A 72,089-nucleotide genomic window follows, 5' to 3' on the forward strand; every position below is an offset into this window, starting at 1 on the left:
GTGCTCCTTTTGGGTAGATTCGGAAATCCCCCTTAATCTTCAAGCAGTTCTGGGCTATCTCACCCCAGATGCGTCCTGTGGTGCCCCAGAAGCTCCGGAGGCAGACTCCCCTAAGCAGCCTGGTGATCCTGGTCACAGATGTCTGCCCTTCCTCTCTAGACTTCAAGCCTCTCCGCCCCCATTTAAAGGGGTTGGGCCGTACAGAGGCGAGTGTCTAATATGGCCGTAGTGCCCCGCCGCTGCTTTCCTCCCTATTATTCGTTTCGGTCTCTTCCCTGCAGTGCTGCTTCAGATCCAGATTATGCTGTATGCTGGTTATGCAGTCTCACTTCCCGGTCTGCGGAGGGGGATCAGTTGGGGCTTGCTGCTGCTCTGCTGCAGTGAGAGTAGGACAGTTCCGCCTGCTTTATAGGGAGGCCTCCCTCCATCTGCAGCAGGATGTGTTGCGGGGTTTTATTATGCCCAGTCCGACGGTTCAGAGCTCCGGGTGCTCATGTGCCGGTAGGCGCCTCTCTGTCTGTATGGCCCTGCAGCGCCTCTCACTATCAGTGCAGCCGGTGTTTGTACTGGTCTCCCCTGCGAGTTTATCTTCGCAGTCTGGCGAATATGGTGGCCCAGCCCACATCTACAGTCCCCAGCGCCTACTAGGCAGATCCGCCGCTCATGCAACCATGCACTCACCGCCCTTGGGTGGCAGTCCGCCTCCGGCAGGTCTTTCCCTGGCGCTGGCCTGTGTATGTCCAGCTACGTTTCCGCCCGCGGGAGAGATATCGCCTGGAGGATCTGTGAAGCGGATGCTGGCGGTATTCTCACGGTCGCCATCTTGAGCCGACTCACAGCTCTGCCGACTTTTGTCCAGTGCGGGTTCTCTGCTGGAATTATCAGCTTTTGCCCCGGGTGTCCACACTCTCTCTGGGTTCCGATGGTGGGGTTGCTGATTTCTGCCTTTGGGGGCCCCCTATATTGGTCAGGATGAGACTGGGGAAGAGTTCACCGGCAGGAGCTCGGATTCAGGCTCCCGTCTCCATAGGCGTCAGACCACACACCCCCCCCTTGTGTTGTAACATTCCATATCCTCAGCAGCACTGACATGTAGGCTGCACAAGTTAATATGGGGACCAGTATGTATGAGCACAAATAAGTGTAGGATGATGATTTAATGGTATATGTAAACAGAGGGCCTCCAGAAACCATTACCTGTGTATGTATGTGAATTCTGTAGGTGCATAGCATTGTCCAAGTTAGCTACATGTATATCTGCACAATGGTGTAATACATGGCCAACCGGTGCATGTGCAATAGTTTCACATGTATGTTTGTACAACTGAGCCATCCTAAGAAACGTGTGTCACCCAAGTATCTGATTGTTTTATCTGACCACTTACAACATGATAGGCTACATGGCCAATAGTGAGGCATATGTAGTGTGTTATACTTGCATTCTATGTATGTGAGAAACATTTTTATGATGTACTGTACATGTTATGTCTTGCAGATGGAACCCCTTCTGCCAGCGCCTACAACTTTACCAGTAAGTATCTTTGTCTGTGTAAGAAGCGTGTTGCAAGGAGTCAGTGTCATGTCAGATGTATATGGATTTGCTTTAATCATTTTGCAACCTGCTCACCAATTGACTTCTTGAAGAAATGGAATAGGTAATAGATAGATGTGGCAAAGTGTTGCACTTTATCACCTTCTTACTAGTGTTGATGATAAAAAGTTGAATTTCTTGAACTTACAAGATGAAAGTTGTTGGTGAGGTGTTAATGTATGTGGTAAGTGTAGAAGAAGTCTGCCTGAATAGGGCTTGATTACTACAGAATATGTGTCCTATGCACATGTAGAAAATCTGTCTACAAGTATACAGGGTTGGTATGGTCTGGCGTAGAGTGCCATAATGTCAAAAATTAAGTTGTTTACATGCCACTGTCTGATGTGGTATATATAATTCATGCATCCAGTATTACATTTCATGCTTACCAGGTTATCTGTATAGGAAGGAAGGTATCCTCAAAAGTCTTTTTGTCCCTACTACCTCAAAATATTGTGACACAAGTAACATGCTGTGAAGACATGGCACATCTGATAGAGTGCTAAGCCTGAAGCATGACAGCCATTGAATGATGGCCAAGGTATACCACTCTACAAACATGGTAAACTTGTTCACCAATTCCTATGTACAGACGCAATAATGTACCTATATGTGACCTGTATGTATATGATCATGATACGTTCTGCCTATGGTGTGGGTATAGCGCAGTCTATGCAATCGTACTTTTACCAATGGACCCAAATACATCTGATAAGATAGATGTAAGTATGTGTGTTGTCAATCAAAGATGATAGATGTATGTTGGCTATTGGGGCAACTGACATAGCTGTGATTGTTATTTAACTAATCCTTATCTTGTTATGTGTACAGAGTCACCCTATGACTGAGATTTGTTGTTAACTTTTTCCAAAGACAACATGACACCAGTTGAGCTGCAAACTTTCAACAAGAGGAAGGTGCGTTACCATTACTTGAGAAGGGTTGCCAGCTCGTAGAGGGCCTGGTACATCGGTTCCTGGCCCAAAAAGTAAAGAGGCAGTGACCAGTGTTCCCCAGGCTAGTCCCAACGCCCAGCTACACAGGTGTGACCAGTAACAGCAATAGCCTCCCAAGTATCAGCTGCTGTGAGCAAAAAGTTGTAATTGGTGTCATCTGTTTCTTTGTGTACATACTGTCCATTGATTGTACAAGCATTGTAAGCACAGTACCTTGCGATCTTATCAGCGTATCTGTTACTGACTGTCACTTAGTCATCTCCCTTGTAATGTGCGGAACATTTTACGACTGCAACTTGCAAGGCCTCTTATAGTTTTCTCACCTTCTCACCATTGTGTATAGGGGATCCTGATGACATCATAAATACCCTCTTGGACCATAATTGTTCGAAGTTATATACCACATCTATGCCGTACTGACGGTCTATAAATATAGTCACCTATAATCGATCTGAAATGTGGCATGCTCGGGTAAGAGCAATCAATTCAGCCACTTGTGCAGAGACTACTCCTTGAAGCCAAGCAGCTTACACTAGACCTGACATGGTTCAGACTGGTCTCATAAACATGAGCCATTCACAAACAATACATAATCAGTTTCAGGTAGTGGTTCACCTTGTATATCTGGTCTCGGCTTGGTGCATAGTTCAGTCACATCGAGACCGTCATGCTCCACTTCACCATCATCATTGTCATTATCAGGAAGTGGTAGGAAAGTTACAGGAATAAAAACAGAACATCTCTTAAAGGACACATTCTCAGCTGCCAATATAATTTGCTCATACCGGGTCAAATGACTGTTTGTAAGGTACTGTGTCCACGTTCTCGTCAACAAAATATCAACAGAATGAGGAACCTATCCAGTCAAGGGATGACCCATTATTATACATTCGCACCGTTTGAATCTGCCACCTGTCGCTGCCACCACTGTAAGGCAGCCAGGAATTGCTACAGCCACTGTCTCTAATGTGGCTGAGAAGTAGGGCACTGGTCTTCAAACTCCCCCTTGAATTTGTGTTAACACTGAAAGAGCACAGCTCTCTCTTTCATGATGGGAAATGGAAAAAGCTTTGTTGTGATCAAGTATTTCTAGAGACGGGCATGGCAGAGAGTTTCACTCAACTCTAGGAAAGCAAACATTCATTGTACCAAGGCACCAGATCTGAAACATCCTTATGTGTCAGTCTTTGTAAAGGCTTGGCTAATAAGGAAAATGTGTGTATCCACTACGAAAGTAACCCACCATTCCTTTCTTCTTTTTGTGTTGTTGGCGAATTAATTTGCAGGTTCGCTGAAATTCTGTCTCAATATGATGACCAAGCTATACGACTTCTCTCAAACAGTAGTGCACCTTATTACATGATACCTTATGTCCATTCTGGGCTAAGTAGTTGAGCAATGCAATAGTGTAATTTTTGTATGCTTTCTGCATATTTGATGCAACCAGCAGGTCGTCAATATGTTGAACCCGGACAGAGTTACAAGGCATATCCAAAGACTCCAAATTCTTCTTAATGATCTGGTTAAGAATAGATGGCCTCTCCGTATATGCTTGTGGGACTCAGCACCATGCCAAAATAGAAAGCATAAATGCAAAGAGAAACTGACTGTCCTCATGCAAGGGGATGGAAATGAACGTTTGGCACAAATCAATGACAGTAAACAACTCAATCTCACATGGAATTTGAAACAAAACCACAGCAGGATTTGGTTACAAGGGACAACAAGGGACCACAATATTAATGATCTTTTGCAAATCCTGAGCTATGCAGTACTTACTATTAGGCTTGTGCAAGCCGTAATAGGTGAGTTACATGGACTCCCATGATTTCCTTCAGTATACCTTGTTGAATCATTGTCTTAATCACCCGAGTTATTCAAACAATCATTTCAGGGGTCAAACTACACTGCGGTGTTCAGGGATATTCTGCATTCAACTTTATCTGTATAAAGGCAAGCTCATCTCCTTTAATGAGCCCAATGTCCTTCCCAGAAAAATCCCAAACTCTAGTCTCACAGAATCTCTGCGATCTAAAGGCAAGCCTTCTGTCATCATCATTGTGTGCATTTTTTTTCCAGAGTTTTATATAGCTCAAACTTGACCCGAATCGGGTATCAGAGCGCTTTACATAGTACCAGTTACGTTACATGAGAACACACATTCATTTTTGTTAGGCACGAGGAAATTAAGTGATTTGCCCAGAATCACAGGATGGTCAGCGTCATTGCAGAGACTCGTACCCAGTTCCCCAGATTCGAGGTCGACCGCCGAAGTCATTAGGCCAACTCTTCTCCCCTTCTGATAACAGAATTTGATTTGCAATGTCCTCATCATGGGTTCGTAGTTCTATTCCTTTCAGGGTACAGTATATGGTGCATTTCAGTTTGCACAATAAATTACATCCTAACAAAACTCACAGGGCTCGAATTACAAACCATTAATTGAAGATTATCCTCAAAACTCCCTATCTTTACATAGATATCCTCAGTAATAGGATTTTTAATTTGACTGATTTGCAACTCCAACGACTTGGATAGTTCTTTCTGAGAGGGGTAGCTTTAGGACTTCCACTGATCTCACAGTAGAATAGAGACTTATCTATATTTTACTTGAAAATCTCATTCCAAATCATCAACCAATAACAGCGCAGCACCTTCTCTTTAAAGTATATTTGTTCTACAACCTACAAATAATCCAATAAATGAAATCTTTATTAAGGAATCAAGTTATATTGTGCTGTACTGTTATATGTTGCGCAATAACTAATACATGTATTTTTAAACAAAAACCGACACCTGATCACAATTTATAAAGAAAACATTGGACACACATATGATTTAGTCACACTAATCCCTGGTGAATGCACTGCATCAAATGCATTTTAGCGCACCACCTTACAATCTAAACCTATAGAAGATCAGTATCAGCAATCCAGATGTTTCTGAAAAGGAAAAACATTAATAGGAACACACACAAACATATCAAAGAACACAATAGATGCAATTTGTATATCTTTTGTGCACCATTATCTCATTGATATTATTGTGTACTAAGAATACATAAGGCCAAGTGTAAAAAATAAATAAAAAACAATATATATATACATATATATATATATATATATATATATATATATATATATATAAATAATACATTTGATTGCATTTTCTAGAAATGCTTAATTCAAAAGGAGCAGATGAGGAAATGACCGCAATACAAACTGACTGTATATAGAATATGATGAATTTTTGCTACAAAGATCAATTCAAATGTTGATATACGTGAATGTGTATATATACATATATATATGAGCTCTTATGTATATATATAATGCACAGTGGTTTTAGGTGAAAATTTTAAAGTATTTAAGCATCGATTTTGTTTTAAAACAACAACAATCAATGTTAATAGAAAATTCTGTACAAAAAGACGATTTTTACACTATAGTTTTGAAATTATTGTTCTTGCACTGGCACTTTAAAGGTTTTTGTCACATGACACAGGCATAGAAAAAATATTTCAACCAACTGCTGAACCATGAGCGAGTCATGTGATCAAGTCCCCTGTGAGGGACGAAACGAGTCTTGTCTTGGCTGTCGCTGCACCGCTAAAGGAATACCAATAAAATCTTGCAGCTGGTCAAGCCTTTGTGGTCCGCGCTCTTTCGCAAAAGAAGTGAAGTTTGGGGAGAGTTTCCATATTTTCATCCGTAACGTTATGTTGGGCATGTCACCTCAGAGTGTTTACTAGAATTCACCAAAGACCTTTGTGTAATGGTAGATGACACAAGTTGTAGGGACGTGCAAAGTCATGAAGGCTTTCACTCACAAACTTCGAATATTTCTCTTAAATACCACAAAAAATACATATACGTAGACAAATTCTGCCCCAGTTGGGCCTCTGCTTCAAAATAAAGACTCGCAAGCACCTTGTGTGGAGTGCAGTTTGTTTAGGGTCACTTGCTGGAAGGCGAGAAGCGAGTGTACAAAGACAATTAAACCGCAAAGAAAGCACTTGCCTCCACAGCAGGGATGTGGAATTCCTATAGCCCGATGCCCAGGACATGTTCTTTGGGGTCAAGGGCAACAAGTTTTTAGGTCGAGCAGACCTAAGCATGCGAAGCATGCTGTCTGCCAAGACATCTTTTGTTGGCGTGTTCCGATGAATGTGAGACAGGGGGTGTGCACGAGCTTTCCATCGGCGATTTCACCTCGTGGGCGCGCATGCCCAGACCGGCGCCGTGCACATCTCCTGTTCTCAACATTCACCGCAAGTCAGCTTCTGGCCATCGCGCGGGTACACACACAGGCAAAGTCATGCATGCGCACACACATTCCCACGCGCACACACTCACCCCCCTTCCCCCCCAGGGCATACACGCAGGCAGGCAGGCACACATACGCATGCACGCACCCCCTCCCCCACCACTCACGGGGCGCACACGTGCGCACACACACACATGCACGCAGCCACCCCCCACTCACCTGGCTCTTTTGTCGTGACTCCCCGTATCTCCGCCGCATTGCCTGGCCTTGGTTGCATAATTAAAACTGCACCCAACAGCCATGCGCGGAAACCGAGTGGAAGCGGACGCCACGTCTCCAGCGCACCACTTGCCTGTAGCAGCCGCCTCTGCTGACCCGGAAACGCTTCATCCGCCTCCCCGCCTCCGGTACCCGGATGTATTACATTTTGCTCCTTGTCTCAGTGGCAGGCATGGCGGACGCAGTGGAAGCACATCCCGGGGACGCAGACAAGCTCAGCAAGAAGTAAGCGGCAGAGTAGCAGGCTTGATATTTTTGAACCGGTAATTTTGGGAGCATCATTTACACAATTTATTAAATAAGGTATACTTTTAATGTTTGTTGAATTTAAAGGTACTCCGTCATGTCTTTAAAAGTATGCTGCTTTGTGTAAAGTTTTTTACTTTACTTTAATGAGCGCGGCAACCGCTTTAGGGACACCGCACTCACATTTTTCTTTACTTTAATGAGCGCTGCGCCCTCTTTAGGGACACTGCACTCACGTATTTATTTATTTGTCACTCCACTTTTTTTTTTCATCGGATCCCTGACTCTGAAACCCAAAACGACCAACTCGGTCCAAGTTTGCAACATGCATTCGCAACATGCATCCCCCGTTTTAGCTGCAGGTGATATATTTAGTTTGGTGCGGGTGGGCTATATTCTGCAGAGCGGGTTAGGAGATAAGGAGTCCCCTTTAAAGACATCATATGGTTCTCGTTTGGGAGCTGGACAGAGGTCAGGAGCCCTGCACGGCCGGCGGTATGGTGAGAGCGGCCCAGCTCCCCCACCACACACTACCTGCAGGTCCGGAATCACGGAGAGATGGGGGTTGTGGCAGCCGGCACAGCTCTGCCACCACACAGTGCCTGCACGGGACAGTGGGAGGTAGCACAGCGACCCACACTCCCTACCCTACCTGCATGAGATGGCCGGATGGAATTTGCAGGCCCAGGTCTGTTACCACACACTGCCAGCACAGGCCGCGGCACAGAAAGCTGACCTGTCTCTGTCACCCCACATTCCATACGTGCACGGGAAGGGCTCCCCGCTTTTACGGACTTTTTTGCCTGTGTACAGACACCACACGGTCTGCAGAGCCGCGCTCACTATTAATAACCAACGCATTTGCCTTTTGTGCAGTGTCCAGGCCACACAGCATCCACCCCACATCACCTGCTCCCTGCCCCCCCAAAGTGCCAACGCCGCCAAGCAGATCGGGGACTTCACACCACACCGATATTACATACGTTTTACATACGTTGTTATCCTTTGCTTTCCTCGACTGCCAAATTCGTTTGGTGGTTTTCACGTTGGCATGCTGATGTAATATTTTTTGCAGAGCTCCGGTTAATGATCTTGCAGCCCCTTCAGTCATATTTGACATCTAAGTGATGTTTTTAGTATTTTGGCTTCCTCTTTAGCAACATTTGGGTATGTCCCCCATGTCATGCTTTGCCCAGAAATACAGGAAGTTGACCAGGACCTCAGATTGACGTCCCCCAAGCCACGGATGCAGAAAGGTATTCTTTCATGTAGATGTGCTTCTCATGTAAAGGGCTTTAATGCTTCTGACCATGTTGACGAAGGAACTCCAGCAGCAGTACTGCCTTCTGTATGAAATGCTGGAAAACGTGGCATGTTTTGTGCAGAAGATATGCTTCTCATGTAATGCTTGCTGACAGTGTTGACGAAGGAAGACCAGAAGCAATAGTACTGCCCTATACATGAAAGACTGGAAAAACGCAGCATGTTTTGAGAGAAGTAGCTTAGAGCCAGGGTGACCGATCATTTATTTTACACGTACAGAGAGTTGTAAGTTATTTCTAATAAAACAACATTGGCTTTGATAGCGTGGTTGTGAGAAAGACATTTAAATCTGCATTTCCTTTCACCATATAAAGTGCATGCGTACTCGCAAAGTAAATGTTTTTTCAAAGATGTATTATTTAAAAAAAGCAAACCGTTTTCTCGCTGCTGCTTTTAAAAGATACTAGTGTAGATTTCATGCTAGCCACGCCTATTTGCTTTGTCATCTCTAGCTTTCAGTTTTTTTTTTTACTGACCACCACAAAGAACATATCTTCTGCAATGTAGAACTGCAGATGACATAACATTTTTTGTGCTCTCTATTGCTTTACGTTTGCCACTAGTATCTGCTGCGCAGAGTAAGCTTGTTATTAGATGTAGTAACTTACACTTGAAGTTTGTGAATACTGAAGAATGCCCGGTTACTCACCGGTAATAACCATTACTCCGAGTCCTGGTCTCCCCGTCCCATTCCTGATACGTGAGCAGCTAGTCTGCTCTACAGAACCCCTACCTAGCTGAGCTGTTGGCACTTCCCCCTAGGATGACGTCACATCACGTGACTACAAAAGGGGGAAGTGCCGGAAGAATCATCTTGAAAATACCAAAGACAACAGAACGAAACACATACAATCACCCACAGAAAACCCAAACCAGGGAGGGAGGGAAGGGCTCAGGAATGGGACGGGGAGACCAGGACTCGGAGTAATGGTTATTACCGGTGAGTAACCGGGCATTACCTCCTCGTCCTGGTCTCCCCGTCCCATTCCTGATACGTGAGCCCATACCCAAGCACACAGTGATTGTAAGAAAAAACAGACCAGAAAAATGCAGTAAACAGGTCCATTTAATCCACAAAAGTAAGTACAAATCATAAATCATGTACAGCAGACAGGACCGAAGCCCCAAAAGCAGCGGAGGCCGCCATCCCCAACTCCAGACGATAAATGGGCAACAAAAGTGTGGGGAGAAGCCCACGTAGCAGCATTGCAAATGTCACGCAAAGAGGCACCCCTGAACATGGCCCAGGAGGACGAAACGCTCCGAGTCGACCCTGAACAGAAGAAGGCAGGGGCCATTGGACCGAAACATAAGCAGAAACCACTGCGCCCTTGACCCAACGAGACAAGGTGGACAAAGAAGGGCGAAGCCCCAGACCCGACAGGCCGTAGGTGACGAACAGGGAATCAACCTTACGGAAACCAGCCGTAGATGTGGAGAGCCCTCAACACATCCAAAGAATGGAGTAGCTCCTCCTCAGGAGAGGCAGGAGCCGGAAAAAACACAGGGAGAACAATATCCTCCTGACAGTGAAAAGCTGAAATCACCTTAGGGAGAAAAAACTGACTCGGACGGAGAACGACCTTGTCAGCGCAGAAGCACAAGAAGGGGGGGGAAGCCATCAGCGCACCAATCTCACCAACCCTACGCCCAGAGGTAATGGCCACCAGGAAGACAACTTTGGCAGAAAGGAACTTCAGGGCCACGGAGTCCAAAGGCTCAAACGGGGGACCCGTCAAAGCCCGTAGAACCAAGGGCAGATCCCAAGGAGGCCGAGGGGAACGGGAGACAGGACGTTGAAGCAAGAAACTCCTCAGAAGGCGAGCCACCAACGGGGAGACAGATGAAACAGAGGAACCCCGAAAGGCAAGAACGGCAGCCCAATGCGCCCGCAGGGAAGAAACCGCCAGTCCCAAGACAAAACCATCCCGTAAGAAGTCCAACACCCGCACGGCCTCACAGGAGGCAGGAGAGAGACTCCTCCCAAGACACCAGGTGGAAAAATTCTTCCAGTGACGGGCATAAGACTTCAATGTGGAAGGACGCCGGGAAAGCTGAAGACACTGGGCAACCTCCAACGAGCAACCCAGACCCAGCAAACTCAACCTCTCAAGTGCCAAACCCCCAGCCGGAGGCGACGCAGGGAGGCAAGACTGAGAAGAGGAGCCCGCAGGGGGGAGGGAGACAGGGGAAACCTCCAATGAGGGCAAACGGCAAAAGTCAGCAGAAGGGGAAACCAAGACTGCCGAGACCACTCTGGAACCACCAGGAGAACCTCCGCCCGATCCAAACGAATCTTCCGGAGGACCCTCGGAATTAAGGCAAATGGAGGGAATGCAAACAGCAGACCCCCCGGACCAAGGAATCGAGAAAGCATCGGTCGCCCAAAACAGAGGAAGAAGGGCGGAATCCTCCGAGGCAAAAAGATCCAGCCAAGGAAGGCGGAATCGGAGGACAATCTGCCCGAACAGATCAGGGGACAGACAGAGGGACACCGAGGAGGGGAACACCCTGCTCAAAGTATCCGCAGGCCCATTCTCCTTCCCCGGAAGATAGACCGCCGTCAGAGACAACAGATTCGACTCGGCCCAAAGGCCGATCTCCCGGGACAGGAGAAAGAGAGAATGACACATGCCCCCCAGGTGATTCACATAGGAGCGAACCACCTGATTGTCGGTCTGCACAGAGACCGCCCGACCCCGAAGGAGAGGAGCGAACCAAAGGAGAGCCAGCCAGACTGCCCTCAACTCCTTCCAGTTCGAGGACTGGAGGGACTCGAATCGGGACCACCGACCCTGACCCTTGGAAGAACCCAGAACAGCCCCCCATCCCAATGCACTAACATCCGTGGACAACACAACCACAGACTGAGGGGGAAGGAGAACGAACCCCCCGGAAAGGGAGAGAGGAGACAACCCCCACTGGAGATCCGCCCGAATCCCCGGAGTGACAGGGATCAGAGTCTTGTAGTCCAAGGAGGCGGGATCTCAGTGATAAAGGACATGATGCAACAGGGGGTACAGATGTAGCCTGGCCCAAGGAAGGAGATGCAGAGTAGACGCCATCTCCCCCTGACTCCGCAACCAGAGACGGGCAGACACCTGCGACTGGGAAAGAAGCCATGAAAGGTGGCGAAACAAAGTCAACTGGTGCTCCTGGGAGAGAAACACCATGCCCAGGTCCATCCGGAAGAAAGCCCCCAGGAACTTCAGGTACTGAGAGGGTACCAGGGAGGACTTCCGGTGGTTGATAAGGAACTCAAAGGAACCCAGCAGATGACACACCTGGGCCACATCCGACAGAGCCTGCGAAAAAGAGGGAGAGACAATCAACCAGTCATCCAGATATGGAAACACCAGCAGCCCCCTGGAATGAAGAATACCCACCAGAGGGGCCAGGAGCTTGGTGAACACCCTGGGCGCAGAGGACAGGCCGAAAGGCAGCACCCGGAACTGGTAGTGACGGGTCTACACAGCAAAGCGCAGAAACCGCTGGTCGGCAGGATGGACAGGAACATGAAGGTACGCATCCAACAAATCCAGGGACGCCAGGAAGCCACCCGGAAGGACCAGAGGCAGGATGGACTGGAGGGTCACCATCTTGAAAGGGCGATGGACGACGAAATGGTTGACACGCTTCAGATCCAGAACAGGACGAAGATCTGAAGTGTCCTTCTTGGAAACCAGAAAGAGGATCGAGTAGCAACCCTCGCTCCTTTCCAGCGTTGGAACCTCCACAATAGCCCTTTTCTCCAACAGGAGTCGAACACCTGCCAACAAAGACACTCTTCGCAAAGGAAGACGGGGCAGGGGAGTCTGAACAAAACCCGGAGGAGGAGGAGAGGAAAACTCTATCCGGCATCCTTCCGAAACAGTCTGAACCGCCCAGGCATCCGGAACCGACAACCACTGGGCGCGGAAGCACTGGAGTCGACCACCAACGGTTAAAGGCAGACAGTCATTGCGAAGAGGAGGAAGCGGGGGTGGCAACACCGGCAGCGGCCCGGGGCTTGGCACTTCCAGGGGCCCCCCGGCCACGACCCCTGCCTCGAAAGGGCTGAGAAGCGCCACGAGCAGGAGGCCCAAAAGCGCGATGATAACCAAATCCACGCCCCCGAGCAGGAGGACGGACCGGAGCCACCAGCTTGCGGTTCTCCGCGGACTGCTTGACCATGCCCTCCAGCTGAGGACCGAACACCTTAGAACCTTCAAAAGGCAACTTAAGGAGGACTGACTTCTGCGAAGAGTCCGCCTTCCAGGAACGCATCCAAATATGACGCCGGGCAGCAATGGACGCACCAGAAGCGGCGGCCGCCGCCCCCAAATTATCGAAGGAAATGTCCGACAGGTAACGCACCAGCATCTCCATCAAAGACAGAAGAGGAGTGGCATCTTCGCCGTCGTTCAACAGAACAGACAGAGACTGGAAGTCTTTAAGGAGCGACTGAACCATATAGTTGGAATATGCAGTCGCCCGGACAGAGAAATTAGAAGCAGCATAGGAACGCTTCACCGCCCCCTCAACACGCTTATCCACAGCGTCCGCAGGAAGGGCGTCCTCAGAAACAACCAAACCCTGAGAGGAAAGGCCAGCCATTAAATTGTCCACTTTCACAGCCTGAGGGAATTCATCAGCAAAACCCTCAAGAGGGTAACGCCTGGATAGGAAACGAGGAAAAGAAGACTTGTCCACCTCCTTCCATTCGTGAGACAGTACATTACGCACAGCACCATGCAAAGGCAAAGAATCCGGAGCAGGCTGGACATACTGCGTAAAAAAGTCATCCTCAACAACAGGATCCGCAGGAGGAGAAAAACCCAAGTTGGACCTCACATGGGCAAACAGTTCAGCGAGCTCAGCACCCTGAACAAAATGACCACGGACACCCTCATCCTCATCAGTATCAAAGTCTTCCACGGGATCAGCCTGCGCATCCAAAGAAACACGAGGCACCTTGGGAGGAGGCCCAGCCGCGTCCCTGGCCAGGAACGCAGCAGCCACAGCCTCATTAATAATGAGGCGCAGGGCATCCAGAGGGGTCGCAGAAGAAGAAGCATCTGAATCCATTGCAGAAGCAGAAGTCCAAACAACACTCCCAACAGGCAAAAACAAGGACAAAAAAAATCCCAAAAAGGACCCCAGATATAGGCGAGGACCCGAACACCTGTGGGAGTGGAAAAAAAACTGGGCCAGTATAAGAAGCCCAGCCAGCCGCCAAAATCGCCCCCTTAAATGATGCAAGACACCAAACTCCATGGAAAAGCCCCTGCCAGCTAAAGCAGGGCGAAAAACGGACCGGAGAATGCCCAGGAACGGCCGCTGGAGCAGGCCAACCCAAGCTAGGTGAGCACCACGAAGCACAGAGCACAGAAACGGCCGCTAACGCGCGCCGCGTGCAACAAAGCGCCCCCATAACAAAGCCGGCCGCTAACGCGAGCCGTGAGTAACCAAAATGCCCCCATGAGGAAAGGAAGCCAAATGCATCTCGGGGGAAGCGGCAGTGAAAACGAAACAGAGGCGGCCGCTAGAGCAGGCCGCCGTATAAAACAAACAAACAGCAGGGAGACTTACCCGAGAGCAAGGGAGCCTCCAGGAAACAGCCCAGCCAGGAACGCGGTCGTAGACTGCAAAAAAAAGAAAACAGAATGATTCTTCCGGCACTTCCCCCTTTTGTAGTCACGTGATGGTGACGTCATCCTAGGGGGAAGTGCCAACAGCTCAGCTAAGTAGGGGTTCTGTAGAGCAAACTAGCTGCTCACGTATCAGGAATGGGACGGGGAGACCAGGACGAGGAGGAAATAAGTAATCATACTCAAAACTGTAAACTTACTCAAATTGTATATTACCTTTGTAAATAGGAGCCAGAATGTTCAGTACGGCCTTCTTCTCAAGCTTCATTCAGGCAGAAATAACAATACGGCACACTGTCTTGCAAAAGGTATAGAATGTTCTATGTAGATACCAATAAATAACCATGTGAGGCATTGGCAGCTTCTCCTCGTTGCACAGAGCATGCAACCAATCACGCACAGAACAGGTTCGGTATGGGGAAACTTATAACTGCTGAAGTTTCACTGATGGGCACAGTACACCAGTGCCTTTTTGATGGTGAGGTCCTTAGTGCCTCATATTTTGAAGCCTCTCAACTATTTGTTGTGCACCTTTTATTTGGTTACCCTAATTTAGAATACATTTTTTATATTTTGCTAGTCATTAGATTGCAGTAGTTTACCTGCCTTATTCTGTACTACATACAATTGCAAATTACTTTTCTTGCATTCTGTGCAAGTACATAATACTTCACATATACACATGCAGCACATACAGCAGGAAAGCTCTATGCAGCTGCCAAGAAACTTCAAACAATGAGTGACACATTCAGAAATTCAAAATTTCTTTTTAACCGATGGCAGAATGCATTCTGGAGTTTATACTTTCAGAACTCTAATGGCAGGTATGTGCCTAGATGTCCTGACATGGAAAATGAGGGAGCTCCTGTCACCTATGTGAACCTTCCTTCAAATGTAAAGCACACACGGACAGCAGTGCAAACATCTCTCCTACATCATTCGTAGACAATAGGGGTACTAGCATCCTTTCAAAAGCATAGGTATAATTTATGGAGATGGCTGCTGGTGATGGATACCTGCGCTCAGTTTGGGGAGCAGCACTTATTCTTCATCGTCAGCATTTGACCTTGAACAGCAGAGAAGCAAAAGATGAGAAAACATTGCCAAAGGGAGAAGCAAGGATGAACAAGCATTTGCAATGCAATAGGTCTCGCATTATAAAAAGTTTGAGATATTGGTGTTGCATTATTATTAGCAATGGCAATAGCTCAAACTTTTTTAATCATGGTCTCCATCTATGCCGGATCACTGTCATTGTTATTTGTAATATCAATACATCAAACTCACGTAAATACAAAACATATTGCAATATAAATGCTATAGTTGTCACATTTACGAAAGAAAAAACTATTGGCATTGTAAATGACAAAGCTATTAATTTCGCTATTTTCAAAACCAACTCATAAATAAAATATTTGTCATTTACAATACCAATAGATCAAACTTTCCTAATGCGAGACCTATTGCATTGCAAATGCTTGTTAAGTTTATGTTGTCCTTGGGACAAGTAGGCCCACCCCCTGCAGCACAAACCCTTTGGATGCAAGTTTGCAGTACCACATTATGGATCAGGGAAGGAGACTTTCTACAGTTAAGGTAATATTTTTGCCTATATGTTACTGCTGTTCTAACTTGTATTTATGGTTCATTAATTGAAAGCCTTTATTATTAGGGTGAGTGCTCTAATTAAATGTTGTAAGCGCCAAATACACTGCTGACGGGTTCTAGTACAAAAATGTTTGCACACGTTTTCAAAGTTTAGCAAAATGAGGCTATGTATAATGCTCCCGGAATGCTCTCTGATTTGATGCAAATATTTGCAAAAGCCTGAAATCACGATTGATGATTCTTTGCTTTCAAAATAAAATGTTCATTAAAAAAATGAAAGCAGGAAAAAAAACATTTAGCTAAACTACTGTTAAGTTTCAGGTACCCTTTCTTTGCATCATCATTTAGTAACATGTGTTGATGCATGCTAGTGTTTCCCAAAAATATTCCTCACGGAAAATCAGTGTAACCAGTTTCAATAGGATTATGGGAAACATAAACAAACAAGCATTGGCAAAGCCAGTGGGTCTGAAATTAGTGGTCAGCTTTTTAGTGATGTCAATGTGTGACTTGTTTATGCATGGTTTTTGTAAAACCTTATTGGGGTGCGAGCTGCTAGGCCCTCACCATTATAACAAACATTGGCAAAAGCAAAAATAGTTATTGGTCTCGAAAAGCACACACTGCCACAGTAGTTACTGGCAATGAACAAAAATACTTTGTGTGCCGATATGCTCCTTGTGAAAGAACAGAATTCTGTCAACTCACAGTGAAGCCAGCCGAAACAGAACTTTAAGAAACACAAAAGGTCACGGTCAACGCCAGACCATATTAGGGGCCCAATTATTAAATAAAGTTTCAAAAGTGCACCCAAGGTACATGTCCTTGCATTAAGGGTAGCTATGCATCTTTTGTGAATTCCCAAGAATTTACAGAAGTACGACAATGAATAGCACTCCTAGAAAATATTTGTGAACTGCATTTTAAAATGGACAAATATGCATGTGTAGATTTGCTCATGCGAAAATTTGAGTGTTTGCATTCAGCCCCATTATGTAGATCTGCGGAAACGTGGCAACATAAGGGGATTGCAAGTATTCAAACACTACTATGGTATGAGCCCTGGCATAATCAAGGAGGCTATATCAGAACTTTTATATGAGATTGCAGCCATAATTTGTCGCTGCAGTACATGGCACCAAGTGGGCAAGTGAATTTTGTTACAGGACAAGTAGATTTATGAAGCAACCTGCCCCATGAACGAGTAGATATTTTATTGAATTCCACACCCCTCCTCCACAGTGCTCACTGGACGGTTTCAAAGCAGAGACACTTTAAGGCATGGTAAAGTGGGCTCTGGTCCAGGGGCCCCAGCCTTTCAGGGGGCCCCCTGGTACAGCCAGCTTTGTTCGAATAATTCTTAAACAGATTGTTGTTTAAGATATCATTTTCATGTAATTCATTTTAAAGTGGGTGATGTGTGAGAGTCTCTTACAGACATTTTTCAGAGAAATGTTGTGTTTTTGTTTCATGCAAAATCCAATAAAACTAGTTTCTTTTAGATCAAAACAGGACTTCATATATGAGAAATGGGAGGAGGACACATAGATTATTTGCAGTAAACGTGAGCTGCTGCCTTGCTATAATATTGAATACACATCTCACTTTCCCTGAATATTAGAATGTGGACCATGTGCCTGTGCAGTGTCAGTGACCTGGCCAAAGAGAGCACAAATTAGCTGAAATTGGATTATACATTTAAAACTGTTCCAAACAAGAGCCCCCAAACTACGTTTTGCCCAGGGCACCAAAAATCCTTAAGAGGTTTCAGAGTACTTACAGAAAACGCTTAGCAAGAAATGTAGGTGCTTACAAAATGGTCGCTAGTTATGGTTTTAGAGCGTCGGGTACCCGCAGAAAACGCTAAACAGCACACAGATGCTCACAAGTGAAGCTTTCAATTGGTTAATAATTTAAATGCCCGAAAGGTGGGGACCTCGGCTTTCTTAGGCACGCGGGTGGCTGTGGTGGCGTTTATAGCTGCCGTTCTCATATTTAGAAATAGTTTTAGAACTTCTAAAGTAGAATTTTGTTAAATAAAACAATGTCATAAAGAGATCATTTACCCATAAATTCCAGCAAACAGTCCCCAGTGTGGGATATTATTGGTGCCAACAAATAAGTGTTTGAGCCCCTTGCCTCGCCTCTTTAAGAGCGTTTTATAATATTTTGCAAGAATGGAATGTATCCCATGGGCGCTGATCCTTATCGGCGGGGAAATATTTCCAGCCGACTACCCGAGGCGGCTAGGGGATGTCCTCACTGCTTATCACCCACAGCTAAAATTAGAACTGAGATTCAGTGATAGTACACACATTTTTGCTTGTTCGCATCTTTATCGAAAAGCAGTGAGCATTTGTCTACATAGTATATTTGTTCTCTTATTAAAAATAATAATACAAGCAAAGATCAGCAGATCTCAATGGCGTCACAATATTGCTCCGTAGAAACACTTTTCAGTGCTTAATCAGTATTTTCTTTAAAAGAGGAGGTGGGGTACTGACTTTGCTTCGACCTCAAGACTCTTTTTTCACCCCCTGCACTTCCTGTTGCTTTATCTCATCTCTATCAGGGTCTGCAGTAGCAGACCCCCCTCCCCAAGCGCCTTGAGACCCCCCGGGTGAGTAGCGCGCTATATAAATTTCTTGATTGATTGATTATCTCAATCTCGAGAATTATTTGTCATCCCTGCTTTTTCCCTTGGGTCAGTTTTTTCCTTCTCTCCCTCCTTCTTTCTCCCTTTTCTGTCTTTCTCTGTCATGTTTAGGGTGGACATCTGATGCTGAAAAGTGAGTCCTGATCCGCCAAAATGGGACCCCTGCTCACCATCTGCACCCACCAGCAAGATTAAGCACCGAACTTGTATGGAAAGCTCCAATCTTGCCTGAGAGAATAATTTATTAAGTTGCCTGTTTCTTTATGTCTGATGAATATATATCTATATGGCGTAATGCATCATAGATGAACAAAAGGCGGAGAAATTACCACTTAGACAAATAAGTTCGATATGTCATATTGTAAGTACGTGCTTCATGCTGCGGGCCCCTACTATTTTTCCAATCAGAGACCCCCTTACGGTCTTGAGGTATTTGTTCACTAGAGCCAACATGATCTATTGGTTGTCAATCAAGTGTTGCAGTGATCCCTGGAACCACAGGAGCAATAGAGTACTGTAATCCCAATGAATTGCCAAGTATTTCCTCCTTAGACTTTGACTTTAAGAACAGTTGCGAGGTCAAATAGCCAAGAGGGTAACAAAATATCATCACCAAAACATCATCTGACCAAAATATTGTGGCCTAAATATTGTTTACCAAAACATATAGCTGAATTGGAATTAATCATAGAAAATCTACACCCAGACGGACAATATTTTTTAAAACAATATTTAGGACACAATATTTATATCAGACAATATTTTTGCTAATGATATTCTGAGATACAATGCCCTAGTGAAGACTGGATTACCATTTTGAGTAATTTTATTACTTCGGGTTATTCACAAAAAGTGTAAAGTTACTCAAAAGTGTAGACTTACAAGTCTCCACCACCTGAAATAGGGTGGGGAGCCAATCTTATACTTGTAGTTTCACTTCATAAGTTAGGGTTACAGGATCTTTGAAATGTTCCAATAAATCATATTCTTTTCAAAAAGGATGCTACCTCCATGCCCAAAAAACCATTGCTCTTGGAGGATAAAACATACTCTCGATCTTACGCTTGCTTTGGCGTTAAATCATATAAGCATTTATGCCCTCAACAATATTTTGGGCGACCATTTCCATCATCACTAAAAAGGTATTTTCTGTTTAATAGGTTTGGTGTCCAGCCTTCAACAGACTGTGCTCCCTCAGGGAGCGGACATCTCCAGGGAGGTCCCGCATATGCTGTGATTATCACCATGAATCGGCTATGGACTTATTGTGCATGTGCTCGGAATTTAAGGAGGAGTAGGTTCGCTTACTAAAACGACTATTTAACACCCTGTAAATAAGATCCTGTCAGCAGGCTATGATTATTACATGGAGTGTTCCAACATTCAACTTACTTATCGATTCATCACATTTTTTTATAGCTGTTGACAAGCGGATAAAATCAGAATTCAGGCTATCATATATTCCGTGAGGTGACCAATGTGGTGCGGCACCTCGTAATTCAGTCTTAATGATTGGACCTTACACTTTTCACCTACCTTCACTTCATTTGGACATGTCATGTTTCTACCACCTTGATGCACTTTGAGGCCACACCATACTTGAACTTTTTAAATAATCTGGCACTCACACGTTTCCACCTTGGCTTCTATACCTGCTCATGTGTTTTTTAATATGTAATTTTAATAGGTTGAGGATTAAGATTTTAAACAAATCCAATTGTGTCTATATCAGTACCATTTGCTTAAATCCCTTTTTAAGCCCCGCATTTCACAAATGATGGTCCTTTTCCACTACATTTGCTCTTTGCTGCTATCTGTGTCGCAATCTCTTGTTTTAATGGTGGTACGCACAAGTCTTATGATCATATTACTTATTGTAAGTTTTATTAATTAATCAAACAAATAAATATTTACTTACTTACAAGTGTAAGTTACTACTAAAAAAAGACAGTAGTAAGCCCAGCACCGCACATTGCCAGCCAGTGGTACTAAACACCCTCCCATAGAAAGAGGTAGGGACTTGAAATAAAATCCTCTGGGAAATTATATAAAAAAACATGTTTTTAAACATTTTAGAAATATTACTAAATATAATTTAATGCAAACATAATTACATAAAAATAATACATATTTATTCATAAAATATATTCACCACCTTTTTAGCATTAAAAATTAATATTGGGTGATATTTTAATAACATGTTATTACATTACTTTTAATTAATTCTACAATCCACTTTTAATAATTATTAATGCATAATAAAAAACTTTGTTTTTTACTTTGGGAGGGGATCAATTTTTTTGTTTGAACTTCAGAAAAATTAATTTAATTTAAATGAATACATTTACATGAATTAAAGATTTAATTGAAAATTAAGTCAATAGTGCAGTAGCACTTTTTTCTTTAGTTCTACAGTTAAAATAAATATCTAAAATTGATTAATTAATATATATACAACATTTTTTCCAAGTTTAAAAAACGTTCTAAACAGCCTACATGCTTTACCATACGGAGATCGCCCTGTGGTAAAGTATAAGGACCTTTTCCTTTTTTTTTTTTGTTCAGAACAAAATTTTATTCAGCACTGACATAACACAGAATGAAGGGACATCGTCCCGCATCACATCGCAGAACAAATGAACAAAGGCATGAAAAAGTGTATGACGTCAGTACAAGCAGTATTGCAGTAATTACCCAACCCTCCCATCCCCCAACTCCCTAACTCCCCGGGCCCCACCCCACCCCCCCACACAGTGTCTGCTAATTTCAAGGCATAAAGCATGATACCTCCCAGTGCGTATACTCTCTACTACCCAGGATACAGGTGTTAAAGATCTTCTCCAGTGTCCTGGGCCATCGGTGGTTCCAGCCACAGTCCCCTGTAGTCCGCCCATCTTTTCCATATCTTGAAGTGCTTCCGGGGGCATCCCCTGGCCTCAAAGATCGGGCGCTCAAGTCCCATACAAAAGTCCATACCCCGTCGCCAAACTTCTAACAAAGGGGCCCTGGGGTCCTTCCAGGCCCTGGCTATATCCCGCTTGGCTACAGTAAGGCCCAGGACCAGTAGGTGACGCTTGTATATGTTACCTCCTACTCGTTCCATCACATGGAGCAAGCCGAGTTGCGGTGACCGGGGAAGGTCCCAGCCCAGAACCTCTGCCAAACAGTCCCAGACACCCACCAAGTACCTGGCCAAGTTCGCACACGACCACACAGTATGGACAAACGTTCCAGCCTCCCGACCACATCTCAGGCATTCGGGGGAAGCAATCAGACCTGCCTTCCACAGCCGCTCTCTGGTAAAGTAGGCCCTGTGTAGGTACTTAAACTGAATAAAGCGGAGGCGCATCGCTATGGCCGCCCCCCTGGGGGCCTCCAGGGCCTCCCTCCAGTCCTCCTCCTCGAACGTACCAATTTCCCTCTCCCATGCCGATCGCAGTCCATCGAGGGAGGAAGAGCAGTGCGTGACTAGAGTTTGATATATATTGGAGATCTTCTTCTCCTCCAGTTCCCCCATAAACACCTTGGCCTCCAGGGAGCTAAACTCGGGCAGAGATTCCAAACCCACCAGAGAGAAAGACAGCGCGTGGCGCAGCTGTAAATATTTAAAGAATTGGGTTTTGGGCATGTCGTACTCCTCCCTCAGCATTTGGAAGGACTTAAGGGTAGCGCCCCTCATGACATGACCGAGCGTGTGTGGAAAAGGAGCCCAGATTACTACCGATGCCCAGGCCGCTGGCGCAAACCACCTCTTAGTTCCCATGTTGAATAGTTACCAAATAAAGAGACGGGCGCTGGAAGCAGGAATCAAGAACAGAGTTTAATTCTCATGAGGAGAGCCAGTCATTTCGGACACGAAACACGGTGTCTTTCGGGAGGTGCTCTAACAAGTGAGCTGAGACTCTTTCTTTTATACCTTACAAAACACTTGATAGTACAATCAGGACAGTGTGACGCAAAGGAAAATACATCCCTATAATCCTCGTGTCAATCCTACCCCACATATGTTCACAATAGGGACCCTTGACCTGCTGATAAGAGGGGAGGGCAATCACGCAGCTGAGTGTTCCGTCAACTGTTTAGGATGTGTGCGCCTGATCATAGCCCAGGGGGTGGGGTGGCTAGGATCAATAGTGGGTCCTTTGAAGAGGAGCGACTTCATACAATGAGGGCAGTAAATGGTATCTCCTGGCTTAGGCGATGGCCTCGGACATGTGTGGTCAGCCGGACTCGGGGGAAGGGGTCATCAAAGGAGTGGTATTCATGCTGCGTGGACAATCGAGTGCGGAGGGAAGGCTTGTCAACAGAGGGGCATTCATGGAAGGAAAGGAGGTGTTGGTCAGGCGCGGCCGTGGCTCTCAAGGACAGGGTCTTGCAGAAGAAGAAGGTTTACGGCTTGCCCATGTGAGGAGAAGGGAGGGGGGAGCCAGGGTGGACACGGGGACAGAGTCACATAGAGAGAGAGATCTTATGACCCGTACAAGAGAGAGCGGGGGCAGTCAGGTGCAGCTGGGGAGGGCTATGTCAGCTAAGGCGAAGGATGCCTCTTCAAGAGGGAATGGGGGGGGGGGGTTTTGTGCGGGTCAAGCAGGAGAGTTGCCTTTCACAGCAGGGTCGCGCAGAGGGAGAGGGTTTCATGGTCTATGCATGAGAGAGGGGGTGTAAGATACGCGCAGGAGGGAAGCCGGGGATTCCAATGGGTAAAAGGCCATGGTGCCTAGAATGGCTGTGCATATGCATATAGGTATGGGCTCTTACTGGCAGAGTGATACGGTCAATAGTTTACGGTATTCATGGTGCTCACAGGGAGAGGAGTGGGAGAAGAAGGGAAATGAATGCTGTTCATGTACATCAATTTCTTCAATTTCTACAGTCGCCCCTTTTTACATTACAGCAGTCATTTTTGTAATTGATGGGGTTACAGGCAGACAAGCATCGTTGATGAATTAGCATTTTGTCGATACTAACATTTGGCGTACAATCATAGACAGTTGAGGTGATGGGCAGAATGCAGCACATAGGAAATTGCATTTCGTTGTGTTCCTGACAATTAAACGCACTACATAGCATAAATCTTTCTAACTTAAAAATGTGACCAATGAACAGTTTTGACCAGGTAGTTGAGAGCGGAATTCAGTTCAATACACAAGATCTCTTCGTCACAGTGTCTTTTTATCATTGAGCCATCACTGGTAGGCTCTAGTCCGTGTACTTTCGTTGGCGCTGTTGAGCACCGGCGGTGGAGCTATAGGTCCAGCTCGGTTCTATCCTTACGCGTTGCAGGGTGCGGTCAGTCCTCTGCTGTTAGACCACAGTCCTGTTCCCTAAACAGTCCGTTTGGCGGCGCCTTATGCTCGGCACCTACATTTCCGTGGCAACACCCTATTCCCACTGGAATGCAGTTCTTTCCTTTGGCAAAAAGTCACGTGGGAATGAGGGTGAGTGTGGTTCAAATAGTCGATAGGAGAGAGAGAGAGCGGAGTCGGGTCAGAGTTCCTGGGACACACAAAAGGGACCAAGGGAGCAAAGGATAACAAGCAGGCAGGCCCATCAATCGAGCCCAAAGAAGGGGGACGGAGACTCCAGGCACACGTGGGTTAGCAGACGGAGGGCTTCAAGGCGGCCCGTCATTTTTCATTTTCCACGTTGAAATTGCGGTCTCGTCCCGTATCTAGTTGCTCTGCAGCTCCACCTTTGGTCGAGGTCACACGTGTCCAAGATCTGCAGTCAGGCTGTACGTCACATCTGACCCATCTCCTTCGGTGATCGTGAATCTTTGAATAGGTAGAAGACAAGGTTTTAGAGAAACGGCAGAAGAAGATATCTACGCATGTGAATTCCTCCCTCAATTCTACGCATTTGGGAGATACGCTCACTGGTCAAAGTCAGAGGTCCATTACCAAGCAGTGCATGTGTCAGCATTCCTACTGAGTTTATGGCAGGTTTATTCATCGTCCTATTTATAACTCAAGTGAGGATAAATGAGATTCCCATCAACTGTGCATTACATCATATTCAACATTACGGAGCATTTCCTTTCAGGACTGGCTAACCTTTTCAAACAGGGCGGGGGTGCCATCATCGAGAGTCAGGCAAAACAAGGTTTTCTCGAGGGTCAATAGTTACTCATGGTCATCATGTTTATATCCGGGACAGCAACTGGGGTCTATCAAAATGGGGCGGGGATGCTTCGGGTGCTCGTGCTTGGGTGCAAAAGGGGGTGGGGCAATCTGGGCATTGGGGGTCAATCTAGACGTTGGCGTTTGTCTCTGAAGAACAGACATAAGGTGCCATTGACATACAGTTCCCCTATAAATGGCCAGATTTGGGGGACTTTAGTCGTCTTACCTGTCCTTTCCTTTTCAGCCAATTCAAGTTCATTCATTTTGCAGAAAGGAGAGGCAGTAATATGGCGAGATACAATCATTTTAGTTTCGGTCAATTTCGCTGAACACCTTCGCGTTCAATATGTATCAAATCAGACTGGTGCCGGCGGGGCACAATTTTACCAAAAAGAGGGAGAGAAAATAGGGAGACTCTCATAGAGAGTGAGAGTCGTCCGCAATCTAAACGAGCCATTCGGTACACGTATGACATGTAGAGAGAGAGAGAGAGAGAGAGAGAGAGATAAGGGGGTGGAGAGAGGGAGAGAGAGAGAGAGAGAGAGAGAGAGAGAGACGTGTACGAAAATAGGTCATTTAGTGCGCTCACAACACAGAACAGCAGAGGTCAGGTAACACGCAAATACAGACAGAGGGAAGACATACATCCGTACATTACATACACACACACTCAGACAGGGAAGACAGCACATGTACTACACATATATAAGACATTCACAACAAAACAGAAAACAACAGGTGGCCAACAAACTCCATATTATATCCTACGTATCTTTACTATCCTATTTATCTATTTGCTTAGCTCTTTCTACCCTTCCCTCCTTTTCTTTCTCGCCCATTATCTCTGTGAGTGTTCTCAATTGCCAATACTTACACCTCGGTTGGTCGGTCAGAAATTAACCTGGTCGCGCTATTTACCCATGGTTGGATCTTAAACCATTTTTCAGTTCCTTCCTTTGGTGGGAAGTTCTCCAGGCTGAGGCAACGGCAAGTATTGATCGGGGGAACAGTCGGACAGCTTGGCTATATCTATAAGAGTGTGAGAAAAGGGGGCAGTGCATTTTGAACATCAGCAACATTTCTAACTTCCCAGACGGGTGGTGCCGTGGTAACCCTTACCCGTGTATTTTTCTTTGTCCTTTCCCTACCTAGTCAAACATCCAGTTACATTATTTAACGCGTCATTTCTAGTCAATTTTTCGTCATTCAGTACCTGTCCAGTTTCTATGTCAGTCCATCCTCCCAGTTGCTATGTTCTAAGGAGGAACAGTCATGTTTAAGTCTACGTCTTTTTAAAAACTTATCGTTATGAGGACTATGCACATATTCCCTCCTTCCCTTTTCGTCGGTGGTTCGACCATCGCTCTCCCATATTTCAGCCGACGTTCTGACGTGACCTGCAGAAGGGAGGAAAAAGAAGGGGTGGGGGGCAGCATTCAAAGTACATCAGCATGCAGTAGTCCGAAAATGTTTTTACCTACCTCATACTCGACCTATCTCCGCGTACTGCATTTCTTTACCATCTCGGCGTTTAAGCCCAGAGGGACCAGTAATGTCAGATAGATAATCATTGACGATCTGCGTATCTACATGAGTTACTTGGTCGTAACCCTCTTTGTCGGGTGCAAGGGTGACGGTCAGGTGGCATTTCTGTGGTGTCGTTTTAAGGGTGTCTAAAACACTTTTCTGGCTGCCTGTGGCACATAATGTAGCTGCTAAATATCTGATCCTTTTTGATCTACATCTTTCATCATACTTATTCTTCGCTCACAGTAGTAAGAAATCCAAAACTCATTAATGCAACTGCTACAACCATGCTTTCTTTTTCAAAATACTTTTAATAAAAAGTGTTGAGGTACAAATACAGGCCCACAACTCAGTGGGCCGGCTGCGAAGCAGATTGAAACTGTACATAAGAAGAACGAAGCTGGTGGCAGTTCATTGCATAAAGTGCAGCAGTGCAATAAAATCGCATTAAACTTCCCTACAGAGCAAGCATGATGCATGTCAGTAATTCATCCTTAATAAATTCATAAATTCATTATCCAATGTTCATTCGTTACCTAAATTACACCAATTCATTTTCCAAATCATAATCAGTACCCACCCTAAGTCAGTTCATTGTCCAAGCACATACTCAATATCCTTCGTATCTACTTTCATTATCCAAGAAAGCTACATACATATCTCGGGGCAAAAAGCTGCGTGGTCAGGGTGCAACAAAGTTTATTCAAAAAGTCTCATTTTGTGTCGGCGCCATTTTGGGTGGGGTCAGGCGAGTTCCAGCACAGTCAGAATATCTCCAATGACTCGTGGTTGGACCAGAACCTTCCGTTGGAAGTTCAAAAAGTTTTGAATCATGTGGTTAACAGTTCTAACAATATGGACCATTAGTCAAAGAGTGGGGAGGGCGGCAACAATTTTCCTACCGGGTCATTCTGGTGTTCCACCGGAACTGAACAAGTCTGTGCCGTGGCTGCATTTTAGCCATTTCCTATCCGAGGCTGGCGCCGGCAGGAGTTGCACCGATGTCGTGGTTCCCAGTGAGGGGGCGGGGGCGCCCATGCGGAGGGATCGGGGTGCCCCCCGGCTCTCATAGAATCTTCAAGGTTGAGGAGAGAAGGCATGGGGTGCGTGCCCGTCCTGGGCAAAAGACCGCTTTTTGATGTTGACCCTCTTTAAGTAAGAGCATTGGGGTGTCGCTGGAAGCCTCCACCTGGAGGGAGGTGGGGGAGGCTCGTTCGCGTCACCTCCCCCTTCCAGCGACCCCGCGCCGTTCCTCGGCTCCGTCGCTTCGATATTGGCCGTGCTGGATATTGAAGATGGGGGGGGGGGGGGGTCGGCGGCTGAGGCAAGACAGTCCCCCCCCTTCCTTTCTGACAGGTGGCGGGACTACCTCCAACTCTCCAGGGGTGGACATGTGGCGGGACTACCTGTAACTATGCAGGCGATGGCATGTGGCGGGACTACCTGCAACTGTCAGGCGTTGGGTGTAGTTGCGGCCATTATAGCACAAAGAAATGCCGCCATCCTTGCCTTGGCTTCGCCCATCAACGAAAGCCGGATCGGGTGAGAGAGAGGGGTGGTCGGTGGCCGAGGCAAGACAGCCCCCTCTCTCCCCGCGGCCTGCAGGGCGGCAGAAGAGAAGAGATGGAGAGGTCCCTGTCATTCTTTGGACCGCCTGCCCAACATCATCTCCTACTGACCGCGGCCAGGCAAGCCCCTTGTGCCTCGAGGCCTCGCCTTCCGGATGGGCGTAACCGCGGACCTGTTGCATTTCGGGAGCTTCCGGAATGGGGGTAGGTACCTATTGAATTGTTTCTATTTCATGTGACCGTTATTTTGGGCGTGGCGGGCAATGAGGCAGACATGTTGGGAGCAGGAACAGGCAGTGGAGCCTAGCTACCTCGTGGCTATCTTTGCTGCCAAACTTTTCGCCATTTTATATTTCTTATTACGAACTATTTCTAATGTTTCTTATTTTTAGTGAAGTCAAAAGCTCATCAGGGGGTTACTGACTTAGCCTGATTTCTTTTTATTTTTCTTTCTCTTCCTTAGCGTGTTTCGAGCTAAAGTTTTCTGTTAGTAGGGAACGGTGATCACTTCATATTTTTATGTGTCCTTTTCACTAGGGGGTACTTCTGGACGGACCAGACGAGTTCCCTCCAATAAATGGTCCGGGGTGGAACTAGATTATCGATCAAAAAGGGGAACATATATTCCTTCATTAGGGTATCATCCTGGACAGACCGAGCGATGTACTTCCACTTACTAGGGTAGCCTCCTGGACGGACCAGATGGTCTACTTCCACTAAATGGCCCATGAGCGGGGAGCATATGTCCTCCATAAGGGTAGTCTCCTGGGCGGACCATGCGAGCTACCCCCCAAATAACCAAACAGTGGGGAGTGGGTAGGACTGACGAATTCACAAAGGGGCATAACCTACCCTTTACTACTTGCAAAGACTAGACAGAATATTTCTATTCCACGTTGTTTGCAAGTAGAAAATACCTCAAACGAAACAATTCCTGGAACAACAATGTCCAGGCAACCAACCAATCAGTGGGGAGAAAAACAGGCATGACGGATTACAACGGGGACAAACGTCTGCATTACCTGCCCTTCGCTATCCAGAAAGGAAGGCAGAATATTTCTACTCGCCTCAGTTTGTAGACAGGGAAGATCTCAAAGTGCAACAATCGATTATTAATCGATTTCAAACAATCAGTGGGGAGAAAAGTAGGCATGACGGATTACAACGGGGACAAAAGTCTGCATTACCTACCCTTCTCTATCTGCAAAGAGGGACGACGTTCCTATTCGCCGCTGTTTGCAAACAGAGAATGTCTCGTTCTCCAAAAGAGAACCAATATGTCAAGTAGCCTTCAAAGCTAAATGAACCAATACCAACAATATCAGTATACAAATACCGATTCCAATACAATCAATCAATCAATCAGGTGGATAGAACCACCCTACCAATCAGGCGTAAAAACACCCTACTTAATCTTACCCGGACCGGACCATACGGACAGTTCTTCGACTTCCTCCTCCAGCGCCCGATCGTTCTCTTACTCCATGTAGCATTCCTGTGGGACTCCAGTCAGGACAATAGGTCACTCAAGAGAGGTCCGTTCAGAATTGGCGAAGTTCTTTTGATCGGCAGCCGGGCTAGGGCCCTCTCAAGGCAGGTATACTCCGATCACTTTAGATGTTCGCTTTTTCGTCTGGATCTCTCTTACCGAACCTTATGTCACTGATGGACCCCGCGTTGGGACGCCAATTGTGGAAAAGGAGCCCAGATTACTACCGATGCCCAGGCCGCTGGCGCAAACCACCTCTTAGTTCCCATGTTGAATAGTTACCAAATAAAGAGACGGGCGCTGGAAGCAGGAATCAAGAACAGAGTTTAATTCTCATGAGGAGAGCCAGTCATTTCGGACACGAAACACGGTGTCTTTCGGGAGGTGCTCTAACAAGTGAGCTGAGACTCTTTCTTTTATACCTTACAAAACACTTGATAGTACAATCAGGACAGTGTGACGCAAAGGAAAATACATCCCTATAATCCTCGTGTCAATCCTACCCCACATATGTTCACAATAGGGACCCTTGACCTGCTGATAAGAGGGGAGGGCAATCACGCAGCTGAGTGTTCCGTCAACTGTTTAGGATGTGTGCGCCTGATCATAGCCCAGGGGGTGGGGTGGCTAGGATCAATAGTGGGTCCTTTGAAGAGGAGCGACTTCATACAATGAGGGCAGTAAATGGTATCTCCTGGCTTAGGCGATGGCCTCGGACATGTGTGGTCAGCCGGACTCGGGGGAAGGGGTCATCAAAGGAGTGGTATTCATGCTGCGTGGACAATCGAGTGCGGAGGGAAGGCTTGTCAACAGAGGGGCATTCATGGAAGGAAAGGAGGTGTTGGTCAGGCGCGGCCGTGGCTCTCAAGGACAGGGTCTTGCAGAAGAAGAAGGTTTACGGCTTGCCCATGTGAGGAGAAGGGAGGGGGGAGCCAGGGTGGACACGGGGACAGAGTCACATAGAGAGAGAGATCTTATGACCCGTACAAGAGAGAGCGGGGGCAGTCAGGTGCAGCTGGGGAGGGCTATGTCAGCTAAGGCGAAGGATGCCTCTTCAAGAGGGAATGGGGGGGGGGGTTTTGTGCGGGTCAAGCAGGAGAGTTGCCTTTCACAGCAGGGTCGCGCAGAGGGAGAGGGTTTCATGGTCTATGCATGAGAGAGGGGGTGTAAGATACGCGCAGGAGGGAAGCCGGGGATTCCAATGGGTAAAAGGCCATGGTGCCTAGAATGGCTGTGCATATGCATATAGGTATGGGCTCTTACTGGCAGAGTGATACGGTCAATAGATTACGGTATTCATGGTGCTCACAGGGAGAGGAGTGGGAGAAGAAGGGAAATGAATGCTGTTCATGTACATCAATTTCTTCAATTTCTACACGTGGAGATGCCAATATCATCCCAGCCCCCGAATCCCTGTAGGGAAGCCAGCGCCGGGAGACGGCCGTTCTGCCACAACGGGGTCTCCCTCGTCAATTTGTTCCACCAACCCATGCGGCGCAAGGCAGCACGCCACACCCAGAAGACCACCTGAGTGACCATGGGGAGCCGTTTCCTGATAGCCGCCGAATAGAGAATGGTGTGGACCGTGTTCGGGTCCATCAGATACCGCTCCAGGGCGTAGGTCGGGTCACCCCGATCCCCATACCACCAGTCGTTAAGCACCAGCAGGTGTGCCGCCTGATAGTAGGATAAAATGTCTGAGGCGGCCAGGCCCCGGCAGTATGTAGAGAGAAAGCAGGTACGTAGAGCCACTCTCGCCACTCCCCCTGCCCAAATGAACTGACTTAGTGCAGCGTTCACCTGGCGAAACCACTGAGGTGCTATAGGGTATGGGTGGTTCTGCAACTGGTATAGAAGGCGCGGCAGAGCCACCATTTTAAAGATCGCCGATCGGCCATATATGTTGAGCGGCATTCTGGACCAGGTTTTGATGTCCGACCGCACCCTGTCCCACACGGGCGCCACATTGCGCTCCCACGCTAGGTCCGGGGCATCCGTGATAACTACGCCCAGATACTTGAGGCCACCCGCCGCACTCTGTAGCGTCGAGGCCCAATCACCCAGCTCCTCCCGGCCGCCTAGGACCCAAAGCTTGGATTTCCGCGCATTCAGATGCAATCCTGTAACGTCCCCGAAGATTTTCATTATCTCCAGGACTCTGGGTCCGGACCGATTGAGGGCCGTAAGAAAGAACAGGACATCGTCGGCGTAGAGCACGATACGGTCGGAAGGGCCCATATCCAATTCCAGCCCCCAGAGTTGCGCATCCATCCTCACCCACGCTGCCAGAGGCTCCATGGCAAGAGCAAATAGATAGGGGGAGAGAGGGCATCCCTGCCTGGTGCCCCGCCCGATGGGGAAGGGCTCGGACGCCGCTCCCGCCACCCGCACCGACGCGGTCAGGTCCGTGTAGAGCAGGCCCAGGTACGAGAGGAAGACCGGCCCAAGGTTGAGTCGGGACAGTAGTGCCCTAAGGTACACCCAGCTGAGAGAGTCAAATGCTCGGTCGATATCGGCCAGGAGGAGCGCCGTTGGGATCCCGGCGGCCCGGGCCGTCTCCACCACCACCTGTGCCCGGCGAATGTTGTGTCGAGTTGCTCTATGGGGCATGAAGCCCGCCTGATCCGGGTGCACCAGGTCGGTTATATACGGGAGAAGGCGGTTTGCCAAGGCCTTGGCCAATATTTTCGTCTCAAAATTTAAAAGGGAAATCGGCCTGTATGAGGAATGCTGTTCCGGGGGCCTCCCGGGCTTGCAGAAAACCACAATTTCTGCGACCGCTCTCCCTGGCTGCCTCCAGTGCCAACCGATAGCGCCCTTCTAGTTGGAGGTGAAACGTCTTCATGAATTCGCACGGAAACCCGTTCGGTCCCGAGGCTTTGCCAGTGTTCAATTCCCCAAGTGCCGTGCCCAGTTCCTCCAATGAAAGGGGAAGGTCCAATTGATCCCTGGCCTCCTCTGGGAGCGCGCGCGGCGGGATGTCCGTCAAGAATTTTTCTATGTCCTCCGCAGGGAGGACCTCCCGGGGGCATAGAGGTCTGCATAATACCGTGCAAAACTGGCCGCTATGTCTTCAGGGGCCACCAATTGGACACCTTGACCGTCTCGAAGGCCCGGTAAAGCCTGAGGCCTGAAGGTGTGCTGACAGAGTCTATACAGCATAGTGCTGGACTTATCCCCCCATTGATAGATTCTGCTCTGGGTGGCCAGCCAAAGCTGGCGCGCCTCGTTGTGTAGCAGAGAGGAGTACGACTGCTGTGCCTGCAGGAGCTGTCCCACCGCCTCGTCCGTGTCACCCACGGTACAGTCCCTCTCCAGATCTTGAACCCGCCCCGCCGCCTCATCCACCTCGCGCAGATGGGCCCTGCGGGCCTCCGCACACCAGGCAATGTCCACCCCCCTGAGCACCGGCTTCATCGCCTCCCATTGGGTGACAGCGTCGACCTCTGGCCCGTCGTTCTCGGTCCAATAATTGGAAATAGACTCGCGTAAACGCGTACGATAGCTATCCTGCTGTAGGTGCCATGCGGACTGGCGCCATCGAAAGGGCTGTCGCCTCTTGTCCAGCAGCAGCTCAAGTGACACGGGGGAGTGGTCCGAGATGCCACGGGGAAGGATGGCCGTGGTAGCGACCCTCGCCAGCCAGGAAGACGGTATGAATAGGTAGTCCAACCTAGAGAAGGACTTGTGCACCGCCGAAACATAAGAATATTCTCGGCTCATGGCGTGCTGGTAGCGCCATGTATCGATCCAACCCATGCCCTGCGCCAGGCCATGAAGCCTCGTCGGCGCCGCGGTCTGGGGTTCCCTGCCGGGCCTGTAGCGGTCCATCCGTACATCCATCACATCATTCCAGTCCCCCCCCACAATCGCCAGTACATCCGGGATATTGACCCACACTTCGAACAACTTCTCGATAAGGGCTTCTTGCAACGGGGGCGGAGCATACACACTACCAAAGACCATAGGCTCATTTCCAACCATTCCTTTAACAAACACGTATCTACCATGAGCATCGACCCAGTGCGTCTCGTGTACATAAGAGAGCCTACGGTGCATCAAGATCGCCACCCCCCGGGACCCTCTCGCAAACCCAGAGTGGAACACTTGTTGATAGCCATATCTCTGTAAACTGAGGGTCTTGGTGCCCTGAAGGTGCGTCTCCTGGAGGAGGAGAACATCCGCCCCTTCCCTCTTCCCCAGCTGCAGCACCGCCCCTCGCTTAATTTTATCCAACATCCCTCGGACATTCCAGCTCACCACTCGTAACTTTGCCCTTGGTAGGCCAGCTCGTTGGGGATCAACCATAGTCAGTGGGGAGAAGATGTAAGGACCTGGGCTCTTGGAGCCGCACACATACACAAGAAAGTAGCCTAAGTAACGCAGACACTGTGCCACCCACCCCTACCCCCCCAACCGTCACCCCCCCAACCCCTTGCCCCAACCCCGACCCGCCATTCCAACCACCCCTCAACCCCAACTCCTGCCCCAACCTGTCCCTCAACCAGACCCCCCAACTGCCCCATCCCCCCCCCCCCCTATACCTCAGAGAACATTGAAGTACCGGTCGCGATATGGGCGGCTTCGGGCCCACAACAGAGCGCCCAAAGCCTACCATACCAATGGATCCCAAACTCCCCCTTACGCTAAAGCTTCTCCCCTCCCTCTAACCTCTCCCACCCATGCAGGAGGCTAGTAGCCCCAGTATCGGAACACCCAGAACCCGTCCCATCGTCTGAACCTGTTGTGAGGCAGGCAGTAAGTTTAACAGTTAACATAGAGCGCAGTCTTCTGCCATGCAAGGCACCGGTGGAGCCATCTCCACCACTGGAGCGGCCGGTATCCGCAAGCGGGCAGGACCACCCATAGCCCCTCAGCCACTTCCACCTGAGTTGTCCGGATCAGCTGGCTCTGAGGTATTGCGCCCAGCGTTGGAGGCGTTACGGCGCCTGGACCTGGACTTCCTACTCTTTCGGCTCCGGGCTTGCTGGTCACTCTGAGTTTGCGATGAGTCACTCGTGTGACCTGGATCAAGGCCCGGCTGGGGATGCGGCCTTACCCTCACTGTCTCGTCCGTCCATCTGAAAACGTCCTCAGGCGTCTCAAAAAAGTGAGTCCTAGACTGAAAGACCACTCGCAGGTGGGCCGGGCAGAGTAAGGAGTACTGTATCTTCAGGCCCCGAAGTTTAGCCTTGGCGGCTAGGAAGGAGTGTCTCTGTTGCTGTACCATCTTGGTGTAATCGGGGAAGATCATGATCTTGTGGTTTTCGAATGTAAGGGAGTCTTTGGCCCTCGCCTCTCTCAGGATAGTGTCCCGATCATGAAAGTTTAGAATCCTGGCGATCACCGGCCTGGGTCGTTCACCTAATGGTGGTTTCTGTGACAGGGCCCGGTGCGCGCGTTCGACCACGAAGCATCGGGACAGGGCGTCCGGGGGAAGCCAGCTCTCCAGCCATCGAGAAAGGAAGCGTCCCATGTCCCCCTTCTCACAATCCTCCGGAAAACCTACGAAACGAAGGTTATTCCTGCGCGCCCGCCCTTCGGCATCCTCCACCCTAAGTGCTAGGCCTTTCTGGACACTCTCCATCGCCGCCATCTTCTTTTTCAGGGTCCCGACATCATCCTCTACTACCGAGATCCTGGACTCTGCCTCTGTTATGCGTGTCACCGCGTTGCGCAGGTCCTGCTTTAGGAGTGTCACATCGGCCCCAACCGCCCCGATCTTGGCATCCAGCATATCTCTCGATTGGGTGATAGCTGCCATCAACGCCGCGTTGTCAGGCCCCGGTCCATGGCCACCCTGCGCTCCGGGGCCGCCATGAGGCTCCGTGAATTTGTCGATGGGCCCTTGCTTAGCGGGTCCTCCCCCTCCTCTGGTCATGGCCTGGGCTGAGTCCGGCGAGATTGTCTTCCAGGCGCCGGCGGCTCCCGGCGGCGGGGCAACCCCTACCCCAAAGGCCACCAAGGGTAGGGTACCTTCCCAGACGATGGTCTTCTCGCACCCCCCGCCGCCGTTCACTCCAGGGGGTAAAGAGGGGGGGTCCCCAGATCCGTCTCCACTGACCCTCGCAGGCCAAGTCCCAGCGTGTGCAAGCCCCGCTCAGGGCACCTCTTTCCTTATGCCCGCTTGCTCCCGCGTACCCCAGGTGTCCCAGCGGCAGCCCGGGGGTTCCGCAGGTCCGGCAGTCCGGGCCGGGCCCCCAATGACCCCCCTGTGCACAGCGTCCCTCAGCAGTCACCACAGCACTATGTATGAGGGGGGGGGGCCCAACACTCACTGTTCGTCGGGTCTCACCGTGGGTCGGCGCCAAGTCCACGCTGGGTCGCCCGGCTCCTCCTATGCGGCACGGGCCACTTCAGTCCGGTCCACAGGACCTCCGGCCCCAGCTCCGGCGACCCCCGGATTGGGGGAGACAGCAGACCAGGCCGGGCGCACCCCTGGCCCCTCGGCTCCTTGTGTTCCCAGGCGCCTGCACCCCAGGGCCAAGGATCTGTGCAGGTGGCTCCGAGCGGGGGCCGCCAAACTCGAGGCCCCGGCTCCTCCAAGGCCAGGTAGGCCGCAGTTCCCTCGAAGCGCTCCTAGGCTCCGACCCTCCTCGCCTGCTCGACGAGGAAGGGTAGGGGAGTCCGTGGTGGCCCGCTCGCCACAGGCAGTGCCGGATCGCGGCAAGAAATCGGCGTCGCGGACCTCAGGGCGTGCTCGCCAGTCCGATTGCGCCAAAATCGAGGCCCCGGCTCGTCTGTCCTGCACTAGGCCGCCCGCTGCTCCAGCTCGCCACACCGCCTGGAAAGGTCCCGGCGAGCCAGTCCCGGCACCGGATGCCACCCAGAGTCGTCTGCCACCATTGCCTCAGCCGTATTATGCTTTACGGGTCCGGGGGCCAGGAGAATTGGAAGGATAATCGCCGGGCCGGCGGGAGCTCTAACAAGCCACGTCCGCCATGATCGCCCGCTAAGCCACGCCCCCAGGACCTTTTCCTTTTAATGCCAAAGAAATTCAAAATACCTGCTATGGTGGATGCAAGGCTTGGAGGCTGGGCTATTTCACTGGCATACCAACACCAAAGAAGCCTGTCTGAGGGAAGTTGATCTGATAATGCGTATGAGTAGTGGCTCTGATATTGTGCGGATCTGACAACGCCTGACATGGCAGGAACAACTGTGACTGCTGTACCCCTCCTCATTAGTCCTGAAAGGATGCACTGTGAGACAACAGTGCCTCTCAACCCTCTTGTATACATGCAGATAACGGTCTCAGCATGACAAGACTAGTTCATGCAGTGACAATCTTCAAATTCTGCTTGCTGACTGACAGACTCAGCTGCGGAGAACTCGGATCCCATCCTCGTCACCAGTGAAATAAGTATCAGGGTACACATGGAAGAGGTGTGGAGTTTATGGTCATAAGAAGGAGGAGCAGATGGCATCTGGGAACAACTGACTGGCCAACCGTTTGGATTCACAACCAGTCCTACATGTAGTGGTGGTGGCTAACTTTGTAAGTTTTGTTAGGATGATTCATGTTACTATGATTTAAAGAACACTGTCACCCATCCAGGTATCCTGATGGTAAAACAATTGAGGAAATCTCCTACTCCGCGGACCACTTTTTCAATAAAGAGTGGATTTCAGCAATTTCTTAAAATTAACATGGTTATCTACCAATTTAGGCAGGAGAGGAAGATAATTCTAATATTTTGCAGTGAATGTAGAAAGCTCTCCAACCATAATGTATTTTTTTGACGAGGGGAATGGTGACCTTATATTTTGATGCAGTATGTAGGCATTCAATAGGTCTGTACCTGTGAAACTATTCCTGCATATGAAAAGGACCGTTGTTCGTGATGGTACAATGAGCAAAAAGAGTGTTTTAAATATGATTATTTTCTCCACTTGAAACCAGTAAAGTTAAGGGAGCTATCCGGTTCGGCGAAATTCGTACAGAATTTCTCTATTTTCTCAAGTCCATATTTTGATATTATATTGCACTTCACTAGACCGTTTGTAGGCTTAAGAAACTTTTTCAGAATGTTGAAAGGGGGTGGTGGTTAGACACAGATTGTGTTTGTTCTGCAAGGTACTTGGATTTAGAGAATTTACTCATTATTTTGTTGTGGTGAAAAGATGCTACATACTCAAATAGATTTTGTGAATTATTATCACTGAACCGTTCACGTGTTTTTTTTTAACAAACGTTTTTGATCAGAAAACCAGGGTTCATATAGTTTGTACATTGAGATTGCACAGTTTCCCTTGGAGCTGTTTCTTTCCAGATGTAATATTGACAAGGTTTAAATCCGAAAGATCCAGGCCATAAACCGGTACGGTAGAGCTGAGAACACCTACAAACATCCAAAATGTGACTTTATGTCAAGCATAGATCGTAATAGCATTATTATTATTGTACAACATTTTAAGATGCCTATCAAGTTTCAAACAAGCTGTATTATGTAATGAGCTGTCCAGGGAACCGGAGTGCATTACACCTGCTTGCGATTTGGATTAATAAAAAGGTAAGTTAAGGGTGTAGCCCATAATGTGGTCAGACTAAAAACCATCTGGGAAATACCTAACACTTTTAAATTCTTTAACCCATCCTTTAAAATTACATTGAACCCAGAAGTTAGAGGCTGAGAGATATTCTGGGAATAAAGCACTAAAAGTAGGAGTTGGGGTTGGAGGACAACGAACAAGAATGCTTGTAAAAGAGTTACTGGGATAATATACGTGTAAACCCCATTAGCTCCGCAGCTGAAAACGGGTTGAGAATAAAAACCAGAACTTTGCAGGTCTCTCTAAATAGAAGTGTGAGACCTCTCTCTTTACAACTATCCCTATCCACATGCATGGTCTTAAATCCAGCTGGCGTTGCCATGGCTAGATCCAGGACGGACGCCTCCTCAAACCTTGTCTTGTCCAGAAAAAGAAAATCGAGTTTATAGATAGTGTTTAGGTTTATTTCATTTTTATGTTTTGGAAGGGAGATGATTTAGACAGGTGATTCAGGGGTTGTAGGGACAATGATTGATGTGAGGCCGCTTGCATCCTAAATGAGATCACACAGGGCATGTTTAGAAGTTATTAACCTCTTTTCTGCTCGGGGTTTTCTCATTTGTGCTAAAGATGTTAGAGATAGCTCCCGTACAAACCTTCGTAACGTTTTTCCACAAAAGATATCCATGCCAAATGTGCGTCCTTTTTTCCAGCATCCTTGGGAGTACCCAATGCCTGTAGATCCCCCTGGAGGGAACCGAAAAAAAATAGCCAATATATAGCTACATTTTGTTTTTTGTGGAATAAAATGGGAAAAAGTGCTGTGTAAGAATGCATATTTTTCTCCTAAAAAAGCCATTAACTAAAGGTTTGCTGTGCTCAGATCACAAACATAACAGATTTTATAAACAAGCAGCGTTGTATCAAAAAATGTTTACCACAGTTTTAGGTTTCGCTGGGGGACGGAGCTGGAAGCTCCGCCTCCAGAGAAATCTCTTGATTGCAGTAAGGACTCTGGAATACGCCCCCCTGTCCCATTGGCTAGCTCCATAAATGGAGGCTAGCCATTGGAACAGAGAGGCGTCCGTCATGGCCGGAGCAGACTCGGGGGCGTTCCCGAGATTCTTTGGCTTTTGCCGACGTCACGCGACGCCGGGAACGCCCCCGAATCTGGTCCGGCATTGCCGGCACTTCTGCGTCTCTCCTCCCCCCTTTCCCGCCCCCTGGGTTTATTTTCGTCATTCGACCACGGCCGCCGGAAGAAGTACAGGTGAGTGCTTTGTTTTTCTTGCCTTCCTGCCCCCCCTTCCACCTGTCCTTGTGCCCGTTCCCACACCCTCCCGCTGTCCCACTGGAAGTCCATGGGAGTGCCTTGCCGTTCCCGCCCCCCCTCGCCCACCCGGCATCTGGACTGTTTTGTGGCGGACTTGTGGGCCGATCGAGTGCCCACCTCGATTGATGGTTATCTTTAAAGAGCCGGTGCCCACCCGGCATTTGCCCGATAAAATCAGCCCCCGCCTGCCTGCCTAAGGAGAAGGGCCGCTGCGCTGCCCGCAGCGACCCGGAAGTGGTTGGCCGGAAGTGCCCGCCCCCGCAGCCCGGGGGGAAGAAAGAAGAAGCCTGGCGGCCGGTTTGCAGGGCTCCCGTGATGCGAGGGAGCCCTGCTGCATCTAGGAGAGCCCAGGAGGAGAGGAACCCCGCCCGCGGCCCCAAAGCGACCGCCGGAGGAGTGCTGCAGGGAGCAAGGCTCCCGTGTGAGGAGGTTAGCCCCGCCCGCCAGAAGACAGCCGGTGAGTGCGGTTGCTTTCAAAGAGAGGGGGGGGGGGGCTGTACTTGTAAATGCTTGTTTCTAATAGTGCGGGTCCAGGGCACAGGAGGCTGTTGAGCATATTTGCTTGTTTGTTGTAGAAGTTGCTTTCTCGGGTCTTATGCAAATGTTCCTCCAAACCTCGTGGTAGTAGTAACACACATGTAACTCTTTCTCACCGATGTGACTAGTTTCCTTTGGCGCGGACCAGGTATTTTATTTAATTTCGGTCAACATTACATAAGGTAGCAGAAGTGAGGTGCAAAATTGCACTCCCCGACAAGCGATAAACACGACATTTGCATCAGTCGGTCCAACAATGCGATGCCAACTTAAGTCCGTCTATGCAAATTTCGTATTTGCTGTGGTCTCTCAGTGCCAACTGGCATTGAACTGGGGCCGAATTATGCAATCTTCTTCGTGTTTCATTACCTAGCTCACAATGATGTTTATCTTCGAACCTCGGAAGCATGAAATGCTAAGTTTACCTACCATTTTTTTAACCTTTAACCTGTACCATGCGCACATCACTGCAGCCGGCACTCCACCAACTTAGTTATGTTGCTTGAATTTATCTTGAATTATACTGTTGAAAGAACAGGCTCGTCATGTAAAATAACTTCTTGTTTAATCTGATTTTATATGCAGATTCTCACCAGTGGTGCTTTCTTTGATGCCCTGTTACACTCACTCCCTGTTCTGCCTTTTGCTACGAGTTTTGGCATTATTTGTCTGTGCCATTGAATGGCTGGTGCCTCTGCACACTTTTATGTACTGATTGACCTAATCATGGAAGATGTGGTGTCCTTGCATTCTTTGTGTGCTGTACTGCTACACAGTTAAATGACTGGTGCACTTCACCCCTAGGGGGATATTTGAGTGTACCGCTGATTGATTGTTGCTCCATCATATCATTATGTGTTATGTGGCTGTACCATTGGGTGATTGGTGTGCTTCCTACACATCAGTGAGGTATGTTATTGCACCATTCATTGGTTGGTGCCCAGCAGCTCCTTATGTGTAATTTGATTGCACCAATGACAGACTGATGTTTCTGCTACACCTTTCACACAGCCTCAAAGTACCAATACTCTCACATCTCTGACGTTCCGTCCATTTGGATAAAAAAATGATCTGTTCTTTATATCCACGTCACTCGGCCATTATCATACTCTCCCTGGGTCGGACTGGACTACAGGGCAATCACACAGCATCCCATGGGCTGGCCTGACAGATCAGAGTATGCACCAGATTTTTGGCTATTTGTGGGCCCGTTTTATGGTCTGCTGAGCCTGTTTTTACTGTTGATTCTACTAATATTAAAACATACATTGGCTGAAGCAAGCGAATATCCACCCAGCATTCCAACCTTGCAAAACATGTGTGCAGCCTGTCTTTACAAGTTTAAAACTGCTTCAATTTGCAAACATGAGCCACTTTTTTAGCTGTCTAAATCGCTAAATGAGGCCACTTTTATTTTGGTGCCCGGCCCATTTTCAGTAACAGTCAGACCCTGTATCCTCCCGTTGCCCCCTACATATAAGCCCAGTTTTAATGCAAAAAGGTGGCAGCAGCACAAATCGCTGCAATAATCCAGTTTTTAGGTTTCGCCTGTCGAAAGTTGCGCAGCAGCGTTTCGCGCAGGCGAAATCTAATGTTAGAACAGTACTGGCTTTGGTCCCGCCTTCTCTTCCATTGGCTAGCTCCATAAATGGAGGCTAGCCATTGGAAGATCGATCTGTCCGTCATTGCCGGAGCAGATTCGTGGGCGTTCCCGCGATTTTTACTCATCCCACATCTTTTCCTACGTCATGCGGCGGTGGGCGGTGTTTTTTTTTTCTTTTTCTTTTTCAAGCCATGTTTTTGTCATTTGGAAGGTGTCTGTTGCACGGATGAGCTGCGCTATTTCTGTTGCCTGTGGTCTCCATGTTATGTCGTGCTTGGCTCGTGGCTGTCGTCTCGGTCTTTGCCCGGTATGTATGCTCCGGTTTTCGTGCGTGGCTGTCGTCTTTGTGCCTGTGGTCTCCGTGTTATGTTGTGCGCGTCTTTGCCCGGTATGTATGCTCCGGTTTTCTTGCGTGGCTGTCGTCTTTGTGCCTGTGGTCTCCGTGTTATGTTGTGCGTGGCTGCTTTCAGGAGCTGCTCGGCTCCACTGGCCTCCCCCCCTTCTCTCTGCCCTCCTCCGTCACGCTCTGCTGCTCCCCCGGGCCCCCACCCCTCCCCTCCCTCCCTCTCCAGCGGCCATGCTGCCTCTGCTTGTTTTATCCTACTGCAGCGGCGGGAGGAGAAGAAAGCTGTCGGTATGTGAGATGCTGGGCGTGGGGGCCGTGTGTGCGAGGCTTGAAAATGCACATAAAGTGCTTCCAAGATCGGAGGGGGTGGGGCGGGTGCACGTTTCGGAGTTCGAGACGGGGACTGTTCTTGGAAGGGGTCCCTGTGAATGTGTGGAGGGCCTTTGACAGTCACTTTCTTGGGGCCACAGGCATTGCACACTCTGCCCTAGCAGTCCACCCACTCAAGCTTTCTTCCAAACTGTCCTTGTGCAGCTGGGGAGGGGTTCCGTTGCCATTGTTCCCGCACTTTTAACTGGGGAATCTTCAGCCTTTCCCAATGTGCTGCCTGTCTAGCAAAGGTGCCTCCACACATCGCCGTGGCTATGAAGCACTACAGAAATATTGCTTAAAAGCAATAACATACAGCATATTTCTGGAATATGTATGTGGATACTGAGGGATGAGTTCATTTATCTAAAAATGCCAATTCAGAGATCTGCCAGGCTCAGAAAACAACACAAAAACATGCAATAAATAGAAGACAAACAGATTTGCACAAACATTTATATTTTTTCATGCTGCCCTGTTGGCACATTCAGCTCGCGCGCTGTACACCTGCACTTCCAATTGCCTGTAACAAAATTGGTTTGTCTTAGCAGTTAAAGGCAGTTCCACAGTGTCCAGCCTCACAGAACTTTATCGTGCCCATAAACCCTGAAAGGATTTTTCAAAATGCCTCCTCGCGCAGCAATGCTTTGCGTCATGGCCAGGGAGAGCCAAGGCCGATATTGCCAGCACAATTCCCTGGAACTTAATTTAGAAGGATAGGATCTCAAGAGAGAGAGAGAGCTTTAAATTCACACATCTCCCCTGGCAACCCTCACCACTTTCCAAGCTCACCCTCCTCTGCTGACCTCATCTGCTGTGACAGATGTGAGGATGTGGAGGGGCTGAAAGAAGACGTCCCAATCAATAACGTGGAGCGACAGAGGCATCGCTGCACTTGGTCCACTCCCAGAAAAGCTAAATCTTCTCTAAACTTGTGTAACCAGGGACGGATCAGAAACGGCAGCGTAGTAAGTAACAAGACACACCAAGCAGCAGCCAGAAATGCATAATAAGTGTGGAACTATTCTGCATTTGTGTTATTAATAAATAATGCATATTACACAATTCAACCTAGATTATAAACACAATTTGATGCCATTAATAATTCATAATCACTCAGCACCCTATTAATTATTTTTTATGTGCTCCTTTACTGTACATGACTTTTCATTCCTCTGCATTTGTCAATGTGAATTAATACTGTAATTTTCAAAAATCGAAGGTTTCTGACTTGTTTCTTCGTGAAACATTGCTTAATTTTCATAAGTGTGTGAATGTAGCTATTACGCTTTTAGAAACAGTGATTGGACGGTCCCGCCTGCCAATGCAGAGCCGTCATTGGATGGAGTAGACCCATGAACAGCAGCTTTCAAAAATAGAGGTGGGCAGATGGGCACATTCATAGAGAACCAAGCCAGTATGGAGCCAGAGCTCTGGCTTGTTATTAACTTCTACCGTGGGAGTGTAGTAGCTGTGTGTGTGGGGAGCTCTGTGTGTGTGGGGGGCTCTGTGTGTGTGTGGGGGGGGCTCTGTGTGTGTGGGGGGGCTTTGTGTGTGTGTGGGTCTGTGTGTTTGTGTGTGGCATTTGCGAGAGATTAAGCTATTGGCATTGTAAATGACAATGCCATTTATTTATCTGTTTTCAAAACCAACACATAAATACAAATTTTGTCATTTACAATGACAATAGCTCTAACTTTTCCAAAGGCGAAACCATTGCATTGTAAATGCTTGTTTGTATTTGTCTAAAGGGTAGTCCATTTTTCCTAATTTTTGTGGTTTCAGCCACCTGCTTGCCGATTGTTTCGAAACAGGTGTGAAGCCCATGTGGGCCCCTAGCAAGCTAAACATTTCTGAAACGTATAGCATTCAGCAAGGGATTTTTTTTGTGGAGAACCCGCAAGGTTTTTGAAAAGAAACTAACTTACCCATTATCCTTCTATGCCCCTTCAGCTATTGTTGCCCATCTTCTTCTTTGAGTGCCCCTTCCCACCTCTGCCCATTTATCCTTCTGTGCCCCTTCTCTACTGATGCCCACTGTTGCCATTGTTGACCTATGGTTTTGTTTTATTTTATTCTGTGCCCCGTTGTGCTCTCTGTGTGGTTGCTGAATCCCCCCGTCTGTACTGTTCCCGCCGCTGCTTCCCCGAGGCCCCCCCTCACTCGCCACCCTGCTCCCGCTTCCCAGCTGCTTCTCCCTCCCACCCCTCGTTTTATGGAGGCCGCGCTGCGACAGTGAGAGCGACCCTTGACCCTGCTTGCAGGTCCAGCCGCTTCCATCGCCACACTGCACCTCCGCAGTGCCCGTGTTTCCCCCCCCCTGCTGCCGCAAGTTCGCCGCTCCTCCTCTGTAGATTGTGCCTGTTGTCTCTGTTCCTGTAATCCTGGATTCTGTTACCCGTGTTTTTTCGCTGTTCCTGTAACTCCGTTTTTTGCTGCCCATTTTCCTTCTGTGCCCCTTCCGCTATTGTTACCCATTTTCTTCCTTCTGTGCCCCTTCCCACCATTGCCCATTTTTCCTTCTGTGCCCCATCTCTACTGCTGCCCACTTTTGACCTAGGTTTTTGTTTTATCTTATTCTGTGCCCCTTTGTGCTCTCTGTGTGGTTGCTGGACCCCCCCTTCTCTGTCGTTCCTGCCGCTGCTTCCCCGCGGCCCTGCCCCCTCACTCGCCCACTCGCCACCCCGCTCCCAGCTGCTCCCCCCTCTCACCCCCCTTATATGATGGCCGTGCTGCGATAGTGAGAGCGACCCTTGACCCTGCTTGCAGGTCAGGCTGCTCCCATCACCGCACAGCACCTCTGCAGTGCCCGAGCCTCTCCCCCGCTGCTGCCGTAAGTTCGCCGTTCCTCCTCTGTAGATTGTGCCTGTTGTCTCTGTTCCTGTAACCCTGTATTCTGTTGCCCGTCTTTTTCGCTGTTCCTGTAACTCCATTTTTTGCTACCCATTTTCCTTCTGTGCCCCTTCCGCTATTGTTGCCCATTTTCTTCCTTCTGTGCCCCTTCCCACCACTGCCCATTTTTCCTTTGGTGCCCCTTCTCTACTGTTGCCATTGTTGACCTCTGGATTTGTTTTATTTTATTCTGTGCCCCTTTGAGCTGTCTGTGTGGTTGCTAACCCCCCCTTCTGTGCTGTTCCCGCCGCTGCTTCCCTGTGGCCCGCCCCTCACTCGCCCACTCGCCACCCCGCTCCCGCCTCCCAGCTGCTCCTCCCTCTCACCTCCCCTTATATGGAGGCTGTGCTGTGGCCACGCAGCGGACGCCCGCACCGGGAGCCCCGCTGGCGCGCCTAAGGCACGCCTAAGGCAAGCCCGTCTGTGCCTGTCCCCGGCTGGACCGGGCCCAGCGCCAGGACCCCTGGCCCCCGCAGACACCTTGACGCCCGCCTATGCTACGACTCCAGCACCCTCCATGCACTCAACGACGGACGATCACGCACCTGCTGCCTGGCCGCCCGAAGCGCACTAAAGGACCCTTAACCTGCGGGAAGTGCAGCTTCACCAGCATCTGGCCTACCAACCCACCTACCGAAGAACCCAACTTCCTCAGATGCATCCAGCTCAACACCCGCTCCGCCCGCAAACACACTGTTGAACTCTGGGACCTACTTGACACCAACGCCCCAGACGTCGCCTTCCTGACAGAGACCTAGCTGACCCCGCTTCGGCACCTGAAATCGCCATAGCCACCCCGGAAGGCTACAAGATCACCTGCAAGGACCACACCAACGGAGTAGGAGGAATTGCCATCGTCCACAGAAACACTCTCAAAATCTCGACAGACACCAACGACACCCTCAGCACTGCCGAACACCTGCACGTTCAGATCCACACTGACCCCAACACCACCCTCCGAGGCACCCTCATCTACAGAACCCCCCCGGATCCCGACCGCAGTTCAGCGACTCCATCGCCAACTTCATCAGCACTCATGCCCTTGTCTCCATGGACTACATCCTCCTCGGGGACCTGAACTTCCACCTAGAGAACAACAACGAAGCCAACTCTTCCACCCTGATTGACAACCTAGCCAACCTCGGACTCATACAACTCGTCACAACACCCACCCACTCCGCTGGCCACACGCTTGACCCCATCTTCTCAGCTAGCACCCAACTCTTGTTCAACCTAGCCAAACTCGGACTCATTCAACTCCCACCCACTCCGCTGGCCACACTCTTGACCCCATCTTCTCAGCTAGCACCCAACTCTTCTTCAACCACACCACCGAACTCCATTGGTCAGACCACCGCTGCATCCACTTCACCTTCCGGAAAACCCACCACACACCACCGCACCCAGCAGATGCCTCGCCCCCACTGGAGCAAGGTCACTGAGGACCAGCTAACCACCGCCCTCACCCAGAGCCCACCCGCTTACCCAACCGACCCAGACGCCGCAGCCCACAGCCTCAGACAATGGATCGACGACTGTGCCAGCACCCTCGCCCCACTCAAGAAGCCCCCCCACACCCACACCAGCAAGAGAGCCAGCTGGTTCACCGAAGACCTACAGGCCTCCAAGTGAACCTGCCAAAAACTAAAAAAATACTGGATCCGCGAACGAACACCGGAAAGCTACACAGCCCACAAGAACGCCACCCGCAGACACCACCACCTTATCAGATCCGCCAAAAGGACCTCCTTCAAAGACCACCTAGACAACAACGCACACAACAGAAAAATGCTCTTCAGCATCGTGAAGGAACTCTCCAAGCACAGCTCCAACACCAATGACATCCCACCATCACAAGACCTGTGCAACTCACTGGGCACCTTCTTCTATCACAAGATCACTGACATCCACGACATCTTCAACGCCATCACCAGCCCGGCAACCGCTGAGACCCTCGCTCCCATGACCACCACCCGCACCAACCGCCTGCTCACCTGGACCACCCTCACCAACGATGACACCATCAAGATCATGAACACTGTCCACTCCGGATCCCCGGAAGACCCCTACCGACACAACATCTTCAACAAAGCCAGCAGCACCATCGCACCCCATCTCCAGAAAACCATCAACATCTCCTTCGAGACAGCGACCTTCCCGGAGAGCTGGAAGCACGCAGAGATCAAAGTCTTACTCAAGAAACCTAAGGCGGACCCCAAGGACCTCAAGAACTTCTGACCCATCTCCCTACTCCCGTTCCTGGCGAAGGTCATGGAAAAAGCCGTCAACAAACAACCGACTAGCTTCCTCGAGGAGAACAGCAATCTCGACCCGTCCCAGTCCGGGTTCCACAGCAACCACAGCGCCGAGACCGCTCTCTTCGCCGCCACCAACGACATCAGGACCCTGCTCAACAACGGAGAAACAGCAGCTCTCATCCTCCTGGACCTGTCAGCCGCCTTCGACACGGTCTGCCACCGCACACTACGAACACGCCTCCATGATGCCGGAATCCAGGAGAAGGCCCTGGCCTGGACCACCTCCTTCCTCTCCGGCAGAACTCAGACCGTCCGACTTCCCCCTTTCGCTCCAAAGCCACCAAGATCAACTGCGGCGTACCCCCAGGTTCATCGCTCAGCCCAACGTTGTTCAACGCCTACATGGCACCGCTCGCCCACGTCGCTCGAAGGCACAACCTCAACATCATATCCTACGCCGACGACACCTAGCTGATCCTCTCCTTCACCAAAGGACCCCACACCGCCAAAACCAACCTCCAAGAGGGAATGAAGGCTGTTGCCGACTGGATGATAAACAGCTGACTGAAGCTGAACTCGGTCAAGACGGAGGTCCTCATCCTTGGATCCACCCCCTCGGCCTGGGATGACTCCTGGTGGCCGACTGCACTAGGAGTACCCCCCACACCCACCGACCAAGCATGCAACCTTAGGGTCACCCTCGACTCCATCCTCTCCATGACGAAGCAGGTCAACGCCGTCTCCTCCTCCTGCTTCAACACCCTCCGCATGCTTCGCAGGATCTTCAAGTGGATCCCCACCGAAACTAGAAGGACGGTCACCCAGGCCCTCGTCAGCAGTAGACTGGACTACGGGAACGCCCTCTACGCAGGAACAGCAGCCAAGCTCCTGATACGGCTCCAACGCATTCAGAACGCCTCGGCATGGCTGATCCTCGACGTCCCCCGAAGCGGCCACATCACACCACACCTGAGAGGCCTGCATTGGCTCCCCATCAACAACAGGATCACCTTCAAACTCCTTATCCACGCACACAAAGCCCTACACAACGCCGGACCAGCATACCTCAAAGACCGACTCAGCTTCTACACCCCCCACTGCAGCCTCCGCTCTACCAACCTCGCCCTCGCCACAGTTCTACGCATCGGGAAAACCACTGCCGGAGGCAGATCATTTTCCTACCTCGCCACCAAGACCTGGAACACTCTCCCTACCAGCCTACGACAGACCCAGGATCTGCTGGCCTTCAGAAAACTTCTCAAGACCTGGCTTTTCGATCAGTAGCAGCCCCACCCCCAGCGCCTTGAGACCCTCACAGGTATGTAGCGCGCTTACAAATGTAATGATTGATTGATTGATTGAATATACCATTATGTATGATAGACCATTCTAGATGAGCCAATATATAGAGTTTGTAGGTTCTACAAAAATACACGCACCCAGCCAAAAACTGAACTGCACCTTACAATGATTTTTCATTGTGTACCAGTTATACAGCAATTTATATTGTAAAATACAAAGAATAAAAATGAAAATAAAGGAAGCCTATGCATTTCTGAAATGTACACAAATACTGAGGGGGTCATTAGGAAGTCCGCCCACCACCCTAGCGGTAAAGTGACCGACCGCCTGCCATTCGACGGTCCCGCCACACTAATTATGATGTGGCGGGTCTGCTGGCTTCAGCACCCGCCACAATGTGATAGCTCAGCTGTGCATTTCCCTGCACCTTGTGCATGGAAATGGAGGGGGGTACCATGGCTTCCCCTGTGTACAGCTGACCCTCAAAGATAGTCTTCGACTGCCTTTTTGAGGTGGAGAATCTGCTGCAAAAAGACAGGTGGAGAGGCCCATTGTAATCATTTCGGCGGTGCCTACACAGCACGCCGCAAAGATTGCCTGGTTCCGGGTTCCACAAGGCGGGCGGAAAAGGACCACCTTGTGGAACTGTGGCGGTCAGTCTTTCAACCACCGCAGAACAATAGTGATTCCCACCGGATTCCCACCGCCATCCTAATATGGCGGTGGGTAAAGCACCTTTTGATGGCAGGTGGATCGTTTCGCCCACCATCGTAATTAACCCCCGAGTTATTTGCACACGTCTGAGTTTGTGATTACCCGTACTATAATGTGATTCAGAGGACATTTAGCAAATTTTGTTCTTTCTTGCACACTGGTTTACATTTGAAAATCACAAATTCAGAGAAATCCAATTAGTAATAGCAAATGTTCTACCATTGTATCGCTGAGCCTAGCGACTGCGACACAAAATGCCTGAAAATGTGACCTACAGACATCACATTTCAGCCAGCAAAATCAACGCTTTTTTTTTACAATGTGGGTTGCTGCAGAGTTTGAGCCAAAGTTGAGCTGCCCACCAGGAAAATCTACCATATTCAGACATTTGTGAAAAGGAGAGTCTTGGGAGAGTCCATGGTGATGTAACGTGTGCGGTTCTCATGATGGTTTCTTACACAGAAAACCTTGCAACCCTAAAACAGGGGCCAAAAACACATGTTTTCCTCACATTTCTTTGACAGATAGTTCTGGAATATGAGAAGATCCACATATTTACTACCACAAGCATTCTTCCACAGTGTTCCGCTAAAAAAGATACTCAAATTGTGTAAATGGGCTGATCGCCTGCAAAAGGAAAGGACCCAAGAAACAACATGGACAGAACACATTTTTACACTGAAAAACGTCCCTTTTTACAAGGTTGGTGACTGTGGAATTTGGGAAAAAGCTCAGCCGTCAGCCTCTGAGACTTACTATACCCAGACATCTCTGAAACCAGACACCTGGGGGAGTCCAGAGTTTTGTGACTTGTGTGAATCTCATGAGATTTTTTTTTTACCCAAAAGCCATTCCAAACCCCTAACTGTATAAAAATAAATATTTTCCTCACTATTCTGTGAGGGAAAGTTCTGAGATCCACAAATTTCCTACCACCCAGTGTTCCCACATGTCTCCTGATAAAAATTATACCCCTAGCACCCGTAATTGGTAAGAGCCCAAAATCCAAAATGCACAACTCAAATGTTTCCACTCACAATCAACCCTTTTTTGCTATTTGGGTAGCTGTGGTTTTTGGGTCCTAGCTTAGCCGGCACCCAGGGAAACCCACTAAACCCAGAAATTTGGGATAACTAGACCCCCGCATCCAAAGGGAGTCAAAGTTGGGATGACTTGTGTGGATCTCGCACAGGTTTCTTTAACCAAAAGCCCTTGTAAACCTCAAATTTTGACTAAAACATAAATTTTCCTTCTATTTCTGTAAAGGGAAATTCTGGAATCTGCAAGGATCCACACGTTTTTATATAGTGTTTACTACCCTTGGCGAAGAGCTGAAGTGCTTTGCGGTGTGTAGCACGCTACTCCGGAACTAAGATTAGAATTTAATAGTTAGTAGATTAGTATTAAGCGCTTTTTATCCCTGTGGATTAGTTATCTTAAGTTTGCGCTCTTGATGTCTTGTGCATTTAGTAGAGTATGGAATGGGGATAGAATGATGGGAATAGATTTGAAGGGAGGAAGAAGAAAGTGGCTTTTGTGAACAACACTAGGCACACCCAAACAAGTGGGGTAGTGTTTTTTATTGACACAAGTGGAGGTGCAAAGTTGTGACACACAATTACGACTTAGTAAGTGCAAGGTATCCATTGCGGGATACTTGACAGGGATACATTTTCAGTTATAAATTTGACTTTGTGTTTAGGCCCACAATATCAATAATATATTACGTAATGTAAATAATAAAGGGTCTCCATTCTGCTTTTTAATTTGGGAGGTGGAGTGTGAAATGAGAAGGCAGGTCAGAAAACCTGTTAATATTCTGTACACTTGGGGGGCTGTGTTTGGGACATCTGACAAGTTTATAGTTTAGGGAGCCTCGAGACACGGCATAACTGCAAAAACTTAAAATACTGATAAGAGGCAAGGTCATATTCTTCTCTTAATTGGGAGAATATTTTCAGCCCTCCCAACCAAAATATATTTTCCACTATGAATAAACTGATAGCATCAGATCTGGAAAACCCTTTGAACTGTTTCCTTCCATAATGGGAACGCTATTGCTTTACTTCAAGTTTGTAACACTGCCTGTGTCTCTGCTGGCAGTGTTGATGCCCCTTTACCTGCCTAGAAGTAGCACAAGTAAATATCATCACCCACTGACAATTTTAGAAATTGCTGAACACTCTTATTTCGTCGCTGTGCAAACATAAGGGGTTTATCACCACTTTGGCACTAACATATTAGATAAAACAACAATACTAACAGCTGTGCTTCCCTAGAGGCAGGGATTTGATATACTTCATATACAGAGAGTATTGTGATTTAATATATTTTCATGATTATTATCCGTTTTATTGAAAGATCATAAAGCCATTGTATCTTTGAAGCATATTTTAATCGAGACTTTGTTAAGTGGTGCAGCAAGTGCAGGACAGATCAACAACCCCGAGCACCTACCAGCCAGGATGACCAGCCAGAATCCCAGGGAAGAGGAAATTTACGTCTACAATTTTAAAAAGAGGTGGATCGCTGGGCAAAACCAGTGATGCATCACTTTTCATTACGCACTCCTTGCAACCATGGCATCCAAAACCTTGAAAGCGCGGACAGTCCCTAGGGCCGGGAGGCCTCCCTGGGCTGGCGTCTAGGACCCGGAGTGGGATGCAGAGGAGCTGTGGAGTTGCGGGCCATGACGGTAGACATTGAGGCGTCGGTGATCGTCCTTACCTGGTGTAGATGTCTGCCAGTTTGCATGGAGACATGTTGCTGACCTGTGTGAGAAGACCACCTGGTGCCAGTTGGAGCTGTGAATGGTAGAGGAGCTTATATGCACAATGTAAGGCTGTCTGCATCGCGTACCACGTGCCGCCACTAAACCGGGGTGCACGGAGGGGATTACCGATGGTGGGCTGCGCCTCTCTGCCTCACAGGCCGGAGGATGTTGCGCTGGCCAGGTGCTGTGGAGTGCGAAGCCCCTGAGATGCACCGAACTTGTGTGGCAGGAGCACATCTTCACGCGTAAGGTGTTCCTGTTGCTTCACCTTCATAGGCAGGTTCCCCAGCGTACTTGGCGGTGACTGCTGTACCCAGGCCTGTAAAATCCTGCCAAGCTGAAGCTCCTGCTGGATAAGTCACAGATTTGGAGAGAGTGCAGCGGATTGCGTCACGGTGTTAATGTCTAGGTGAGGAGAAGGTGGGACGCGTAGCGGAGGAGGCCAGGGAGTCGAGTGGGCCAGGCCTAGTACCTGTGGGTGATGCACGCCCAGTGGTGGCTCATCCACTAAGGTGGAAGAGCGTCGCCCCACTGCTTTCAAGCAGTGCAAGTAGAGGAAACATTACATGATGATAAATTTCATTTGCGGGCGGGAGGTTGGGTGGGGCTGCTCTACTCACGGAGCAGGGTAGAAGCGAAGTGGTATGTCAACTCAAGTGCGCAGTGACTGTTTGGTTGGCACTCTCAGGCCGCACAAGGCAGTCACGCGCTCTTTCCTGTTTGCAATGCAGGCTGCATTACAGCCTGCATGGAGTACATGCCCACCCCTCCTGCCCCTGGCTGAACGCCTTGTCACGGCGTTCAAGAACAATCACAACGCCGCATTGCAGTGTTGTGATTGGCTTAGGGGAGGGAGCCTGGCTGCCTGCTACCTGTTCCAGGAAGCAGACTCAGGAGAGCAGGAGCACAGAAGAAGCAAGATCTGGCCTTGTGGTAAGAATGTAAAAAAATATATTTACAACCCCGCTCCCCTCCGCATCCCCGCCCCATCCAGTGTCCTCTCCCGCATTTCCTGCCTCCCAGCTGTTCAGTCCTCCCTGCTGCACTACTTAATGGCGGCTGCTGTGCGGCCATGCCGAGCAGGCGTACCACTGGTGCTCCAAAGGCAAGCCCTTCTGCATCCGACCTCCCATGGACCGCGCCCAGCAGCAAGAACCCTTTCTCTCAGACACTCCACGCTACAAAGCTAGCACCCTCCTCACCATCAATGCTGGAAACCACACCGTCTGTCATCTAGCAACACTGTAGAATGCTCTTGCACCCTGCGCCTGTCAAAACTGCAAACGCACCTTCTGCCACATCAGCACACCAGCACCTCCTTCCTCCCAGCTGACCAACAGCATCTTCCAACTGCATCTTCCTCAACATGCCGTCCCTCCACAAACACGCATCAGAAATCTGGGGCATCCTCTACGCCACCTCTTCAGACATCGCCTTCTTCACGGAACCTGGACCAACCTCTGCTTCATAACGGGTATCGCCATCCACGATGGCTACAAATTCACCCGCACGGATGAATAGGACACGTTACAACGCAAACTTTTACAACGCATGCCTTTACAACGCGGTTTTTACATCACAACATCCATTACAACGCATGATTTTGGGACGCATGATTTTGCAACGCATGACATTGCAACGCATTTTTAGAAACTACACTTACAACGCATTCCATTACAATACATACCATCACAAAGTATACCATTACAACGCATAACAATTTTAGGGCAACAGTAGTGTTAGTGTTGGATAGTGTAGGGGCAAAAATGACTATTCCCACTCCAGTGAGTGCAATACTAGGGTAAGTGTTGGATAGTGTAGGGGTTAAAATTATTATTCCCACTCCAGTAAGTGCAACAGTAGGGTAAGTGTTGGAAAGTCAGAGAAAACAGCAAGGCAGTAAGGAATGATTAGTTGCACGACCCTTTCTATACACTTACGCCAATACAAATGATTTTAACAAATGCTGCCCACCTCTTAAGTCCACCACCCCAAGGTCCATAAATAAATAAGCAAATAGAAAATAGAGAGGCAACAAACAAGAAAAAACTGTTTCAGTACACTCTTTCAACAAAGATGAGTAACAGTCCTTCAGTATTGCATATAATCTGTTTTTATTTCGTCCTTAACATATTCATTAGTCGAACACACAGCCAACGGGTTTCGCCCAAGCTGGGCTTCCTCAGGGCAAATACTCAAAAGTGCGCGGATCTTGCGGTGTTTTGGTCTATACTTCGAAGGCAATCTTGTTTGCTGGAATTTAAGCAATCTCCATCGCCTCAGAATATCAAACGTTGTAGGACCACGGTAAATTATATTTGCGAGCAAAATTGTAAAAAATACCTGTCATATATTCAAGATCCTCGAAAAAGTCTTTAATCCATTCACTTCAAACACAGCAGTGTACACTATGATATGTGTCACTGGCAATATGGGGCAGTATTTCTATCCGCGTCCCATACCAAGCATGGGACAGGTATTTTTTACAATTTTGTTCGCAAATTTAATTTACTGTTGCCCTACAACGTTTGATATCAAACAAGATTGACTTCGAAGTATAGACCAAAACGCCGCAAGATCCGCACACTTTTGAGTATACATAACATACGTATATAATAACATTACGTATTGAGGGAGATAAAACTAGGAAAATAAAAGGTCTCTTTTGGGAGAATCTATCTAAAGGCTATGATATCCTTCTAGCAGAGAAAGACTGGCCACCAGAGTTTGTCACGGAGTGCCCACATGGCGAAGAAATGATTATGCCTGCCTTCTTGAATCACATTCCAATTCATAAGAAATACACACTTGCTAGAAAATGGGCAGTGCCCAAGCCCCTGCATTATATAAAATCATGTAGGATGGGATGAGGATTCTCCTCACCATAAAATCCAGTTCAAAAATCGACCTACTCCACAGAGGCTGATTGAAACATGCACCTCACAAATGAATAATCCTTTGTTTCCTGTCTCCAAGCCAGACGATTCATATCGTCTAGTTTTGGACTACAGACATCTAAACTCCTGCTGAAAAACTTTTGCAGTACAAAACTCACACAGTGCAGCACTAATGAATAACATTGTGCGCAAGAAATATAAAACGACATTAGATTTCAAATGGTTTCTTCTGTCAAAACATAGCACCTGAAAGCAGATATTTGACCGCTTTCTCCAGCATGGGGACCCAAAAACAATTTTGTCGTCTCCCACAGGTATTCAAGAATAGCCCAGGAATATTTTCAGCCAGGGTAACAGAGTTACTACAAATTTATGATGATGAGGCATTATCCTATGTCGATGACATCTATCTTACAGACGATGACCTGGAGACTCACTTGAAAAGAGTGAACACCATAATACTTGGGTTCGCAGCTGAAGGGGTACAAATTTAACTTTAAAAAATCACGAATTGCCCATCTAACTGTCCTATTTTTAGGATATGAATTATCAAGTGAAGACAAAAGCCTAGCAGACAACTTCTTAGAGAAGTGTGCAGTACTCTAAGCTCCAAAAACGCTGAAGCACTTACAATCAATACTAGGTTTCCTGGAATTTTGGAAGAACATACATTCCTAATTATGCAGAGAGGGTTAAACCTCTCTACAAACTAATAAAACCTGAATTTAAACCAATTAATTGGACTCAAAAACACACAGAAAGTTTAAGATCATTACAGACAGACATGTTAACTAAAACAAAACTGCAAACACGCGCAAATGAATGCAACCTTGTAATCCGAGTCATCCCAGGAAGATGCAAATTCACATACCTGACCTCTAATGAGGGAGAAACGGTACCAATAGCTTACAAATCACACTTGTACACAAAAGCTGAAATGAAATTCAGTTCTACTGAAAAAATTCTATCTGCGGTTCAAACTGCTGTAGCAAAAGAAAGAGCCCCAGCCCAAGGGAAGAGGATATCTGCTTTGACAGCAGTATCAGCCATTTGAGACAGTAACAAGACCAGGCATTCCAAATGCTATAGCTCTAGATCCAAAATGGATACAATGGGAAAATTCTCTTGCTACAGAAGATGTGAAACACGCTTTTGACCTGAAAATGAAAAAACTAGAAAATCTGGAATACGAATATGAATGCCCACTGTCAGTAGAAATTCTGCCTCTCGAACAGTACACCTGTATAATCTACACAGACAGATTTGCACAACACTACGTTGTGGAAAAACAGATTTACAAAGCAGCGTGCGCGATTGTTAAAGTTCGCTGGCGCTTAGGTAAATTCAGACCGATGGTCACTAAAACAGAATCACTCAGAAACTGTACAGCTCAGCGAGCTGAAATAAGATCTTTAAAGATGGCGCTTGAAAATGCTGATCGTGAATTCCCGACACTTATAGTGTGCGATTCGCATTACTACGTCCGGTCTTACAATAATTCCATGCAGACCTGGATAAAAAATGGTTACAAAGATGAGACAGGTGCCACAATAAAGCATAAAAAACTATGGGAACAAGTAGTTCTTTTGCAGAAAGAACTACAAAAGACTCACGTGATACATACGCAGAGTCTTCAACGTGATGGCGTTTACGTTGCAGGGAATTCATTGGCTGACAAAGCCACAGCGGCAGCTGATCACTCAGCTTCCGTAGCCACATTAAAGCGTATGAAAAAACAAATAGATGGCGAAACGCTGCTTGCAGTAAAAGCCTCAATGGAAGGCAATTATGCGGCGTTACCTCTAAACTATCCACTCTGCAATACATACATAATTGATGCGAACTCCATTCCGTTTGCTCAAATCCCTGGAGTGGGGGATAGAGTAATTCCAAACACAAACCGGAGAGTCTTCTTGATACAAGAAGCACACATGGGATTGGGTCTGCGGCACCAAGAGATTCTGAAATCTCTAATAGAATTACAATCACAATACTGGTGGCCGGGAATGAGTGTGCATGTTTATAACTTTGCAATGGACTGTCAGGACTGCAATAGAGATCGCAGTTGTGAACCGGACCAGATACCAGCCCAGACACCTCTGTTAGACAGCATTAGACTGACTACGCGCAGACGTCCGACCGGACAAATGCGGTCCCATAAATATTAAGACGAGATTCATTTGGATGTGGCCCCAGCGCTCGGCTGATGCCAGAACTGTTAGAAAAGATTTGTGAGTCTTTATCGGCACATACGCAATTGGCATGCTACATTCTGACCAGGGTCCTGCGTTTAGCTCTCGGGCTTACAAGGAGGCCATGGCCAGCATGGGCATTGCATTGCGGTATTCTAGTCCATTCCATCCCGAGGGAAATGCGGTAGTGAAGAGAAAAAAACGGGGCAATCTATAACAGCGAGGGTATTAGGTTCGAGTGACGGTGGGTCAAACATCTAATAAGTGTCCAATGTAGTCTTAATAATATGCCAAGAAATTCTCTAGGAGGTATCAGTCCGTACAAACTTTTATTTGGTACTAGAATGATCATCCAGGACTTGGATTGTCAGACTTCAGTGGTGCAACAAAAAGCCTTTGATATCAAAGATCGTTTGGCTGTTTTACAGGACTTAAATGAAACAAGAAAAAGTCTGAGTAACGAAAAGCTAAATCCAACTACAACTGAAGAAAAACCACCTGTCCCAGCAAGACCTGTCTGGATTCCAAAGATTGGGGATCTGGTCAGAGAAAAGATCATGGTGAAGAAGGAATTTGGGCCTTTTTACAGAAAAGCAGTACCTGTCTTAGCTGTAAGATCAGTTGTACTACCACCCCTTGCTGGTAAAAAGGAGAACCGAGTTGTATCAATCGACCTGGTGAAACCACAATCATGCGGCCAATAATAAGTAGAAGGCCCAGTGGACTCCCAAGAAATAGCAGAAGACCAAATCTTGCTACAATCCAAGAGGTTCAAACTGAGAGACTAATCACATTTGACAAACCTGCAGTGATTAAAATAGGACTATGCAACAAAGCCATGGAACTTGTGCCTCTTGAAACCCAAATTGCAAAAGTTCATCAAGAAACACCAGTCTACAACGATGTAGCCTCGGACTATACAAATGTAACAAAAGAAAATGCAAAGATCAATGGAAATCCAGAAGCAATCCCACCAATTGACAGAACTGCATCTGGCTACTTTAATAACTTTGATGACTTTTCCGATGATCCAAGTGAACATGGAGACAAGCCAGCAACAAAAACTTTCAAAAATAAAATCACAGAGCTCTTTCATCAACTCAGAGAAACATATCTAACTTCACCATGGATTAAATTATGGATTGTGTTAGGTGTACTTTTCCTCCTTCTATAGATCATCTTGGTTTTAAGTTTGGGTAGATTTATTGATGGAAAATATAGTACAATGGACACAGCAAGTCAGAACATCAACTTGGTCCTGAAACCACATAGATCCTCACACATCGAAAAAAGAGAACTGTCATCAGTCAACATCACAGCAAAGCCTATACCTGGTGGTATAGCATGGGACAAAACTGATTATGAAATCTATGGCCCGGTTGAGCTCTTGAAATATCCACACCAATTCAAGATCTCCTTAAGTGACTTTGTATCACCTAGTACTTTCTCTGATGATTGGGACTTTGAAAATATTAATAATATGATGTCAGATTTAGAAATGTCAGCAACATTTACAGAACATGATTATTTACAGGGTTCGTCGAATTATGAGGAAATGTATTGTTACAATCACTTTGGGCATCATTATCTGCATAAATCTGCAAATCCTAGAAATGTTTTCAGTTTATAACATTGTCCAACTCCGCCAAAAGGCAGTTCCAAAACATTTTATGAGAAATTCACATACTTCTCAGGGTTTAATGTCACTGATCCTGAAACATTCTATTTCAAAGTGTGAAATAAGACAGGAATGAAAAACATGTTGGCAAATACTAAACTGATTTATTCTGAAAATTTTTATCAAAAAATGTCAACATTTGGTTTTGAATTTTGGAAAAACAACATTGAGACAAAAACCATCTGGGGTACAAAAGAATGGCAGGTACAAGGTTTAGAAGCATTGTTTAGAGCCTGCATGATCCCAGAACAAATAATGTTCCTGAATGACACAATTCAGCAAACAACCTGTCTTGGTTTAGCAAAGATAAAAGATTTAAACAACCCGTCTATACAAAAGCATATGCCTGATAGAAACACCACTACAGATGAGGGGTTAGACGCAGCCTATATTTTAAAACAAAACAGAACAATTCCTGATTGGAACAAATGGTTGATCTGGCCCACAGACACTAATAACTGTCAAGATAGATTCCTGAACAAAGTACGGGGGTTCAAACAGAACAGGCCAGACCCAAAATATTCCCAAAGACAACATCCAGGGATAGTTACAACATACAGTGTAGGAAAACTATGCCTCGACTGGCTACAGAAATCCACACTTCCAGAAATTAAGCAACACTTAACTTTACTTAAAGGAGGTGCTAACTTGCGAGATTTCGTACTGGGACCTCGCAAACAGCGTCAAAAACGTTTCATATACGCCGGTATATACGCAGCTTACAATGAAGTTTGGAAATTAAATCAAATTGAAACTGCAGAAAAAATACGAGAAATTGATCGTATTAATTTGGAAAAAACACTTTCTGTAGTGGACCATGGGTTAACGACTCTGTCCTCCAGAATCTATTCCCTGGACAGCATTGTATCATCTGCAATTGATATAATAGAACAGCATATGATAATGTTACAACATGGTCAGTCCCAATTGCGTTCTATTGTCAGCTAGGCTGGACGTTACAAAACCTGCGTTCAGGTCAAGTGCCATGGCATCTAATCAACATAACGTCATTATTTTCTATCTTTAACCTTACTGATAGACAGATCTCGTTGGCACAAAAAGGAGCAGACTATACGGTGCTGAGCATTGAAAAAATTGAGATATTACCATTGACAATGTCAGAAAGACCTGTCATTGAATGGATAATACATGGCACCATTACAATCCCGATAACAACTTTTCAGTTTCAATACTGCCAAAAGTATATACCAGCAAGCCTGTATGAAAGGTTGGGTAAAGGATACATCAAGTCAACCTGGAATTTACCTTATACACATAGATGTTGGAGTGGGGGCATGAAAGAGGTATTTCTTAGTGGTAATAATTGTAAAACATCACTGAGCGGTACACTCCTATGTCAAGGTATAAACTTGCATGGAGCCTGCGAAGGTTCATCAAACAACCTTTCATGTCAACTGCACGGCACCCCAGCTGCACAGATAGAGCCCTTTTTCAGACAACTTTCCAACGGTAGCTACGTTATATTAAGTGACCACAGCTGTTGTGGCATGATGCCTGGAAAACCCTATATCGTGAGCGTTACTTCCAGGGTCATTTGTTGTATGCAAGTATTGTATCCAAACAGCAATCCAGACATGGAGGCAGCATTATGGCCTTCTGTGAATATTTCTTCTATTCGAATTGATACTTTAAGCAGAATGAAGTCTATTCTTTTACAGACAACTGTGCCTTTAACGTTGTCCAAAGAGATGTATGACCTGCAAGCTGCAAGGACAGCGGCAGAGATACATACCCTATTATCGACAAATTGCCCCGTGCATTTCGTATGAATTTTTAAGCCAAATGTTAAACATGTCAGATACCAGTGGCATCGCACATGTATTTAAGACAATTTTTTCGGGACTGTTAGCACCCTTTGAAACAGTTCTGGGCATCTTCCCAAATTTTGTGCATTCGCTATTCAGCGGCCTGCCTCTTATTTTGGGACTCATAGCAGGAATTTTATTTTTGTTCCTTCTGCTCCGATATGGCAAGCCAAGTCACAGACAAAACTCAGGCTACAATGGGAGTAACGATCCTAGCAATACGATACCGAGACCCTATCACTAAGGTCCTCGGATTGGCCCGGCTAAGAGATCTGAATACTACCTGGTTTCTTTCATTCAGACCAATCTGGCAAGATTGCATCTTACCTGTGCTTCGATGTCTGCTATGCGGAGAAGAATGCGTGTTGGACGTCTGTCTTACACTACCATCAGCAGTACCAATGGATATCGATACTTTGCTCGGTCCGGTAACGACTCATGCAACGTGTTGTCCCCAGCGGCTACCGATTCTGATGACGGCATTCGTTGAGACTTCACCATTCCGATTAGGTGGCGGTGAAGTACGAGAGGAAAGCGACACCACACAGGTACAACCTTCTGTGAACATTGCTGATCCTGACATCGATGATAACAATGCATCTCACATATGCACTATCGCAGCTTTTTCAAACTGGTAGCACTTTCACCTACTGTAGTAGAGGAATTTTTCAACAGCCTATCTGATTTGATGTTCTCTCCTAACAACGAGAATAACTTTTGAAACAGCGAGCACACAGCGTTCCCTGAACTCTGAATTCGGCCTTCAGTTTTTATAAACAACACTACTGAAAACATTTGGAACTATTTTTTTTTCCCATGAAAGCGAAATTATTTTTTCCAAATTTCCAAAATATTTACCCTTTTTTTGGCACATGGTACTCTGTTTAAAGTAGAACTATTCTTAAAGAACAGAACTTCTATTTTTAGAGACTCTAGAGACAATATATTGAATCAAACTCTAGCACATGTACAATCTTGTATAAATATGTGATGAAATTGTCTCGACCTTCTCTTCTGTATTAAAAGCCATTTCATAAATGTAATTTTCGCAATTCATTCAGCTGATATTTATATTTGCATTATCTGAATGATACCACTGCTTGAAAGCGTACAGTATAATACTCATTTTCGTGTATCTATACCATTTCAAATGCATTTGATGTATTTTGGGGTGGGCTGGAAAACACATGCATACCTATATGTTTATATATTGCTTAGTATTTAGTAATGATGGACATTATACGTGGAGTGGGTGTTGTGAACGTATCTAGGACCCTAATTAAATATTCCCAATTTATGCCCTTATGTGGTTATAACAAATCATATCCTTATAAAGGCATAAGAATCATATCCATATATAGTCATAGCCAATGCAGTCCAAATATGGCAAGGCTACTTCCTTAGACTCCTAGAAAGTAAAACTAGTTCTTTCAACAAACCAAACCTCCAGCAACCTGGGAATTCCCCATGCTTTTATTTTGATTTGTCCTAGAACTCCTGCGAGTCCGAAAGAACGGCCAGTTTTTAGTGACATCTTTTATTGACGTCTTATGTCCAACCTTACGTCAAACACGGCACCTTCCAGGTATAAATATACCAGTGTTTGCCTTAAGCAACACACGGTGGTTTGGAGCAGAGCGGCTGTCTACTTATCCGAAGCCCAGCTGATGCGAGTGCCGAAGGAAGCCTTCCCTCCCATTTGACACACTGAGAAAGACACTGGGCCCGATTCACAGAACTAACTTAAGATAAAATCCTAAACTTACTACTTTTGCTATTCACAGAACTTAGGATTTTGTCGTAAGTTTGTCTTAAGACAAACTTAAGACAGACGTAAGACAAAATCCTAACTTAAGTCTGTCTTAAGTTTGTCTTAAGACAAACTTAAGACAAAATCCTAACTTCTGTGAATACCAAAAGTAGTAAGTTTAGGATTTTGTCTTAAGTTAGTTCTGTGAATCGGGCCCGCTGTCTTTTTCTCCTGCCGAGAAAATCCAGCTCCAGCGTTTCCAGTCACCCTTGCGGGTTACTGGGAGATCGAGTCCTGAGAGCGAGATACAAGACCTCCTTCATTCTAAAACCAAGGTACGGAGCTGATTAGATCCGTAGAGAATTCTTGAGTCAGATTCTTGGCAAAACTAACTTAACTTAAAAACTCCTTTACTCCTTCCCACGTACTAGGCTTAGGTTAGGTACACTGGGGTAGGCGTATTTAGAAACATTAGTTGAGTACGTTTAGTCAACTTTTATCATTGTATGTAATTGTATATATTTTATACATTTTAAGTATCATATGGCTCAGAAACCATATCAATGCTTTTACAGTATTATTTCATAATACTCCTTTTACTGTACGCACTTTACTTTATGACAAGTATTGCAATTGTAGCAATTCACTTCTCTTGCATGAGAAAGAAGACTGCTCAATAAATAACACCTTTTATTGAAAACACCCGTCTCTCTATTTCTCGGCACTCTGGTGAAACTAAGTATGCACGATTGACTGAGTGAAATAGCTATCTATTGTTTTCACACGACTCTGGAGATATACTCCTTATTCTGGGGGAGCAAAGTTGTCAAGTTTATGCGGTTGTCAGAAGCTAATCCCTTCTTGTCTAATCAGGGAAGTTAACTCCTCCCTGTTCATTCGAGAAAGTTTCTAGTGACCTCTGAGCTAGCTGGCAAACCTAATTAAGTCTAACATATTCAATAGAGCCCTAGTCGACCTCAGTCCTACGTCTAAACTATCGTTTATGTTATTCCAATGCGCAGAGTCTATTGGGAAAATAGGAACTACACTACACTCCCTGATACTCTTTGCGCCTGCACTTTAGCTGCTGGTGTCGTGGGTGCGGAGCGACCCGATGGTGTGGGGTATCGATAAAGGGGGGAGATGGGAGGAGCGCATCTCCCTGTATGCTGATGATGTATTACTCTATGCACATTGCCCCAGACAAACGTTCCATGGGCTCCTACATATTCTCAGAACCTTTGGGGACTATTTCGGCTACCGCGTCAACTGGGACAAGTCCCTGGTGTTCGTGCTCGTGGAGGAGGCGCCAGTGCTGACATCGGCTTATGAAGATCTGACATTCAAGGTATTGTTCAAGTACCTGGGTATATGGATTATGAAATCCGACTCGAACTTTATGCGCTTTAACGTCCATGCACAATTGGATAGACTGAGAGGGGATGTTGCTCACTGGCGGGGCCTACCAGTGTCATTTATGGGGCGTGCGGTCCTATTTAAGATGATGGCCCTGCTGCGCTTGCTGTATGAGCTCCAGAATATTCCCTTTGTGGTTCCAGAGAGTTTCTTCCATGCATTGTAAGTGGAGCAGCGCACACTGCTGTGGGTGGGAGGGAGCCCCAGAATTGCCCTACGGAAATGACATTTAGGGGTCTATGAGGGAGGGTTGGCAGTACCGGACCTCAAGAAATATTATTGGGCAACGCAGTTGGTCAATATTAATGGGTGGGTTTTCTCCCCCACAGAGGAGCCAGCCTATCGGGTGGACCGTATGACCATGGGGAAGGGCGCGTATCTTGCTGTCCAGTACAAGAAGCGGAGGGGCAACTCGGGTCTTCCGACTCACATGGAGACAGTGTTGGTGGCATGGCGGAAGGCAACGAAGATAACGGGGTGGGAAGCTAGGCTCACATAACAAACCCCACTGTGGGAAGGAGATGTTCTGTCGGAGACTGCGTGCCTGAAAGGCCTCCGTGGTTGGAGTACCATTGGTATAGATATGCTGGGGGATGTTTGGAAACAGGTGAAAAGATGCTCGACTTTCCAGCCATGCAATCGGAATATCAGATGGGGGAGGGGGAATTCTTAAGATATCTCGAGGTCAGGCATGCATTACTTTGCCATCTGAAGGAGAGGGATCGGTTGCCGGAGTATTCTCAGTTAGAGGACAGGCTCTTACTCGATCCCATGGTGGACAAGGCCATCACACCTACATACAAAAAGCTAATTAATAACACACCAGATCCGTTGGGACCGTTACGAGAGGCCTGGGAATCTGATGCTGGACTCCTTGAGGATGACAATTGGGTGGAGGCCCAACAAAGCACCAGAGCAGAGAAACAGTGGTCAGGGCACAGGTCTGCCTGGTTCAGCTCTGGATTCTTCACCATTCCTATGTCCCTAGAACAGTGCAGCATTGCATTGTGTTTTGTGGGTCTAATAAGTGCATGAGGGGATGCAATGAGACTGGGACGTTCTTTCACATCCTGTGGACGTGTCCACTGATACAGAGGTATTGGGAAGCCATTGCGCAGGCTATGTCTGAGGTGGTGGGCTCCGAGGTCCCAGTGGACGCCAGATGAATTATTCTGGGAGTGACAGGGGAGGTAGTGTGGCCCAAATGGGCTACTATCTGGCTCGCGCTGGTGGTGGGTGGTGGCAAAACGAAATATAGCTAGACTGTGGGGGGCTATGGAGGTTCCGTCGATGGAGGGCTGGAAAAGGGATATTGACTGGTGTCAGCGAGCTGAACACGTGTATCAAAGCAGAGGGTGCCCAATTAAATGGGAAAATATTTGGGAGGCATGGATGGCATACCAGGGGGACTTATTGACTGATTGCGGGGTATTGCTCACAAGGGTGTCGTGGGGGTTCAGGGGTTAACCGGAAGTGCCACAGATTACTAGCGAACTAAGGGTACTGCACAGGATGAATACTGTCATATAACTGTTCGGCCTACCCACTGCTATGTATATTGTCTCACTGAATGGAAAGCTTTTATTTCTGTTAATAAAAAGATGTTTAAAAAATATATATTTGAATCAGAGACAATTGGACCTAACCTCAAGAGTGATTCGTCTGAGCCTAGACTTGCATAGCACCTTCCAATCTGTAGGTGTTCCCTAATGCCAATCTTTCTGTTCTGAATGTATCCATTTAAGTGCAGCTGGTAATTTGAGACTCTGATAAAAACATTTGTTTTTTGGTTATTCTGTACATGAGTGAAAACTAAAACAGATGCTCCACCCAGAGTTTGGGTTTGGAGTCTCAGTTTTCTGCTGTAGTTTACATTTTTGTAATGACAGGAATTAAACCAACTCATGAATCAGGTCATATTAGGAGATGTCCGACTCTATAAGTAGACCATAAGTTCATTTTCAATTTCACATGTTCAGCCCTGCCATTTTCGACCTTGAGGCTTTTCCGTATTGAGAATTTATTTCTGGATTTTGTATTGGGACCACCAGCAGAGCATAAAAAGGGGTTGCCTCACATAGGAATGTGCTGATTTTGGAAGCTCAATGATGTTTCAAGTATATCATCTCATTTTCATCCTCATGACCATGGCTAGTGGCTGAAATCTGAGCTTTTAGGCTCTCATGCAAGGGAATGCTTTAGGTATCTCTACGTTTGGACTTTACTAAGTTCTGCCGTTATGCAGAAAGTAATGAAGAAACGCCACAGATGCCTTCTTTTCTGACGGTAAGCACTCCACGATATCATGGATTTATTTGTAAGTAAATTCTTTTAGCATCCATTTTTTAATATTTTAATAAGTTATAAGGGAGCAAGATGTTAATGAGTTGGTAGTGGCTATTTAAAATGAGTCAATCCAATTGATAATAGTTTATGATGCACAACACACATGAATATATTATCTAAAATAATGGCAATAGAATTATTTGACTTATTACAGTATTTCCCTGTATGACTGATTACATATAACGATGCAGGGCAGTCCTTGACCGATAGCTTTTCTGAGTGGCAGTGAAATCTGGGATACCTCAAAATGCATCCTTGTCAAAACATAAATCCAGAGGAAATCCATTTGGCTTGTAAGTTAGATTTAGCTCACCCGCAATAAAAACATGATGAGTTTCAGTATATAGTGCCAGAATCTTATCCAATGTAGGGATGGTTGATTATTCCTTCTGGCTGCTAAGACTCCCGATAATGCAAATCAATGCAATGTTCAACCAAATAATCAATCCACCGAAGGTCACCTTCTGCTGGGAATTTGCAGCTGGAACAAAAAGACTCTTGAATAATGTTTTCCAAAGTCCATTTCTCCTGGAAAACACAAACCCTGTGTCCATCTATAAATTGGCCCCATTCACTATCCCCTAGTTTTGATTTGAACCCAGACACATTCCAACTAAGTATAGCTAAGGCTGATTAATGTCCTTCGTGGAGAGCCCCCAAGGGCATCATTTGGGAGTAGTTAGGGGTTGCAGCTATGACCTCTAGCTTGCTCCCTGCTATACCTGACTCTTCCTTTTCGACCCCTGACTTCAGAGGGGGCAAAGCCTTTTCTGTGGTATAGTTGGTATGGTCGTTGATGCTGTTGCTGTTCACTCCCTGGTTGGCGCCCCCACCGAGGGGTTTGAACCCTCTGTGAATAGTACTGCTGATGGCAGGGATACAACGATTTTTTCTCTGGGTCTCTCTAATCCAACTGCTTCCAGAGTCCCCATTTCCGTTTTCATTCATGTAATTTCATTATCAGTATGGCTTCCGAATAGAGTTGTACCGGAGAATGGAAAATGTAATATTCTCTGCTGTGATTCTGGCTTGAGTGAGGTAAGGCAAAGCCAAGAGTGCCTGTGGAGAGTGATGCCATGTCAGTAGTCATGAGCCGCTAGCATGGAGGAATCTGCTGCAGCACTAATGATTTGATTCAAAACCAGTAATCCTTCATTGAGGATTTCTGCAAAGTCTTCCAGCTTGTTTCTTTGGAGATGTGCAACAAACTGCTGCATGGATTCCCACAGAGCCCTGTCATAGAAGCCTAAAAGTGTGATTGCACTCGCCGCTTTAATCGTGGTCGCTGCCGTACTGCAACCTTCCAAAACATGGAGTCTAACCTTTGACTCTCTTTGTCAGGTGGAACTGTTGAAGTGGAGTAGTGTCATGGTGTTTCCTTGTCCCTACTACAATGACAGAGTCTGAAATTGGGTCGGGACGGAGAAAGGCAGGATCCGGCTCTGGAGGGTGGTATTTTTTCTGAAGCCTGGACGGAGCTGGTGTGACAAATGCTTGTCCTGGCACTAGTAACAGCAACAGTGTTAATGTTGATCTATGTTGAATGGTTTAAAATATTATTGATGTTGATGGTGTTGGTTTTGCCTTCAAGACTGTTACAATCTTCGGTCAGGAAAAATATCGAAATACCAAAATTTAGACCTGGCCAATGGGGTGAAAAAAGCTTTGTGGAAATCCCTTCCATTTGAATTGAAAAACTCCCAGAATCCACTATATTTCAGAAAAGCACTGAAAACATGTAATTTTAGGCTATAATAACCATACATCACTTCCACCAGGTCTGACTGTTTCACTCAGAACAGCGCCAAGACACCTTCAGGTACACGAACGCTTCAAAAAACCACATAACATAACATTTGACATCATAATATTACCCCACCATGACCTCTTAAAAGTGGTGATATCATCCACCAGTGATATGCGTGAAGTGAGGAGTCTGAAAGAATTGTCCTGTAGCAGTAGATGATGTCTCCATAGTGTTGACTGAGACCGTCTTGAATGGTGATGATGACGGGAGCACCTGGATGATGGAGATGAGCGCCTTGAGATGTGACAGTGGTTACTACAATGATGATGCAAGCTATACGGAGATCTGGGCCTCAGTTTGGGCGCGACTGGCGCCAGTGGTGGTGGAATCGCAGGTGGATAAGGGGTAGGAGAATGTGTTGGAGGATGCAGAGATGGTGCTGGTGAGGAGAACATTGTGCGTCCCTTAAAGAGTAGTACATATTTAAATACTCAGAATCTGGAGAGATGGAAAGGAATAAATATGTCTCCTCTTCATTCTTGCCTCCTTTAGTCTTGATGCTAAGAGGGTTCTTGACGTTGACCAGTCTGGATGCTTCAATGTCAACCTGCTTGTCAACAGTGATTGACATCAGCATCTCAACGTTGGTATGGATCTCGACGTCGATCTTTGACTGCGTCTTGGAGTCGGTCTTTGGTGGTGCCTCAACGTCGATCAAGATCTTGGTGGCGAGCGTTGTGGTGGGTTCGTAGTCGAATGAGGTCTGCATGTCAATTGTGTTGTCATCGATGTCGACACCCCGTGCCTTGGCGGTGACCGGCGGTGCTTCCTTGACATCAAACCATGGATAGATGGCCAACAGGTAGGTGCTTTACCTCTCCTTCGTGTCGATCCTCTCGATATCAACCAGGACCAATGGCATTTTTCTGCAGTTTTTCTCCTGGCACGCCCTTCAGAGATAGGCGACAGAGAGCTGGAGGAGGTATGACCCTCTCCTCGCCCTGGGTTCCCACCTTCAGAATCTGTCTGTTGTCTTATTCGCTCCTTAGTACCATGAAAGAAAATCTTCTCCTAGTCTTTCAGCGTGTGTCTTGAAAAGTTTCTACAGGGCTGGCAAGACTCTGGAAAATTATTTTCTAGGAAGCAGGGTATACACACCTCTTGAGGATCTGTCTTGGCCTTTTTGCTCCCACAGGCTGGGCATTTTTCTGTCAAAATATCTCTGAATTCTGTCAGAAAAAGCCAGGAAAAGCCAGGGAGAGAACTCAAAGTCATCACTCAATGCTCCAGGGTCCTGGCAGCAGGAGCCAGAAAGAAAAACTGAAGCAACTGCCACCTGCTCAGCATGATGGGACACTGGTGGTCCCTGGGTTCTTAAAGGCACAGTCTCTTTTAACCCATATAATGCCAGTCTTTGAGGCTACACAGCCCTGCTCTCCTTTATCCCTATGAACTACCAAAAAAAGGTTTGTGAAAGATATTTATGCTGGTGTACTAAAACATCAAAAAAATTATACAAATAGATAATTCTCTTTGCCACTTATTTAAGTACAACATGAAGAATTGGGCCATTGTAGCCTAGTCCTATGGGTTGCATAATATTTTCTTTCTCAAGTGACTCTGCAGGTCATCCTGAAGAAAGGCGAACATCTACACTCAGGAAGATATAGTGTGAAAAAGTTCTAAGTTGTAAATGCACGTGGGCGGGACTATTCAGTGCGTATCACTATAATGGAAATCCCCTACGAGAGAAACCCCAGCTTCTCAGACACAGAATTGACAATTACGGCAAAAGAAATAATTAGGGTAGAGAAATACTTGTTTGAAGACCTTGTTCAAAGTATCACAATAACTATGAAAAGGCAAAAGTGGGAGACAGTTGTCTCAAGAGTGAATGCATTATCTAGCAACAGGCACTCATTGGAGGACATTTAGAAGCGCTGGAATGATCTGCGAGGGATGTTATGTAAAAGTATTTGTAAAGCGCGACTTTGAGAAGGGACCTAAAAAGGGGGTAAGAGACAGTAAGCCTAAATTCTAAGGGAAGTGCATTCCAGAAAGATGGGGCTAAGAAGGAGAATCTAAGCCCTCCATGTTTCTTGCGCTTAAAAACGGGGATTTTGAGTAGGGCAAGATGGGAAGAATGAAGGTTACAGGAGGGATAGTAAGATCCGTCACATCTAAAGCTCACCTAGAGTCCCGGCAGACTGGTGGTGGTTCTCCAAATCTTTTGTACTGTAAGGAGAAGATATGGGATATTACACATTGAAGGCTTTGCATCAATCCTTGGTGGTTTGGTACAATCACTGTACGTTAAACAGAAACTTTATCTTCATTATTTTTATCCTAATAAATGTCAATGTGTGCTTTTCTTAAAAAAAATATTTGTAAGGGTATATTAGGCTTTAAAAGTATGAATTACTTTTGGTTGCTTGAGGAAAGTACCTTCATTCACAATGTAGAATATTAAAATGTATTCTAGCATATTTTTCCTTTTCAGAATATGATCTGTACACCAATATATATTTTAGAATTATATGTGTTATACTCTACCATCAAGTAACTATTATGTGTGTGTGTGTTGTTTTACAGCAACTACATTATACATCATATACTGCATTATGTCATTTGCTTTGTATGGTTCTGGTCAACAACCTGTGTGTTTTCATCTTATATAATATATTATAATGTTTGAATTTCTACCTAGCACATTTTTTCATATACGGAATAATTCTGAAGTGCAGCCCACAACTATTTCAACAGTGTTAGTGGTCAATGACTACACATCCCACAATGCATCATTATAGATAACTTTTACTATGTGATTTCACACTTTCATCATACTAGTGGCTGCAATGATAGTAGATTTGCACAACTGTGATACTCATCATCATCATCAAATTCTTTATTCGGCTCTAATGAGCCAAAAAAGTCATAGCATGAAATGCACAATATAGATAATGCACCATAAAAACTTCAGATAGAATACATTAAATAATATAATAGCAGCACAATACCATAAATATTTAGATCGTAGTCTCAGAGAACTTAAGTTATTAAGTTAAAATAGCAATAATGACAAGTTTATTTCCCAGGCAATGCAAGTAAGAAAAGGCTGCTATGTGAGATCTCTAGTACAAAGCACGCAATATGGGGCACAGGAATCGCCTTCTTTGATGTAGATAAAATGTGCAAAAATATTGTAGAGTGCAAAGTGTTCTGTTCAGCAGGCATCTCACAAAGACAGAGGTAAAGATGAAAGGGGTAAGTCACCACAAACAGGGGCGTAGCACAGGCCCCCGCAGCCCCCACATTGCGGGAGGGCCCACCGCGCTCCAGGGGCCCCAGGCCCCTCACAATACATCATCTATTTATTTTAATGGTGAGCACTGCGCACGGCAAGACCGGTGGCTTCTTTAATCAATTAAATGGTGGTGGTGCGCAAAGCATGCATGCCTGGGCCCCAGCTGAGGCTCTTAACTGATTGTTGCATGGGCCCCGGCCGGGGCCCCTGAGGCTTTTGCAAATGGTGCGGGGCCCCCGGCCAGGGCCCCTGAGGCTCCTGCAAATGTTACAGGTGGGGCCCGGCCGGGGCCCTGGCCCCGGCGGCTAGTTACAATGCAGGCCCTGACCAGGGCCCCGTGAGGCTCTTAAGAAATGATGCGCGAGGCTCTCTTTATATTAAATAAATGACGGGGTGGGTGCGCGCGGGCGCGCACTAGTTTCACTTTCTGCCTTCCGGCCCCGGGACGCTTATGCGTGCTGTACAGGGTGGGGGGCGGGGGCAGGGGCAGGGCTGGTGAACAATGCCTGGCCCCTGATTACATTTGTCATGAGTCATGACATGCTCAATGCGCTCAGCCCACACGCAATAACGCGCGTTAGAGACGAGTACGTTTTGGCATCCAACCTGGCTAGCCTTGCGCTGGCCGCAGCTTCTGCCTGTCCGCTTGCGGCCTTGCGCCTAACAGAACTCCGAGCTGCAGGCCAGCCCGGCCCAAGCCCAGGCCCCAGACCTCAGGTCATGTGTCAAGTGCGTCCGAGTCTGACTCCGAGTCCGACGGTCCTGCCTGCTCATGTATCACATCCGCACGCATGTAATATGCAGGTTTGAATCCAAGGAAGACCGACCTAGGCATTTTGCCGTCCGATGTTCGTAAAATGTTTCCTCATTTCAATCTGTTATAATCATATAATGCATTCATAACTATATTTCAAAACTGAAAAGAAGGAGAGTTTGAAAAAATGTTTGGGAAGTATTTTCACCATTCACTTGTGAAGCAGAAGCAATTTAAGGAGGGAAACAGCTTCAAAAATCGGAAGTCTCCCGTCGGGTCGGGTGGCACGTATGAATAA

Source organism: Lissotriton vulgaris, chromosome 7, assembly GCF_964263255.1.
Source record: "Lissotriton vulgaris chromosome 7, aLisVul1.2, whole genome shotgun sequence".
NCBI classification, from domain to species: Eukaryota; Metazoa; Chordata; class Amphibia; order Caudata; family Salamandridae; genus Lissotriton; species Lissotriton vulgaris.